A 72,089-nucleotide genomic window follows, 5' to 3' on the forward strand; every position below is an offset into this window, starting at 1 on the left:
AAATCTCCCGTGGGTCGACGGAATCTTCCCCCGCAACCGCAGGCACCAAAAAGCTGCATTACCGGTCCCTTGGGTCTCCTCTCAGCACGACGAGCGAGGTCCCTCGAATCCAGCAACTCTGTCCAAGTGACTCCCACAGTCCAGTGACTCTTCAGTCTAAGTTTGGTGGAGGTAAGTCCTTGCCTCACCTCGCTAGACTGCATTGCTGGGAACCGCGACTTTTGCAGCCACTCCGGCCCCTGTGCACTTCCGGCGGAAATCCTTTGTGCACAGCCAAGCCTGGTTCCGCGGCACTCTAACCTGCATTGCACGACTTTCTAAGTTGGTCTCCGGCGACGTGGGACTCCTTTGTGTAACTTCGGGTGAGCACTGTTTCACACATCCTCGTAGTGCCTGTTTCTGGCACTTGTCCGGGTGCTACCTGCTGCTAAGAGGGCTCCTTGTCTTGCTTGATGTCCCCTCTACGTCCTGGTCCAATTTGCGACCTCCTGGTCCCTCCTGGGCCGCAGCAGCGTCCAAAAACGCTAACCGCACGATTTGCAGCTAGCAAGGCTTGTTGGCGTTCTTTCGGCGGGAAAACACTTCTGCACGACTCTACAAGGCGAGTGGGATCCGTCCTCCAAAGGGGAAGTCTCTAGCCCTTTGTGTTCCTGCAGAAACCGCAGCTTCTTCAGTCCAGTCAAAGCTTCTTTGCACCCGCAGCTGGCATTTCCTGGGCATCTGCCCATCTCCGACTTGCTTGTGACTTTTGGACTTGGTCCCCTTGTTCCACAGGTACCCCAGATTGGAAATCCAGCGTTGTTGCATTGTTGGTTTGTGTCTTTCCTGCATTATTCCTCTAACACGACTTCTTTGTCTTTAGGGGAACTTTAGTGCACTTTGCACTCACTTTTCAGGGTCTTGGGGAGGGCTAATTTTCTAACTCTCACTATTTTCTAATAGTCCCAGCGACCCTCTACAAGGTCACATAGGTTTGGGGTCCATTCGTGGTTCACATTCCACTTTTGGAGTATATGGTTTGTGTTGCCCCTATCCCTATGTGTCCCCATTGCATCCTATTGTAACTATACATTGTTTGCACTGTTTTCTAAGACTATACTGCATATTTCTGGTATTGTGTATATATATCTTGTGTATATTTCCTATCCTCTCACTGAGGGTACACTCTGAGATACTTTGGCATATTGTCATAAAAATAAAGTACCTTTATTTTTAGTATAACTGTGTATTGTGTTTTCTTATGATATTGTGCATATGACACTAAGTGGTACTGTAGTAGCTTCACACGTCTCCTAGTTCAGCCTAAGCTGCTCTGCTAAGCTACCATTATCTATCAGCCTAAGCTGCTAGACACCCTATACACTAATAAGGGATAACTGGGCCTGGTGCAAGGTGCAAGTACCCCTAGGTACTCACTACAAGCCAGTCCAGCCTCCTACATTGGTTGTGCAGCGGTGGGACAAGTGCTTTGAGACTGCTTACCACTCTTGTCATTGTACTTTTCATAAGAGAAACATATACAAAACAAGGTCAGTGTATATACACATAGCCAAAAAGTTTTGCATTTCCTATTTTCACTCTTTTCTAAGTGCTGAAAAGTACTTCTTACTTTCTAAAAAGTTTTAAAAGTTTTTTTCTCTGTCTTTCTAAAAGCTCTGACAAACATTTTTCTCTTTTTCTATCACTTTAACTCTCTCTAAAAATGTCTGGCACAGGCCAAAATGTTGATCTGTCCAAACTTGCATATGATCACCTTAGCTGGAAAGGAGCAAGGAGTCTCTGCATAGAGAGAGGTTTGAGTGTAGGGAAGAATCCTTCCTTGGAACTGTTACTTAACATGCTTAGAGAACAAGATAAGGCTATAGGTGCCCCATCTGTTGAAAAAGTACCTAATAGTTCCCAATCTGATTCAGGGACTCCCCCAGGAAAAGATTCAGGAAAGAAACTTCCTAGCCTGCCCATTACTAGACAGTCTAGCATAGTTGGTAATGATGATGAGCCACACCATACAAATAGTGTTGTCTCACATCATAGCAAAAGCATTTATTCTCACCATACTGGTAGTAATGTTTCTGTTAGCCAAGCTGTTAGGGTGGCTTCTGTAAGGGACAGGTCTCCTTCTGTTCATTCCCATCATACCTCTGTATCTAGGAATGTCCCTCCCACCAACCCTGATGACAGAATGTTAGAGAGGGAACTCAATAAGTTGAGGGTGGAACAAACCAGACTGAAGCTTAAAAAGCAACAGCTGGATTTGGATAGACAGTCTTTTGAACTAGAGAAGGAAAGACAGAAGTTGGGTTTAGAAACCCATGGTGGCAGCAGCAGTATTCCCCATAGTCATCCTGCAAAAGAGCATGATTCCAGGAATCTGCACAAGATAGTTCCCCCTTATAAGGAGGGGGATGACATTAACAAGTGGTTTGCTGCACTTGAGAGGGCCTGTGTTGTACAGGATGTCCCTCAAAGGCAGTGGGCTGCTATCCTATGGCTATCATTTAGTGGGAAAGGTAGGGATAGGCTCCTTACTGTAAAAGAAAGTGATGCCAATAATTTTACAGTACTTAAGAATGCACTCCTGGATGGTTATGGTTTAACCACTGAACAGTACAGGATAAAGTTCAGAGAGACCAAAAAGGAGTCTTCACAAGAATGGGTTGATTTCATTGACCATTCAGTGAAGGCCTTGGAGGGGTGGTTACATGGCAGTAAAGTTACTGATTTTGACAGCCTGTATAACTTGATCCTGAGAGAGCATATTCTTAATAATTGTGTGTCTGATTTGTTGCACCAGTACCTGGTAGACTCTGATCTGACCTCTCCCCAAGAATTGGGAAAGAAGGCAGACAAATGGGTCAGAACAAGGGTGAACAGAAAAGTTCATACAGGGGGTGACAAAGATGGCAATAAGAAGAAAGATGGTGAAAAATCTCAAGATAAGCATGGGGATAAGGGTAAAACCAAAGATCCCACTTCAAATCTTAAACACTCTTCAGAGGGTGGGGATAAAACAAATTCTTCCTCTTCTTCTCAACCCACACACATTAAAAAGCCTTGGTGCTTTGTGTGTAAAAACAGAGGCCATAGGCCAGGGGATAAGTCCTGTCCAGGTAAACCCCCTGAGCCTACCACCACTAATACATCAAGCTCTAGTGCCCCTAGCAGTAGTGGTACTAGTGGTGGGACTGCTGGCAACAGTCAAGCAAAGGGTGTAGTTGGGTTCACTTATGGGTCCATCATAGAAACTGGGGTAGTCAGTCCCAATACAGTTTCTGTCACACCTAGTGGCATTGGCCTTGCCACACTGGCTGCTTGTCCCCTTACAATGGATAAGTACAGACAGACAGTTTCAATAAATGGTGTTGAGGCCTTGGCCTACAGGGACACAGGTGCCAGTATCACTTTGGTGACTGAAAACCTAGTGGCTCCTGAACAACACATCATTGGACAACAGTATAAAATTATTGATGTCCATAACTCCACTAAGTTTCTTCCCTTAGCTATAATTCAGTTTAGTTGGGGTGGAGTTACTGGCCCTAAGCAGGTGGTGGTATCACCTAGCTTACCTGTAGACTGTCTCTTAGGTAATGACCTAGAGGCCTCAGGTTGGGCTGATGTAGAGTTTTATGCCCATGCAGCCATGCTGGGCATCCCTGAGGAATTGTTCCCTGTCATTTCTACTGAAATGAAAAAGCAAAGGAGAGAAGGCCTGAAAACTCAGGATCCCTCTCCATCAACAGGTAATAAGGGTATCACAGTATCCCCTAACCACCCTACCATTCAGGATACCATTCCTGTGGTGGGAGAAACCTCTCCTGGGGTGGCACCTGTTCCAAGGGAAACATCAGCTGGCAAAGCTGTACTCCCTGAGGTAGAAGTACCTCTCTGTGGGATAACTAACATTGGTGAGAAAAAGAGCACCATTTTAGTTAACATGGAGCATCCCTCCAACCCTCCCAGAGAAACTTTAGTGCAGAAACTCTGCACTGCCTCACAACACTTAGGACAGCATCCCTGCCCTAGTGTGGAGCTCATAGGACAGCATCCCTGCCCTGCTCCAACCCAGGAGAAACAGCATCCCTGTTCTCTCTTCCAGCCATATGGACAAAGTTTTTGCCCAGCTATGGCTTTTCTGAGACAGCATCCCTGTCTGGCATTTCCATCACTACAAATAGGTTCAGTGGACAATTCCCACTGCTCTAAACTAAAACTTACTGATAGAAACTCTGAAAATACATCTTCACATTGTTGCTTAGCTAAAAAACTTCAAACAGGGTGGTTTACATCCCCACAGGGAAGCAACCATATAGTGGATGATAAAGGGAGTAACCAGTCTATTGCAGAGCTACTCTCTACTTATCACCACTTAGACAATAAAGTCTCAACTGGCCAAGGTTAGCCTTATTGTCCTTCGTTTGGGGGGGGGGGGGGGTGTGAGAAAGTAGCCTCTTTCTAGCCTTGTTACCCCCACTTTTGGCCTGTTTGTGAGTGTATGCCAGGGTGTTTTCACTGTCTCACTGGGATCCTGGTAGCCAGGGCCCAGTGCTCATAGTGAAAACCCTATGTTTTCAGTATGTTTGTTATGTGTCACTGGGACCCTGCTAGTCAGGACCCCAGTGCTCATAAGTTTGTGGCCTATATGTGTGTGTTCCCTGTGTAGTGCCTAACTGTCTCACTGAGGCTCTGCTAACCAGAACCTCAGTGGTTATGCTCTCTCATTCCTTTCAAATTGTCACTAACAGGCTAGTGACCAATTTTACCAATTTACATTGGCTTACTGGAACACCCTTATAATTCCCTAGTATATGGTACTGAGGTACCCAGGGTATTGGGGTTCCAGGAGATCCCTATGGGCTGCAGCATTTCTTTTGCCACCCATAGGGAGCTCTGACAATTCTTACACAGGCCTGCCACTGCAGCCTGAGTGAAATAACGCACACGTTATTTCACAGCCATTTTACACTGCACTTAAGTAACTTATAAGTCACCTATATGTCTAACCTTTACCTGGTAAAGGTTAGGTGCAAAGTTACTTAGTGTGAGGGCACCCTGGCACTAGCCAAGGTGCCCCCACATTGTTCAGAGCCAATTCCCTGAACTTTGTGAGTGCGGGGACACCATTACACGCGTGCACTACATATAGGTCACTACCTATATGTAGCTTCACAATGGTAACTCCGAATATGGCCATGTAACATGTCTATGATCATGGAATTGCCCCCTCTATACCATCCTGGCATAGTTGGCACAATCCCATGATCCCAGTGATCTGTAGCACAGACCCTGGTACTGCCAAACTGCCCTTCCTGGGGTTTCACTGCAGCTGCTGCTGCTGCCAACCCCTCAGACAGGCATCTGCCCTCCTGGGGTCCAGCCAGGCCTGGCCCAGGATGGCAGAACAAAGAACTTCCTCTGAGAGAGGGTGTGACACCCTCTCCCTTTGGAAAATGGTGTGAAGGCAGGGGAGGAGTAGCCTCCCCCAGCCTCTGGAAATGCTTTCTTGGGCACAGATGTGCCCAATTCTGCATAAGCCAGTCTACACCGGTTCAGGGGACCCCTTAGCCCTACTCTGGCGCGAAACTGGACAAAGGAAAGGGGAGTGACCACTCCCCTGACCTGCACCTCCCCTGGGAGGTGTCCAGAGCTCCTCCAGTGTGCTCCAGACCTCTGCCATCTTGGAAACAGAGGTGCTGCTGGCACACTGGACTGCTCTGAGTGGCCAGTGCCACCAGGTGACGTCAGAGACTCCTTGTGATAGGCTCCTTCAGGTGTTGCTAGCCTATCCTCTCTCCTAGGTAGCCAAACCCTCTTTAGGGTCTCTGTCTCTGGGGAAACTTTAGATAACGAATGCAAGAGCTCATCCGAGTTCCTCTGCATCTCTCTCTTCACCTTCTGCCAAGGAATCAACTGCTGACCGCGCTGGAAGCCTACAAACCTGCAACATAGTAGCAAAGACGACTACTGCAACTCTGTAACGCTGATCCTGCCGCCTTCTCGACTGTTTTCCTGGTGGTGCATGCTGTGGGGGTAGTCTGCCTCCTCTCTGCACTAGAAGCTCCGAAGAAATCTCCCGTGGTTCGACGGAATCTTCCCCTGCAACCGCAGGCACCAAAAAGCTGCATTACCGGTCCCTTGGGTCTCCTCTCAGCACGACGAGCGAGGTCCCTCGAATCCAGCAACTCTGTCCAAGTGACTCCCACAGTCCAGTGACTCTTCAGTCCAAGTTTGGTGGAGGTAAGTCCTTGCCTCACCTCGCTAGACTGCATTGCTGGGAACCGCGACTTTTGCAGCCACTCCGGCCCCTGTGCACTTCCGGCGGAAATCCTTTGTGTACAGCCCAGCCTGGGTCCACGGCACTCCAACCTGCATTGCACGACTTTCTAAGTTGGTCTCCGGCGACGTGGGACTCCTTTGTGTAACTTCGGGTGAGCACCGTTTCACGTATCCTCGTAGTGCCTGTTTCTGGCACTTCTCCGGGTGCTACCTGCTGGTAAGAGGGCTCCTTGTCTTGCTCGACGTCCCCTCTACCTCCTGGTCCAATTTGCGACCTCCTGGTCCCTCCTGGGCCGCAGCAGCGTCCAAAAACGCTAACCACACGATTTGCAGCTAGCAAGGCTTGTTGGCATTCTTTCGGCGGGAAAACACTTCTGCACGACTCTACAAGGCGAGAGGGATCCGTCCTCCATAGGGGAAGTCTCTAGCCCTTTGCGTTCCTGCAGAAACCGCAGCTTCTTCAGTCCAGTCAAAGCTTCTTTGCACCCGCAGCTGGCATTTCCTGGGCATCTGCCCATCTCCGACTTGCTTGTGACTTTTGGACTTGGTCCCCTTGTTCCACAGGTACCCCAGATTGGAAATCCAGCGTTGTTGCATTGTTGGTTTGTGTCTTTCCTGCATTATTCCTCTAACACGACTTCTTTGTCTTTAGGGGAACTTTAGTGCACTTTGCACTCACTTTTCAGGGTGTTGGGGAGGGCTAATTTTCTAACTTTCACTTTTTTCCAATAGTCCCAGCGACCCTCTACAAGGTCACATAGGTTTGGGGTCCATTCGTGGTTCACATTCCACTTTTGGAGTATATGGTTTGTGTTGCCCCTATCCCTATGTGTCCCCATTGCATCCTATTGTAACTATACATTGTTTGCACTGTTTTCTAAGACTATACTGCATATTTCTGGTATTGTGTATATATATCTTGTGTATATTTCCTATCCTCTCACTGAGGGTACACTCTGAGATACTTTGGCATATTGTCATAAAAATAAAGTACCTTTATTTTTAGTATAACTGTGTATTGTGTTTTCTTATGATATTGTGCATATGACACTAAGTGGTACTGTAGTAGCTTCACACGTCTCCTAGTTCAGCCTAAGCTGCTCTGCTAAGCTACCATTATCTATCAGCCTAAGCTGCTAGACACCCTATACACTAATAAGGGATAACTGGGCCTGGTGCAAGGTGCAAGTACCCCTAGGTACTCACTATAAGACAGTCCAGCCTCCTACACCAGGCAGGCATTTATCAGGGTTTGTCAGAAGCTGGGAACTCCAGTGGTGGCTTGTTCACATTAGCACAGAATTGCCTTCTTGCCCTATTCTGTTTGAGGGTAAGGGATGAGAGGGCTTGGGCAGTGGATGCCCTTTCTGGATGTTGGCCGAAGGAGGTGCTTGCTTTAAGCCTTGTCGCCTTTTCCCTCTACCTCTCAGGTTTTTTATATGGTTAAGGTAGAAGCAATCAGTACTGATCCGGGTTGCTCCAGCATGGCCCGCTCTGCTTGGTACCATCTGATAAGGACCATGAGGATTAGCAAGGGTTCCCTTTTCCAGTAGTTCCATCTCCCCGAGTGTTTACCTGCCTACAGGTCAAGTCATTGAGAACCCTTCAGGCTGATAGCTTAGAGGTTGAATGGGCAGGGTCAAATGTAAAGGGTGTCTCTGAGAATGTTGCTTCCTCCATTCAGGTAGTCCAGAAGAGCTTCCATAATTTCTTAGCATTCCAGACATTGGGACAATTTTCAGAAATGGTGTGCACCTAAACACTTAGCCCCACAATCTGTTGAGCTGGTGAATGTGCTTGATTTCTTGAAGGATGGTTTTGCACTAGGATTAAATGTTTCCACTTTTAAAATACAGTCGGCAGACATTAGGGCTTTCTAGGACACCTTAGGGTCATTTGCAAGAGGCAGATGGGCTCGTCCAGAGGATTTTTAGGGGTTTCTTAATCATAGGCCTCCGTCTAGACCATTTCCCTATCCTGGGAACTTTCTTTGGTCTTTGATGTGTTGCAGAAGTCTCCCTTTGATCCTCTTGAGAGGATGGATTTGAGATTATTAACCTTAAAGACTTTCGTCCTGGTATCAATTTTATCAGGGGGGAGGTTGTACTTGGAGTAATGCAAATTACTGGTAAGTAATTGAATTTTTTTTTTTTAAAGGTGAGACATATTTGCTTTGCTAAGGCCTGTATGCCCCTAATTTCCCTCCCTGGGCCTTGCCCGTTATTGGCAAATTTCAGATATGATTAGGCCTTTTACAAAATGGGTTTCTTTTTCTTTACATACTTTAACTGTGTTTGTATTTTACTGATTAATTAAGAAGCTATTTCTGTCTAAGTATCTGGATATTCTTAATATAGTTAGTAGTGAACTAATGAGGTTTATGAGCTGGTGTTGGCAAATAACTTGTGATAGTGCTATATTTACAACAAACTAGCTGCATTTGGTCACTACAAACTGGCAAAGTCCTGACAAACACCAAATTACAAATCGAAAGAGGAGATATAATTTTGACTACATGTATTCTAAGACTAGGGGAACCTTCTGAGACCAAACATCTATCTGCACATTCAAGCATTACCCAACCGTCAAAGTTGTTACTATGACTTTAGACTTTTTTTCCTCATGTGTTCCTAATTAAATTATGTTAAAGTAGGATGGGGCATGTGCTCCCAGTTCTAGAGGTGGTTTTGCTTGTGGCTCAAGCGATGTCAGATGCACCTGCTACTTGTGGTGTGGGAAGGACTGCTAACATTGGTTAAGCAGGCTTATTACTGGTTCTAGCAATGCAGGAAGGTGGGCATGCTCCTAACTCTGAGAATGTGTTGATGGGTGTGTGCTCATACTTGTAGTGATAAGGCTTTGAGGGTCTTGCCCATTGCTTTTGTGATGTGGGTAGGTGTTTGTGTTGCTCAGTGACAATCTTACTTCTACTCTTTATTGTGTTATTCGGGTCAGGGGCGGTAACTTGTCAGTCCAGAAATGTGTGGAATACCTTTCTAGTTCCTGTGATATAGATTAATCTCTCCTATTTCCACTGTCGTTTTTAATCCTATTTATTACATATGTGTTGATAGGGAGCTCATAGTGTGATGTCCTCTGGTAGGATGATTGCATGCAGCTACATCTGCTGGTGTTGAGGTTTTCACATAATTTTGCAGAAGTGGTGATGGAGATCAACTCCTAATTCTGCTGCTGTGAGGATGGAGGTGTTCTATTAATTCCGCTGATGTGAAGTAGAGGTCTGCTCCTAAATTTGCTGATTTGGGGGATTGACGTCTACTAAATTCTGCTGATGTATGAGGTGGATGTCTGGTCTTAATTCTGTTGTTGTGATATGATGATTTGCATCTGCTATTGTAGATGATGAGGGTGGGTGACTTGCTTCTAATTCTTCTGATTTGGGATGGGGTTTTGTTCTTAGTTATGATGAACCAGATGTATTATATTGAAAGAGATGTGTTTGAGCTAGGCTGTTTTGTGGTGAGGGCCCACATCTGCAGGGGGCTCCAGGGGTCAGAGCAAGAACCCCACCAAGGCCCTGACATAAGGCATGCCAGGGAAAGGGAGCGAAAAGGTACCAGGAAATGGCACCCCCCCCACCCTCAGTCGAGGGGGAGGCAGAGGTTGGGGAAGGGGAAGGTGCCAAACTAACAAGAAAGGGTGTGAACTCCAAGCAGCCAAAAGAAGGCAGAGACTATATTTGAATACAGCCCCTGAGGGTGGTTTTGGGGTTTAAAGTGAGGTTGTCACGGCAATGAACCCTACATTCACTGGGGTGGCCGCGTGGCACATCATGAGAAGACTTACCAGATCAGTAACCAGCTGTAAAAAGTGCAGAGTAGCATTTGTGCTCTCATCGTTGGTGCCTTTATGCTTCAAATCCTATGCCAGAGAGAAGAGGCATCAGGAAGCAATTACCGCCGCAGCCCAGGACATCTTTCGGAGCCAGAAGCCAGTGCAGAGTAAGAACATCGCCATGGGCACTGGGTCATCGAGCCGAGGGACAGAAGACGCCTGCCAGAAGTCCAGCATGTCGGAGAAGATATCCACCCATTCTGAAGAGGCCTGGTGAGGTGAAGACCCAGCCTCATCAGTGCTGCAGCACGACACAGCAAGAGTTTGCCAGAGTGAGCATTGCCGAGTAAGGACTCTGTCGGAAGACTAGTGCATACAAAAGAGCCAGCCAGTAACACCACCACGACCCAGGACACTTGCAAGAATGAAGTGACTGTAACCACCAAAGCTGCGTGGACTAGCAACAGCAAACCCCCAGAGAGACCACCGGACCAACAAAGATAAGCAGGGCCCATGCAAGCTTGCCAGCAGCCCATGTCGATGCACAGTCCCGTCCGCAAGGCCTGCCCTTCTACAAGTGTAGAAGGCAGTTTAAGATATAGCCTGTGAAATAAAAAATAAAGCTGCAGGCCCATTTCTGGATCTTGGGGACGTACAGCGTCCACCAACAGCAACAGATGAGCATTGGCAAAGGGGGCTTTTAAAGCCAGGCCTGAATTTCTAACTAGAGGCCACCAAGCTGAGAAGTTTTAGATAAAGGCACACAGAAAGAACCTGAGCAACAAGGCATGCATGAAAGCAGCACGCAAGTACTGAACAAACAGATTGGGGCAGAACTAAAACAAAGTGAATACGCCTGCTAGCTTGGCACACCGGTTATCCCAGCACATGGCTACTAAGATCAGTCTAAAAAGGTGCCCATAGCAAAATAAAGGACACGCTAATACGGAACAATTAAACACACTTGAGCAGGCAAAGCACAGCTGGGGATAGCCACAGGGGTGATGCAACCCAGCTGCAGAAGAAAGCAAGCAGAGAGCAATCAGGGGATGACCCGGCTGCAGTGCACAGGGACCCACACAGAGTACAGCTAAAAGAGCAGTCAGGGACAGCCATTGAGGGTGACATGACCTGGCTGCACAACAAATGGAAAGATGAGCAGGCCAGGACCATCTGGGGACAACCTGTGGGGGGTGACAACCCAGTTTGGAAGCAACCAAGACAAAGAGCAGGCGGGGACAGCCTGCGAGGGTGACGCGACCAGGTCTCTTCAAGTAAGCCAGAAGACCAAGAGCAAGCACTAGAGCGGCATGGAAAAGCCTGGCAGCTGGATAGGATAATGAAAGCAGCAAGGGAAGCGACGGCAATGCATGTCAAAGAATGGCCTTTAAAGCAGCTGAGGGGTGAAGGAACTGGAGGGTGGCTTGTGCCCAGCATAAAAAAGAGCAGGTGTTGAACATAAGGATGTTGGCAATACTTGGTGTAGGATTACAGTGCTGAAGACAGACGGCACTCTGAGGACAAAGGCTATTAGGAGAGTGTAGGAAGTTGGCTCTGTATGCACTATTTCAAAGTAAGGAATAGTATGCACAGAGTCCAAGGGTTCACCTTAGAGGTAAGATAGTGGCAAAAATAGATAATACTAATGCTCTATTTTGTGGTAGTGTGGTCGAGCAGTAGGCTTATCAAAGGAGTAGTGTTAAGCATTTGTTGTACACACACAGGCAATAAATGAGGAACACACACTCAGAGACAATTCCAGGCCAATAGGTTTTTGTATAGAAAAATATATTTTCTTAGTTTATTTTAAGAACCACAGGTTCAAATTTTACATGTAATACTTTAAATGAAAGGTATTGCAGGTAGGTACTTTAGGAACTTTGAATAATCAAAATAGCATATATACTTTTCACATAAAAATAGCTATTTTAAAACTAGACAGTGCAATTTTCACAGTTCCTAGGGGGAGTAAGAGTTAGTTAGTTCTTGCAGGTAAGTAAACCACCTACGGGGTTCAAGTTTGGGTCCAAGGTAGCCCACCGTTGGGGGTTCAGAGCAACCCCAAAGTTACCACACCAGCAGCTCAGGGCCGGTCAGGTGCAGAGTTCAAAGTGGTGCCCAAAATGCATAGGCTTCAATGGAGAAGGGGGTGCCCCGGTTCCAGTCTGACAGCAGGTAAGTACCCGCGTCTTCGGAGGGCAGACCAGGGGGGTTTTGTAGGGCAGGGGGGTTTTGTAGGGCACCGGGGGGGACACAAGTTAGCACAGAAAGTACACCCTCAGCAGCACGGGGCGGCCGGGTGCAGTGTGCAAACACACGTCGGGTTTCCAATGGAAATCAATGGGAGACCAAGGGGTCTCTTCAGCGATGCAGGCAGGCAAGGGGGGGGCTCCTCGGGGTAGCCACCACCTGGGCAAGGGAGAGGGCCTCCTGGGGGTCACTCCTGCACTGGAGTTCCGATCTTTCAGGTCCTGGGGGCTGTGAGTGCAGAGTCTTTACCAGGCGTCGGGATCTGGGAAGCAGGCAGTCGCGGTCAGGGGAGCCTCGGGATTCCCTCTGCAGGCGTCGCTGTGGGGGCAACTCTGGCTACTCACAGTCTCGTAGTCGCCGGGGAGTCCTCCCTGAAGTGTTGTTTCTCCACAAGTCGAGCCGGGGGCGTCGGGTGCAGAGTAGCAAGTCTCACGCTTCCGGCGGGAAATGCAGTTGTTTTAAAGTTGCTCCTTTGGAAACAAAGTTGCAGTCTTGGATGAACAGAGCCGCTGTCCTCGGGAGTTCTTGGTCCTTCTAGAGCAGGGCAGTCCTCTGAGGATTCAGAGGTCGCTGGAACAGTGTCTTTAGAAGTGGGGAGACAGGCCGGTAGAGCTGGGGCCAAAGCAGTTGGTGTCTCTGTCTTCTCTGCAGGGTTTTTCAGCTTAGCAGTCCTCTTCTTCTTAGGTTGCAGGAATCTGAGTTCCTAGGTTCTGGGGAGCCCTTAAATACTAAATTTAAGGGTGTGTTTAGGTCTGGGGGGTTAGTAGCCAATGGCTACTAGCCCTGAGGGTGGGTACACCCTCTTTGTGTCTCCTCCCAAGGGGAGGGGGTCACATTCCTATCCCTATTGGGGGAATCCTCCATCTGCAAGATGGAGGATTTCTAAAAGTCAGAGTCACCTCAGCTCAGGACACCTTAGGGGCTGTCCTGACTGGCCAGTGACTACACCTTGTTATTCTCATTATCTCCTCCGGCCTTGCCGCCAAAAGTGGGGCCATGGCCGGAGGGGGCAGGCAACTCCACTAGCTGGAGTGCCCTGTGGTGCTGTAACAAAGGGGGTGAGCCTTTGAGGCTCTCCGCCAGGTGTTACAGTTCCTGAAGGGGGAGGTGTGAAGCACCTCCACCCAGTACAGGCTTTGTTACTAGCCACAGAGTGACAAAGGCACTCTCCCCATGTGGCCAGCAACATGTCTCGAGTGTGGCAGGCTGCTAAAACCAGTCAGCCTACACGGGTAGTTGGTTAAGGTTTCAGGGGGCACCTCTAAGGTGCCCTCTGGGGTGTATGTTACAATAAAATGTACACTGGCATCAGTGTGCATTTATTGTGCTGAGAAGTTTGATACCAAACTTCCCAGTTTTCAGTGTAGCCATTATGGTGCTGTGGAGTTCGTGTTTGACAGACTCCCAGACCATATACTCTTATGGCTACCCTGCACTTACAATGTCTAAGGTTTTGCTTAGACACTGTAGGGGCACAGTGCTCATGCACATGTGCCCTCACCTATGGTATAGTGCACCCTGCCTTAGGGGTGTTAGGCCTGCTAGAGGGGTGACTTATCTATTCTGCATAGGCAGTGTGAGGTTGGCATGGCACCCTGATTGGAGTGCCATGTCGACTTACTCGTTTTGTCCTCACCAGCACACACAAGCTGGCAAGCAGTGTGTCTGTGCTGAGTGAGGGGTCCCCAGGGTGGCATAAGACATGCTGCATCCTTAGAGACCTTCCCTGGCATCAGGGCCCTTGGTACAAGGGGTACCAGTTACAAGGGACTTACCTGGATGCCAGGGTGTGCCAATTGTGAAAACAAAAGTACAGGTTAGGGAAAGAACACTGGTGCTGGGGCCTGGTTAGCAGGCCTCAGCACACTTTCAAATCAAAACTTAGCATCAGCAAAGGCAAAAAGTCAGGGGGTAACCATGCCAAGGAGGCATTTCCTTACAGAGATGCTTTGCATTACCACTAATAGGCGGCCAGAGCAGACGAGGCATAGGGTCAATAGCCCTTCAATTACTTATTTTTCGGTAAATGATAGACAATCAATCTAGTGTACGTCGCTTCATCTCCTTCAAAATTATGTCCTGTAATGCAAATGGGCTTAATAATCCCCACAAATTTAGAGCTATACTCCATTGGTTAAGATCCCTTCAAGCCACGTGATCTTACTACAGGATACCTATTTTAAATAGCCCCAGAACTCCCAGTTTTATTTCTCTTTCTTTTTTGCTTCAGTTGTACTTGGGGCTATGGTCCTTCTGACCCAGTATATTCAAGGGGAAGTCCTCCAGGTTTTCTGCGATCCCTATGCCAGATAGGTAGTAGTTAGCGTTAAGGCAAAAAAAAACTGCTAATACATATCTCAAACTTCTATTGCCCAATAGAATATAAAATTGCTTCCCTTCTGAGTCAGTACGAACTTCTGAGTACGGTTTCTTGTCTTTTGATAGTGGGAGGTGATTTTAATATAATCCAAGACATGAAGCTGGTTCAGACATAATATCCAATCTTTTTTCAGATCATGCCATTCCATCGATTCAACTATCTCTCTCAGGCCAGCATTCAGAAAGACATGTGTTCCTCAGACAAATCTTTATTAGTTAACGAGGGTTGGATTTCTGTCTTGAGAGCATCAGTTGCTGAATTTTTAATTAGAACTAAAGCAACGGATTCTATTTTTGCAATCGGGGAGTCATGTAAGGACATATTAGAGGGGAAGACATTGTATTCAAGGCCTTCCTGAAGAGAGTAAGGAAGGAGAAAATAGATAGCCTTCAGTGGGAATTTGATCATGCCATGCGTTAGGATCATGATGTAACTGGTACAAACTCATGGATTTGTCTCCAGGACGCAAAAACCCATCTGAGGGAGCTCTTCTTAGCACACGAGATAGTAAATCATAACACATGTTTTCAGCAGTATTATGAAGAGAGAGAGCATGTAGGGAAAGTTCTGGCACATTATGTCAAAAAAGGCAGAATGCTTCATTAATCAAAACCATATTCGATGAAGCCCAGGGCCAATTTGTAGACCAGGCTAAGGAGATAGGAAAGGTATTTCTTGCACATTGCACAAATCTCTATACCTACAAAATGGTAGCCCATGACGATCATATCAATAAGTATCTCCAATCAGTTTCCATGCCATATCTTAGTGAAGAGCTCCAGGCAGCGTTGCTGCGACCCATCACTAAATGAGAAGTACCTGAGGCCATTAGGAGTTCCCCAAATGGTAAAGCCCCTTGTGAAGATGTTTTTTCTGGCAGAATTGTACAAAGCCCTGTCTGAGCAGATCATAGATACTTTAGTTATTTAATGCAGTACTTAATGGTCAAAAAGTGCCTAGCTCGTTTACTTGGGCGGTCAAAGTCAGCTACCGCAAGAAAGGTAAGCCTGGGGACAAACCAGACTCTTATCGCCCGATTAGTGTTCTCAATAATGACTATAAGATCCTCATGAAAATTTGGGCTGCTGCATCACGCCTGTAGCACAGGGCCTTATTCATCATGATCAGTGTGGGTTTCTCCCAGGAAGACATATTTCTACCAGTATGAACTTCTTGCTCCAGGCAATCGATTACTATTCAAAGAACAGACTTAAGGCAGCAGTAATCATGCTTGATGCGGAGAGAGCGTTCGATCTAGTGCAATGGGAACTTCTCTTTGCTATCCTTAGGAGATTTACATGTCCCAATAAAATAATTCAACTTCTCTCTAACCTTTATCAAGGGGCTGAGGCTAATTCCTTAGTTATCTCACAAGTAGTTTGTCAGGTTCTAATACACCAAGGGTCTCATCAGGGCTGCCTCTTGTCGCCCGTCCTCTTCGCTCTCTTTATTGAACCACTGGTGGTGGCTCTGAGGCCAGGCAGCACCATAAAACCTCCAATCCAAGGCATGCCCAAACTAAAGCTATTTGCAGATGATGCAATCTTATATCTTGCAGCCGAATCTCAGAATATTGAGACTGTCTTTAACAAAATTCAAGTGTTCCCTAACTTGGGAGGCTATTGGATTAATAAAACAAAATCAGAGGCTTTACTTTTTAACGCTCAAGAGACAACATTGCCAGTCGAGATGCAAATTAACTATCAGATTTCTCACCCTATTCGATATCTTGGCATACATGTTACCCAAAATATGTCCGATCCTATCCTTTTAATAATCTTACTACTCTCAAGAAAGCACAGGCTCTTATGGGTAAATGGCAAAACTCATCATTAACGATAATTGGTCCCGTAGCCTTGGTTAAGGTGATGATACTACCTTTATTTTTATTTGTCTTTTCCAAAATTATGATCAAGGTTCCCCAGAATTTTTTTAAGGATCTTCATACAATGCTACGCGAATTCATTTGGACAAATAAAAAAAACCTGTGTCCAGTTAGAGAAAATCCAGTTGACCATGAAGGATGGAGGCCTAGCCCTGCCCCATTAAAAAAAATACTACGAGGCAACCTATCTAGGCTGGCTTGTAAATGCCAACAATATGGGCCACGTGGTCTCGAATTTTTATTTAAAACAAATGTTTTTTTTAAATAAAATTCATCTATCCCACTTCCTTAAGATGCCATGGCTCCCGAAATGTTTTAGATATAAGAGCCCTAACCTCTGGTCTAAAGTCACCGAGTTCCAAAAGAGTTATCACTTTCCTCGTGTCCATTTATTTATCTCCTTAAATGAGGCTGAAACATTCAGACTCCCTCTGACCAGCAAAGTCATAAATGACTGGGACGAACTGGGGTTCACTAGGCTCCAGGAATTTGTACTAGAAAATAACCTCAAAACATGGGAGCAACTTACAGCAAGTAATCCTGCCATTCCAGACAGTTTAAGCTTTTCGTATCTTCAGATATATTTCTTATCCTTTCATGGGGTCCCAAAGCCCACTAATCATCTAAATCATTATCTTTCAAAATCATACAAGCAATACAGGGAGTGCAGAATTATTAGGCAAATGAGTATTTTGACCACATCATCCTCTTTATGCATGTTGTCTTACTCCAAGCTGTATAGGCTCGAAAGCCTACTACCAATTAAGCATATTAGGTGATGTGCATCTCTGTAATGAGAAGGGGTGTGGTCTAATGACATCAACACCCTATATCAGGTGTGCATAATTATTAGGCAACTTCCTTTCCTTTGGCAAAATGGGTCAAAAGAAGGACTTGACAGGCTCAGAAAAGTCAAAAATAGTGAGATATCTTGCAGAGGGATGCAGCACTCTTAAAATTGCAAAGCTTCTGAAGCGTGATCATCGAACAATCAAGCGTTTCATTCAAAATAGTCAACAGGGTCGCAAGAAGCGTGTGGAAAAACCAAGGCGCAAAATAACTGCCCATGAACTGAGAAAAGTCAAGCGTGCAGCTGCCACGATGCCACTTGCCACCAGTTTGCCCATATTTCAGAGCTGCAACATCACTGGAGTGCCCAAAAGCACAAGGTGTGCAATACTCAGAGACATGGCCAAGGTAAGAAAGGCTGAAAGACGACCACCACTGAACAAGACACACAAGCTGAAACGTCAAGACTGGGCCAAGAAATATCTCAAGACTGATTTTTCTAAGGTTTTATGGACTGATGAAATGAGAGTGAGTCTTGATGGGCCAGATGGATGGGCCCGTGGCTGGATTGGTAAAGGGCAGAGAGCTCCATTCCGACTCAGACGCCAGCAAGGTGGAGGTGGAGTACTGGTTTGGGCTGGTATCATCAAAGATGAGCTTGTGGGGCCTTTTCGGGTTGAGGATGGAGTCAAGCTCAACTCCCAGTCCTACTGCCAGTTCCTGGAAGACACCTTCTTCAAGCAGTGGTACAGGAAGAAGTCTGCATCCTTCAAGAAAAACATGATTTTCATGCAGGACAATGCTCCATCACACGCGTCCAAGTACTCCACAGCGTGGCTGGCAAGAAAGGGTATAAAAGAAGGAAATCTAATGACATGGCCTCCTTTTTCACCTGATCTGAACCCCATTGAGAACCTGTGGTCCATCATCAAATGTAAGATTTACAAGGAGGGAAAACAGTACACCTCTCTGAACAGTGTCTGGGAGGCTGTGGTTGCTGCTGCACGCAATGTTGATGGTGAACAGATCAAAACACTGACAGAATCCATGGATGGCAGGCTTTTGAGTGTCCTTGCAAAGAAAGGTGGCTATATTGGTCACTGATTTGTTTTTGTTTTGTTTTTGAATGTCAGAAATGTATATTTGTGAATGTTGAGATGTTATATTGGTTTCACTGGTAATAATAAATAATTGAAATGGGTATATATTCTTTTTTGTTAAGTTGCCTAATAATTATGCACAGTAATAGTCACCTGCACACACAGATATCCCCCTAACATAGCTAAAACTAAAAACAAACTAAAAACTACTTCCACAAATATTCAGCTTTGATATTAATGAGTTTTTTGGGTTCATTGAGAACATGGTTGTTGTTCAATAATAAAATTAATCCTCAAAAATACAACTTGCCTAATAATTCTGCACTCCCTGTATGTAAAGTCTTACAGGCATATGTTCAATAACCCAAACGGAATCACCGGAAAGAAGGTACGTTTATTTATTAAAATAATGCCCCAGCCATCGATTCCACTTCACCGTCCGTCAATCCTCCAACTGTCTTCTCCCCGTCGCGAGCTGCGCACTCCCTCAGAGACCGCACAAGGATTCTCCCTCGGCATCTCCGTGGAGACCTGCGCGCGACGCGGCTCCAATACATCACACAATATGAGTTCAGAAACTAATAGGGTCGATAATTGGTATCGCATTTTACAGGAAGAACTGCCTGCCAAAGTTCTTCCTTCGGCGTTAAGAAGGATAACAGCTACTACAGATTGTATAATCGACAATCAGTCATGGAAATTGTATAATATCTACTCCTTTAAAGCGTTAAGAGGTGCTAATTTTAGGAGGATGTCTTTTTATATAAAGTGGCTGCTTCATAATACACCTGCACAACTTAACAAGATGTTTTCATCAATTTTGATGAAGTTCAGACATGTGTTTCCATTTGTTGGAGGCGGGACACACAGCCACACACTGCAAGAAGGGCAGGGGGTCCAGAATTAAGTGCGAGAAAGAGAAAAAGCAAGAGCTTAGACAGAGCCTTAAAGTGGTGGGGGAATATTGATTTGGCTAGGTCTCCCATAAATACCCACAGGCTATGACAACTAGCCAACAAATATGATAAGAAAGTGGATGCAAGATTGCTAAGGAAGGGTTTGAGCAAGGTTTAAGAATTCCTATCAAGGGGACCATTTCATTGCTCTCCACGAAACAAAGAACATGCGGTCAGCACTCAAGAATCTGGAAGTGGTCAGAAAGAAAATCAAGAAGGAGAAAGAGATGGGGAGAGCGGAAGGCCCTCTGCAGGAGAGAAGCCCCCGGGTCTGGTCCTCTCACCGCTGAGCGTGGTGCCCAGGAAAGAGCTAGGGCAATTCAGACTAATCCACCACCTCTCTTTCCCGGAGCCAGCATGGTGTTGAAGGAGGTGAAGGAGATGAGCACAAGAATGATGAGTAGGCCACACTGACACGGTGGGGTGGCAGGTCAGGCTGTTTACCCTGGGATGCCTTAGAGCGTGGTAAGACAGTCAGAGGAGCGGGTTCACAAAACACAGCACTTGCAGTCCAGGCACGCCAGATGGCAGGACATAACAAATGATCAAAAGTAGGGAGTTAAGCATACAAAGGGTACAAGGAGTACCCCCCCCACACACAAAAGCATACCACCAGCTCAAAAATCAATTTCCTTAAAAACGGTCGGATTCATTGATGGCCTATTAATTTATGACTGAGAGGCTGTGACGTAATTAGGCCTGTCATGACTGATTTATGGCACTTAATAAAGTGCATGGAACGGGCATGTGCTATAAATCAGTGTTTAATAAACTGCGGCCAATACTTCCACCCTACCAAGAAAATGATGCTCATCACTAACTGGAAGTGGGCCACGTGTAGGGGGTTTATGTTGTGGTCTTCTGGAGATGTGTTCTTATTGGCGGGTTTCTCTCAGTTCTTATGTTATCTGAGGGGAGAGGCTTTGAGGTAGTGTTTGCACTAATTTCCTTTTCAGCTCTGTCCAGTAATCTATCAGGCACCTAGGGGATATTTCTAGCAATACCGACTTTATATGATACATGTACAGCAGAGTTGCCTATCGGACAGTGTAAAGATACATCTGGTTATGCAGACAAGACAGCAGAGGGCCATATATAGCAGAGTTATCTCTGGGACAGTGAAAGTTCCCCAGATTATACAGACCTTACATAGATAATAAGTAGCACAACCATCTATGAAACTTCTTTGGGTTGTTGAATTTACCACACACAAACAAATGCCACCGAACATGAACAAAAGTTTACATTATTTTATTAGAAAAATATATTTACAATTATCGCATTATATGCAAAAATATAAATAAGAAAAACATTACTGTTAGACAATAGAAGACGTGCAAAGAAAGAAGTGACCTAAAGGGGGCGATGGAGATATGTAAACAATGTCACTGGCAGAGGTTCTATGGGCAATACTTTGTTGTGGATCAGGTAGAGGAGGGATACAAAGCACAGGGCTCACCTTCTCATACTCTTGTGTGTGGGAAACCATGTTTAAGTGAACATAAATGTATGTGCCAGTGGGTAACTTCTTGTGGTGGTCAAAGAGGTCTTGTCCTGTGCCTTCCTCTACACCCTTGTGCAGAGGTCCACACCCTTCGCAGAAGGACTTATGGAACCAGTGAAGACCCAAACAAAATCTACAAAAAAACAGCAAGCTTTGATCATGTTGCACACAAAGCTCAAGAAATCATGTGACCCAATCAAAAAAACACACATCTGTGATATGTTAGAAAACACCACCCCTGCTTTATTACTGTAGGTTAGGGGACATTTTTGTCAGGGGTTTTAGTACTTCAAAGTACTTGAGGCATCCAGTGGTCCTGACAGAATGGCAGAGAACTGCCAATAGTAAGGCATTTAATTGAGCTGGGAAATAGCAGCGCAGCACCTCTCCCCTACTTACAAGTACAGAACTAAGGATGCCACCTCAGATGTTGACTGACATTGGGCATCAAACCTGGCATGAATACACAGTCCAGCTCTTCTGTCTCTTGCTCTCATTGCCCATTACAGGGATAAGGATGATGCCATCCTCTAGTTCAACATATTATGAGGCCTTTCTGAAACTAGCAAAAAGGGGGCCACTATGTGTGTTTCTGATTTGACCCCTACTGAGGTCACCAATGCTTGCTACATACCACTTGGCACAAAGGGGAGAGGTCATAGGATCTGTCACTGCCATTGATGTTCATCAAAACAAGTACAAAGAAGAATGGGGTGTACCCTTGTACTAAGCAGCAGATCCTCCCATTCACACAGCCATGAGACCTAAAGAATCCAGAGGGGATCGACCTCTAGAGCTCCAGACCTTGCTCAGAGGATTCTTTGCAATTTGCTACGGTTACCCACAATTGGCAACTTATCTAAACAAAATGCCCGCACAACTGAGCAAAAACATAAGGCATGCGAGCTTCCTTCTGAAGGGTGTCCACTCCAAGGAGGAAAAACCTCACTGGTGCTGGTCAGCAGACACAGCGTGCACCTAAGGCCAGGGCCTCCACACTGAAGAGATCGGAGCTGGTAAGTCATTGTTTGTTTGGGATCCAACAGTCCGGTTTGTGTGCAGACCACTATCGTGAAAACTTTGACCATGTGCACAAGATGGCTGTGATGGGGCCTGCAGCTCGACAAACCTATTTAGATGAGAAGGCAGGTTTTCTGTGGGTGATAATAAGTCCAAATGCCTCTCTGAAGATGTCACAGAAAGGCCTCTGCCCGTCTCCGGAAGGTGTCCATGAACTCTGTCTCTCAATGGGCTGGCCCCAGGTGGGTGCATCATGGAGGAGGTTGCCAGCCGATTGAAGCATGAAGCAAAATATCCACCGAGGAAAGCTTTCCTCTCTGGGGCAATGTCTTGGTTGGCATTCAAAAGGAATGCGGCCCTTTGGAGGCAGTCGTGGTAGCCAGCTTGGTAGTTCTGACATTCGTCCCGTGAGGGCTCAAGGCCATGGTTTTGAGCTCTGATAAACTGCACTGCAGTTTCCAAAATGTCTGCCTTTTCCACCTTTGGGTTTTTCAGCTTCTGTGAAACAAGAAACAAAGCTTGGATGAGAACTTGGAAATGATGCCGTGAAGATCACACAGATGGACACGTGCCCTAAAACCACAACCAGAGTTAGAGTACAAGAACACATGAGTGATGGTAAAAAAGTGACAGTTCATCCAGCACTGGAGGGCTCACAAATGATTCTAACCAGCACTTAATCGCTCTCTGTGTGGTAGTTTAGCCAGAACTAGAGTGCTGCTAAATTAATAGTCTAATCAACTCTAGAGCTTTCTTAAATGTAGAAGTCCAACCAGAACTGGATGACTCAAGGTAACAGTGTACCCAGCACTGGAGCGCTCTGAAAGTGATAAGTATAAACAGTGATAAAGCACTCTCAAAGTGACAGTCTAATCCAACACTGGAGCGATCTCAAAGTGATAGCTTAACCAGCATTTGAGCACTCTCAAGGTAATACTCTACAAGTACTCAAACTGCTATGTCTAATGCAACACTAGAGTGCTCCTGAATGGACAATCTAATGCTGAGTGGTGTACTCTCAAAGTGATGGCCGAACCAAGCCTCACGCACTTTCAAGTCACTCCTGCACTCTCAAGGAAGCAGTGTAATTAGCACAGAAACACTATCAAAGTTGTAGTCTAGCCAGGTCTTGACTTACACATCGCAGTCTACCAAGCACTGAGCACTCAGAAAACAACTATAACCAGGGCTGGAACACAATCAAGAGAATAGTCTAACGAGTAGAAATGTGCTCTTAAACTAGCAAACTGAGCAGTACTGGAGCACTCTCAAACAAACAACCTAACTATCAATGGAGCAATTAAAACTAGCAATCTAACCAGCAATAGAGAACACTAAGACTAGCACTCTAACTGGTGGGTGAACACTCTGGAACTAACCATCTAACCATCACTGAAGCCCTCTGAAATTTGCAGTCTAACGGGCACAGTAGCACTTTGAAACTATCAATATAACGAGCACTATAGCACTATGCACTAGCAAGCTAACCAGTTATTGAATAATTACCGGGACCCTCGGAAAATACAGATCTAATGGGCACTGGAGCACTCTCAACCTCGCAATCTAACTAGCTCTGGAGCACGCTGGAGCAACCTAAACAGTACTCTCGAACAAGCACCCGAACTAGTACTGGGAGCATTTAAAAAAACTAGCAATCTAACCTGCAGTTGAGAACTCTGAAACTAGCGCTCTAACTATAACTAGAGCACTTTGGAACTAACCATCAATGGATCCCTCAGCAATTTACAATCTAACGAGCACAGGAGCACTTTGGAACTAGCAATCGAAAGGAGCCCTTTGGAACTAGCAATCGAAACAGTACCAAGGCACTCTCACAATACAATCTAACTAGTATAGGAGCGCTCAAACTACCAATATAAGGAGTACTGGAGCATTCTGAAACGATCGAACTAATCAACACTGGAGAACTTCGAAACTAGCATTCTAACCATTCTGAAACTAATAATCCGGCCAAGAAAGGATCACTTTGAAAGTAACACTTGGATCAGCACTGTAGCACTCTCAAATTGACAATATTACCAGCAGTAGAGCACTCTCAAAATAGCAACTTAACCATCACTGGAGCCCTCAGAAATTAGCAATCCAACCAGATACCAGAGCACTCTGAAACTAGCAATCTAACCAGCACTGAAGCACTCAAAAACTAGCAATCAAACCAGCATTGGTGCACTCAAAAGCTACCAATCTAACCAATACTGCAACACACAAAACCTAGCAATCAAACCAGCACTCGAAAACTAGCAATCTAACAGCACTGGAGCACTCAAATGTAGAAATCTAACCAGCACTGGCGAACCCAGAAACTAGCAATCTAACCAGCATTGGCACACTCAGAAACTAGCAATCTAAGTAGCACTGGAGCACTCAAAAACTAGCAATCTGACCAGCACTAGAACACTCAAAACTAGCAATCTAACCAGCACTGGAGCATTCAAAACTAGCAATCAAACCAGCATTGGTGAACTCAAAAACTAGCAATCTAACCAACACTGGAGCTGTCAGAAACTAGCAATCTGACCAGCACTGGCGCACTCAAAACTAGCAATCTAAGTAGCACTGGGGCGCTCAAAACTAGCAATATAAGTAGCACTGGAGCGCTCAAAAACAAGCAATCCAACCAGCACTGGAGCACTCAAAAACTAGCAATCTAACCAGCACTGGAGCATTCAAAACTAGCAATCAAACCAGCATTGGTGAACTCAAAAACTAGCAATCTAACCAACACTGGAACACTCAAAAACTAGCAATCCAACCAGCACTGGAGCATTCAAAACTAGCAATCAAACCAGCATTGGTGAACTCAAAAACTAGCAATTTAACCAACACTGGAACACTCAAAAACTAGCAATCTGCCAGCACGTGAGCAGTTTGACCTCAACAAGCTAACCAGTACCACGGCACTCATACAAGCATTGGAACCATCAGTGGTGCCTTGAGAAATTAGCAATCAAATCAGCATCCAATCACTCGAAAACCAGCACTGAAACATCAACAGACTAAACAGAATTGGGGAAACTAACAACCTAACCGAAACTAGCGATCTACAGCCCCCATTGGAGCACTTCGAAACTACAATCTCACCAACATTAACACTCAGAATCTAGCAATCTAACCAGCATTAGCATACTCTGAAACTAGCAATCTAACAAGCACTAGGCCACTCAAATAGTAGCACCCAAAACAGCACTGAAGCGCTCTCAAACTAGTAATCTATTGAACAACGGAGCAGTCTTAAATGAGCAGTCTACCCAGCACTAATGCAATGAGAAACTACCAGTGTAACTACTACAGGAGCTTTCAAACTGGCAACCTAAAAAGCAGCATACCGCTCTGAAGGTAGCACTCTGTTACCAGCAAATGTGCACTCTCTAAACAGCAGTGAAAACGGCGCTGGTGCACTCGCAGTCTAACCAGCACTGGAGCGCTCTCAGTGTGATAATGAAAGCTGCAACGAGCCATGCTTCAAGTGGAAATAGGAACCTAGCACTGGGGTGCAATTATTTCAGTGTCCTTGCAGCATTTTGAAGAACAAGCCCGGGCAGCCCAGGAGAGCGGCCTGCAGCCACTGACCCCTCCCTTTTCAAGCTGCGCCTAGAGGCTGGTGCAGCGCGAGGGCTCTGCTAAAGATCCGTCTCGTACTCGTACCCCACCGGCCTCTATCACCGCCGAGGCAGTCACACACTACCCTCACACACCCATCCGTGTCCGGGACGTCGCGCTCTCCACTCCCTGCCAGGGTCATACACCCATCCCTGTTCGTGAGGTCACACACTCCATTCTTTGTCAGTGTCACACTCCCATCCCTGTCCGCGACGTCACGCTCTCCCATCCCTGTCCGTGACGCCACGCTCTCCACTGCCAGTCTCACATACCACTCTCACATCCAGCCCTGTCCGCGACGTCACGCTCTCCCATCCCTGTCCGCGACGTCACGCTCTCCCATCCCTGTCCGTGACGCCACGCTCTCCACTGCCAGTCTCACATACCACTCTCACATCCAGCCCTGTCCGCGACGTCACGCTCTCCCATCCCTGTCCGCGACGCCACGCTCTCCACTCTGTCATTCTGTCAGTGTCACACACCCAGTGCTTTAAATGGACCGGTACTGAGTACCGCCACTTTTTTTTTTTTGAGAGGGAGAGTACCGGCACATCTGAAGAAATACGTAATACTTTGAATTGGAGAGTACTGGCACTTCTCAGAAGCCACGCTCTCCACTCTCTGCCAGGCTCACATACCACCCCCATACACCCACCCCTGTCTGTGACGCCACGCTCTCCACTCTGTCATTCACACACCACCCTCACACCCATCCCTGTCCCTGACGTGACGTCACGGCAAATAGAATAACTAAAGACATGAAAGTCATCTTCTCCTGCACTCATAATCCAAACAATTCTGAACACATTAACGCAGCGTCAAAAGATGGGGGGCAGTGAGAGGTACGTGTGTGCGTAGAGTCCCCGTCTTTTGAACCAGACAAGGGCTGGACTCCGGACAGGCTCCTCTGGGAACTCGAATGACTCTGGACGCCCAAGAGGCTCCCGATAATAGTTCGATCAGGGCGGCTGTAACTACCACCGTGACCTTGGCGCGCTCTTGGCAGAGCGAAGGCACCGGGAGACCACCAGGGCCGTGAGCGCGTAGGTCCCTCGGATCGCAGCGCACTGCGCGCACACCGGCCAGAGCTCACGGGAGACACAAAGGGCCCTACACACGCACAGGAGTTACTCTGCGAGAGGACTCACATTCACTGTCCAGACCACACAGGGGGCAATGCTCACCTCGTTCGGCCCCTTCTCCAGCAGCAGCATCCGCAAAGTCTCCAAGCTCGAGTTTATCCTCTCTCTTCGCCTCTTCTCCACCATGGGCTTCAGGAGCTGCGGGGAAAACGCAAAAGTGGAAAGTTAGAACCCTGTCCTGTGCACCCAGAGAGCGAGAGATTCCAGTGCATCTGAACTCCGGGCAGGGTGAATCCTAAAAGCGCAAGATACTAGGTAAGCCGGGACCGGTGAACCAAAGACCACGCTATTCCAAAGGGACGGGTATGGGAGGGGATAGGTGAGCTCCCCCCACCCCCCAACCCCCGTAGCCCTCAGAGTCTCGGATAAGCCGGAAATTGTGAAGCAAAGTGCTCGAGATAAGGGCACCTGCAGGCAGTGAACCCTAAGTACCTCCAAGGGAGCTGGGGCGAGAGACCCCAGGACTAGAGCCTGCTAGGACATGTACCTTTCTCATGCCCTTGAAGGCTCTCTCGGGGGATGACTTCTTCATGGCTGCGCGTGGGAGCGAGGTCAGGAGGCAGCTCCGTAGAGGCAGGAAGAGTGAATGTGTCTGAGGATCTCAGGGGGACGCCGGCTTTATGGGAGCCGGGGAGGAGGGCACAGGCCGTTCACACCTTGTCCCACCCGCCCTTTGTCTCCCTGCCTTTAGAGATGCCGCCGCGAGTGTGCCAGCAATCACCCCCTGTAAAGCCGGACACCAAAGGACAGCCGGACACCTCCCCCACCAACCCTTTTATCCCAGGCAAATGTGCCCGCAGGTAGAGATCACTCTACTCAAGGAGAGAGGGTTGCACAACGCGACCAATAAAAACACATTGTTTTAAGAAATAGAGAAAGGATCAGATATTCTTCCTGGTGACGAGAACACGAGCCAGTCCTTGCTAAAGAAACGTGCTTCTGATGCATATAGCAGCGCGAACCGGTTTTACACTGTTGTGTTGCTTCTTTGTCACTGAACGCTTTTGCAACTTCAGTGTATATAACAAATATTTTTACATCAGGTTAGGTATGAATAAACCGGGTTAGAGAGTCGTTCTCGAGTACATAAACCACAGTTGTTGTTAAACATAATTTTACATCTAAGGACGTTTATAAAAGTAATCATAGTCAGAAAATAGTCTTTAAAGCATCTGTAGGGGCCAGATGTATCAATGGGTTTCATCCATTCGGTGTCTATAGGAAAATGCTTTAGTACATATGGCCCTAGCTAATGTGCTATTATATTTGATATTTTTTGCGGAGACCTTGTTCCCAAAGCCCGCCTGGTGGGGTGTCTTATGCAATGCGGACAGCGCCGTCTGGTGTGGAGGGCCCGTGTGGTGCAGCGGAAACGGCCATGTCTTGAGCAAAGCCTGCGCAGAGCGAGGACGGCGTAGTGCAGAGGTAGGGGTAGTGCAGTCAGGCTTTACACGGAGGCCGGTGCATTACCAAAGGGCCCAAGAAGTTCACACAGGCCGGTGTGGTGGAAAGTGCCACCCGAGGTGCAGAGGCGAAAATATATTCCTGCAAAGGTGCAGAGTACGGTGCAAAAGCCCTGTATGGTGCATAGAAGAGGATGCGTTGCTGAGAGCACCGAATAGTGCAGAAAGCCCTGTATTGTGCAGAGAGCAGGATGAGTCGCAGGGAGCCCTGTATTGTGCATGGTGCCCTGTACTGCACAGAGAGGAGGGTGCGTTGCAGAGAGGCAAGAGTGGGGCAGGGGTGTCAGATTAAAGTTCAGAGGTCGGATCGTGCAGAGGCTGGTGTAGTGCAGAGAAGCCCTCGTGTTGCACAGAGCACTGGCAGATGCAAATAATTGTGCAGACTCAGTTTGCCTGGTGTGGTGCAGACAAGTCTGAGGCGGCGCTAAGGTGCCTTTCCCCTGCGCCAGATTTACAAAGTGGTGAAATGCTTCCATTGCGCCACTTTGCAATTCCTTGTGCCCCATTATGCCTGCGCCAGGTATAATGATTGCAAGAGGGGGCATTCCGACGCAGAGAGGTCCAAACAAATGGGGCAGTGAAATTCACAAGATTTCCCTGCACCATTGTTTCAATTATTTTTAAGGCCTGCTGAAGGAAGGCGTTAAAATGACGCAACAAATGGGCCTCCCTATGCTTTGCTGCACTAGCGTCCACAATTTTGACGCCAGCGCAGCAAAGCGCCACAAGAGCATCAAAAATGCTGGTGCTGTTGTGGTAACCATCGCCATGGTGCGCCACACTGTAAATAAGGCGCAACCATGGTGTTGTTAGGTGGGGCAAGGCAAGAGAAGTGGCGCATCGGGATCACTTTCTCCTAAATGTACCCCGTGATGCGAGGAGGGTCTCCAAGATGATAAGTGCATGATACATTAAAAGCACGGAATGTGTATTGTACAGAGAAGCACTTGTACTACAGGCAGCTAGGTCTGTGCCTTAGGCGGGTCCCCCAGGCGCTTCGTTCATGATACATTTAATGGCGGGAATGCTAGTGCTGCAGGCAGGTCTGTGTGCGGCTGGGAAGGCGGTGCTGTGCAGGGGGAGGTGGATCCCCAAGATTTCACGGGTGACAATTTTAATGCATGCTATTTTGTGGGGGAAAGTATTAAGGAGTTGTGCGGAGGACGGTGGCGTGACACATGCAAGGCTGGGGTGTGTTTCCGAGGTGGGGGGGGGGGGTCTCGGACAGGCTTGTGCCGCTTTCTCACCTCCCCACCCTTGCATGCACCCGTTTGATCCCCGCAGGCTTGAGGTCTATTGTAATGCAGCCCTCTCCAGCCACCCCACCCCCCCGCACCTGCCACGTGGACGGTGGGAGCGAAGAAAGTCACACCTTTCGGCTCGTGTCTCCCGCACTTCTTCCTGTTGGGGGCGTTGGGAGGGGGCACGCACACCTTCATTCAGCACAGCCGGAGGACCCTGACGGGATGTTTGTTACACGTGCGCCAAATTCCGCTACAGCAGAGCAGTCAGTGGGACACGTTCTTTGCTTGCTCTCAATGCCCTTTTATCGTTGTTCACGTACAATCTCATTGTTTTATTACATCTCCTGCCTTTGCCGCCCCATTTTCCAGTTGATTCCGCCCAGTCTGCATGTTTCCCCCTCTTTTCTCCCCCACCCGCCACCGCCCTACATTCCCGACTCTTTCCATCACTCCCTCTAGTCCCAGGTCGGTAGCTCGGAGCTTCACTCTACCGAGAGTTTCGGTGTCTTTCCCGGTCACGCGCTGCCACGTAATTTCAGCTTTACGTCCTGGTGTTGAATACTGCCACCCGCAGGGAGGGGTTGCACAAACGTTTATCTATGCTTTGTAAACCTGCACTTCCACCTGCTTCCATAGGCCCAGGACCCCTGTCCCCCAGTTATGGATCCTGCCACCCCCAACTCAAATGAATGACATGACTGCAACATCCATCAGTTTTTGTTTTGGGTGCAAACAGCTCATGTTTATTATCTCACACAACAACACCAAGAAATAGTGTATTCAAGAATTCCACATCTATAACAATAATTAGAAATTATCATGACAGTTCAACCTTTTAACATATCCCAACAAATTAGAACCCGAAGCCCCCACATCAGACTGCACCCTCTACCAAACCAAACTAGTCAATAACAGAACAACAAACTGCTTTGGGAAGAGCGTCATGTTTTTACAAAAACACTCAAAACACAGCTTACTCTTTCGGTCTTCTTTCAATCTAAACACAGCAAACATCTAAGAAAAAGTGTCTGTAGAGTCAGAAAAACATTATTTACAATTGAATGATCAAATATAGCAATGTGTTACAACTGGACATCATTGTGATGAAAATTGTTGATATTTAGTTCATCACAGTTGGGCTCCCTTTACCTAATCATCCAAAACTATGGTCCAGTCAACCTTCATCCCAAGGAGAACCTCAATGGTGGACTCCACCTGCATCCCTGAAGGGTGGTTACCACTCTCGGTAAACTTGTCCACAACCCCACAACCCGCCCTTCCAACGTCAGGCTGTCCTTAAGGCTCCTAGAGTGTGACCAGGGGCTGAAGCCCCATGCCTTACACTGTATAACTCTGCACCCTTGCCCCAAGCCAGTGAGAACATTCTTGCTCGGGATTCAGATTGCTGCCTCCCCAATCAGGGCTGCCCTAGGAAATGAGTTGGAGGACTCCCCCACTGCTGTAAAGCGATCTTGGGGTTCAATTTTCACCACAAGGACGACCAGGGCCAACCGGTCATCTACCCTCCCCACCAAAGAACAAGTTTTGAGTAAAGGCCCAGGTGCTGTCAATAAACAGGTCAGATAAGAGGACCCCACCTCTGTGGAACATTGGGCTACTCCTGATCAACTTGTGCGGTATATTCCACAGACACCTCACCAAGGGGAATAGCTTGGCCATTTCAGAATTGAGACGCCTGACTGACACATTCAGAGCCCTGGATCTAAAGTTTGGACCCCACTTGCAAAGCTGGACCATGTGTGACTGCCACCGGGAAGACCTTATCCAACCAGGTAAACTCACCCAAGAGAGCCTCCCTGATGACCCTGCGTCCCAGCTTAACCATGTCATTATCGCCAATGTGAACAATGATCAGTTCTGGGAACTGCAGTCCCACGAGAGCCTTCATCTCCTCCATCAGCTGGCAAAGCTGAGCAATCCGAAGGCCATCTACTCCACACCATCAGAAGAAGACATTCTTCAATCCAGCAGGCTTTGGCTTACGATGCTGTTGCAAATGGTAGGCTGTCTGCTACATAAAGGAATGGTCAATCGCCCACTCAACCTTGGAAGGCATACTACTAAAAGAGAGCAAAAATGACTGCATTAAAGTGGAGATTAAAACACAAAACTCACAGACTCAAAGCAACGTAGGGCATATGTAGTGCTCAAAACAAGGTTGATGACCACTGGCCTATCTGCTTGACTTTGTTTGAGGACAAACCCATTCCTGCCGCAAAAGTCACCACCCCAATCTTAAAAGAATGTGATGAGTAACCTGACGGGTCAATCCCAATACAGCTGAAAGTGCTGCATAATACCACTGAGAATTGATAACGTGATTGGCACTTCTCATTAAAATGGGCGAACAGTGTGGGGGAGTGGGCATTGGGCCAAACCACAATGTATGCCCTCACAAGGGCAACTGGGCACATAACAGAACCGTGGGCTACCATGAGCTGTACCGTAGCCCCTTTTCCCGCTGGATCAGTCTCGGACTTCCTAAGCTTAAGAGTAAGTCTGTCTGAAAGTAGGTGGGTGTCTACCCATTTTAAGCCACCCAAAAAGTCAGTTTTAGATGCACCAACTCACTTGCCCACCCTGAAGGCCCTATAAAAGGTGACAGAGAATGCAGCTGCAAACAATGCCACCTCATTAGAAGAGCTGCACACTTTATGGAGATTGACCAGAATATCACCCAGCACCTGTGTGTCAAGTGGCCTCCCATCCTTGACGTGCCCTCCAATCTGGCCCAACCCACTAGGGCCTTCCCCACCAGGAAACAATTGCCCACATCACACACGCCCTTTAGCTTAGCAAAGAAGCTGCTGGCTGCCAAATGGGCCCTCACATTGGAAGAGCGCCCCCCCAACATGGGGGGAGCGCGGACCCTTAGGGGTCGGGGACGCTGGGGCCTGAACCTCGCACTAGTTGTGCGCAGGCTGGCCATGGACTTCCGCTCGCGCGGGCCAGCGGAAGTCCGACGCGGGAGAACGTCGGTGGACGGGGGGCAGTGCCGGACCGGTTTGGGCCGCCGCGCACTGGTGGGGGGGCATAAAAGCGCCCCCCCCCAGAAGGCTCGGCCTTCTTACTTCGTGCGAGGCGGCCCTGGGCGGACGGACCTGTCGGCAATTCCCACCCACCCTCTCCTTATTATTAGGCTTGGAGGAAGAGAGAATAAAGTAACCGGAAGCAACAGAGGGGACCCCAAGGATGGGGCCCCGGTATAACAACAGAGATAGGATCCTGAAGTCCTGGACCAACCTGCGGATGGACACACCTGTTTGGGGGTTGGGAGCCCAGATCACTGGGGTGGTCACGGGGCTCATGCCCTGGGCCGCCCTGGTACACCCCTTGGTTGATTGGTGTTTGGAGAGGGGGCGGAACCCTGAGCATGGGGGCAAGGAACAGAGGAAGCAGGGATACCGCCCCCCCTAAGGATACAGGTGACGACCAGTCCCTTTGTGGTCCAAAGGAGGTTCAGGACAGGAAGGGATCCTGTCCAAATAATCTATGGTTACAAAGTAGCGTCTATAACAGTATATATATATTAAAGTTTGCAGTGAAATGTTTTAGTTGAGTAATGTGCATATGATGACTTGCATAAATTGTGTTTATGAATTTTTATAAAAGTATATATAAAAATAAATACTTCTTCCATCAAACAAAATTGTCTTGTCGGTTGGTGTATGACCGGTGTTGGGGTAAGGGCCCTATGGCGGCCTCCGAGTCCTAAAGAAATAGGCCTGCCATGAAACCTCAAGGAAGAGGTAAATGGCACAGGGCGAAAATAACTCGGACACGCCGTGCCCCTGCAAAAAGGACCTATATGTCTTGAAGCATTTCTGTTAGGTCGCCTGTGTGCACTTAAGCTAAGGTGGCTGCCACTAAATCTGATAAGTCGGGACTCCAAGCTTCCACAGATATGTCAGGAACTCCGTATTCCGCTCCACTGCTTGTGGGTGATACTTCCACAAGTCCTGCAACCTGGAGCAAGATAAACCATCAGCCACCTTATCATCAATGCCTGGGACATGGTTGGCCCTTATACACAACGTTCTGCTTCAAGCAAAGTAAGACAAGGTGCTTTAACAGCCTCAAAACCTGTTTACACAAAGCACCCTGTTTGTTAATGGCCTCCACCACAACTGTGTTGTCTGACCAAAAGACAACAGTCTTGTTCTGGAACACAGCAGACCATAGGATGACAGCAACAACAATTGGGAACAATTCTAGAAATGCAATGTTTATGGTAGAGTGCGGACCCTTAGATCACGGGCCCGCTGTGGCCTGAACCCTGTGCACTAGTCATGCGTGGGGCTGGCCTTGGCCACTTCCGCCCTTTCACCTCACGAGGTGAGAGGGCGGAAGTGCGTGCAATAGGGCCACGTCATTTCCAGGTCCGGCCGATGGCGCGCATCCGATGGGGGAGTATTTAAGTGCACCCCTGTAGGAAAGTACCATCTTGCCTGGCAGGTTACCCCCATATTTCACTGTATATATGTTGTTTTAGTTGTATGTGTCACTGGGACCCTGCCAGCCAGGGCCCCAGTGCTCATAAGTGTGCGCTGTATGTGTTACCTGTGTTATGACTAACTGTCTCACTGAGGCTCTGCTATCCAGAACCTCAGTGGTTATGCTCTCTCATTTCTTTCCAAATTGTCACTAACAGGCTAGTGACCAATTTCACCAATTTACATTGGCATACTGGAACACCCTTATAATTCCCTAGTATATGGTACTGAGGTACCCAGGGTATTGGGGTTCCAGGAGATCCCTATGGGCTGCAGCATTTCTTTTGCCACCCATGGGGAGCTCTGACAATTCTTACACAGGCCTGCCATTGCAGCCTGAGTGAAATAACGTCCACGTTATTTCACAGCCATTTACCACTGCACTTAAGTAACTTATTAGTCACCTATAAGTCTAACCTTTACCTGGTAAACTTTGGGTGCTAAGTTACTTAGTGTGTGGGCACCCTGGCACTAGCCAAGGTGCCCCCACATTGTTCAGGGCAAATTCCCCGGACTTTGTGAGTGCGGGGACACCATTACACGCTTCACTATACATAGGTCACTACCTATGTATAGCTTCACAATGGTAACTCCGAATATGGCCATGTAACATGTCTAAGATCATGGAATTGCCCCCCCCAATGCCATCCTGGCATTGGTGAGACAATCCCATGATCCCACGGGTCTCTAGCACAGACCTGGGTACTGCCAAACTACCTTTCCCGGGGTTTCACTGCAGCTGCTGCTGCTGCTGCCAACCCCTCAGACAGGTTTCTGCCCTCCTGGGGTCCAGCCAGGCTTGGCCCAGGAAGGTAGGACAAAGAACTTCCTCAGAGAGAGGGTGTTACACCCTCTCCCTTTGGAATAAGGTGTCAGGGCTGGGGAGGAGTAGCCTCCCCCAGCCCCTGGAAATGCTTTCATGGGCACAGATGGTGCCCATTTCTGCATAAGCCAGTCTACACCGGTTCAGGGATCCCCCAGCCCTGCTCTGGAGCGAAACTGGACAAAGGAAAGGGGAGTGACCACTCCCCTGACCTGCACCTCCCCTGGGAGGTGCCCAGAGCTCCTCCAGTGTGCTCCAGACCTCTGCCATCTTGGAAACAGAGGTGCTGCTGGCACACTGGACTGCTCTGAGTGGCCAGGGCCAGCAGTTGACGTCAGAGACTCCTTCTGATAGGCTCCTCCAGGTGTTGCTAGCCTATCCTCTCTCCTAAGTAGCCAAACCTCCTTTTCTGGCTATTTAGGGTCTCTGCTTTGAGGAATTCTTTAGATAACGAATGCAAGAGCTCATCAGAGTTCCTCTGCATCTCTCTCTTCACCTTCTGCCAAGGAATCGACTGCTGACCGCGCTGGAAGCCTGCAAAACCGCAACAAAGCAGCAAAGACGACTACTGCAACCTTGTATTGCTGACCCTGCCGCCTTCTCGACTGTTTTCCTGGTGGTGCATGCTGTGGGGGTAGTCTGCCTCCTCTCTGCACTAGAAGCTCTGAAGAAATCTCCCGTGGGTTGACGGAATCTTCCCCCTGCAACCGCAGGCACCAAAAGACTGCATCACCGGTCCTCTGGGTCCCCTCTCAGCATGACGAGCGTGGTCCCTGGAACTCAGCAACTCTGTCCAAGTGACTCCCACAGTCCAGTGACTCTTCAGTCCAAGTTTGGTGGAGGTAAGTCCTTGCCTCCCCACGCTAGACTGCATTGCTGGGTACCACGTGATTTGCAGCTGCTCCGGCTCCTGTGCACTCTTCCAGGATTTCCTTTGTGCACAGCCAAGCCTGGGTCCCCGACACTCTAACCTGCAGTGCACGACCTCCTGAGTTGTCCTCCGGTGTCGTGGGACCTTCTTTTGTGACTTCGGGTGAACTCCGGTTCACTCTTCTTCATAGTGCCTATTCTGGCACTTCTGCGGGTGCTGCTTGCTTCTGAGTGGGTTCCTTGTCTTGGCTGGGCGCCCCCTCTGTCTCCTCATGCAATTGGCGACATCCTGGTCCCTCCTGGGCCACAGCAGCATCCAAAAACCCTAACCGCGACCCTTGCAGCTAGCAAGGCTTGTTTGCGGTCTTTCTGCACGGAAACACCTCTGCAAGCTTCTTCACGACGTGGGCCATCCATTCTCCAAAGGGGAAGTTCCTAGTCCTCTTCGTTCTTGCAGAATCCACAGCTTCTACCATCCGGTGGCAGCTTCTTTGCACCCACAGTTGGCATTTCCTGGGCATCTGCCCACTCCCGACTTGATCGTGACTTTTGGACTTGGTCCCCTTGTTCCACAGGTACTCTCATCTGGAAATCCATCGTTGTTGCATTGCTGGTGTTGGTCTTCCTTGCAGAATTCCCCTATCACGACTTCTGTGCTCTCTGGGGAACTTAGGTGCACTTTGCACCTACTTTTCAGGGTCTTGGGGTGGGCTATTTTTCTAACCCTCACTGTTTTCTTACAGTCCCAGCGACCCTCTACAAGGTCACATAGGTTTGGGGTCCATTTGTGATTCGCATTCCACTTTTGGAGTATATGGTTTGTGTTGCCCCTATACCTATGTGCTCTCATTGCAATCTATTGTGACTGTACATTGCTTGCATTGCTTTCTATTGCTATTACTGCATATTTTTGGTATTGTGTACATATATCTTGTGTATATTTGCTATCCTCATACTGAGGGTACTCACTGAGATACTTTTGGCATATTGTCATAAAAATAAAGTACCTTTATTTTTAGTATATCTGTGTATTGTGTTTTCTTATGATATTGTGCATATGACACCAGTGGTATAGTAGGAGCTTTGCATGTCTCCTAGTTCAGCCTAAGCTGCTCTGCTAAACTACCTTTTCTATCAGCCTAAGCTGCTAGACACCCCTCTACACTAATAAGGGATACCTGGACCTGGTGCAAGGTGTAAGTACCCCTTGGCACTCACTACAAGCCAGGCCAGCCTCCTACACCCCCCCAGAAAGGGCCCGGCCTTTTCATTGATGCAGTGTCGGCGGTCGCGGCGCCAGGAACGACGGCAGCGCGACGGAGCAAGTGTTCATCTCTGCACACTTTCACGCCGCATCAGGGGCCTGGATCCTCTGCCCCCCTGGGGCCCGCAGCACTCGGCATTTTTCACGCTGCATTGAGGACATCGCAATTTGCAGCACGCACGCTGCTCGGGCCCGTTCTTGTGGCTGCTTGGAGGGCCTAGCCGGAGCCCCCCTCCCACCACCCCCTGTATAGCCTCGACGTTCTCCCCCTGTTCCAGGGTACTGTGAGGAGGCATTACAGGAGAGCCTTCCTTGGTGCCTTTCTGCTCCCCTTTTTTTGGCATTTATCGATCGGGGGCATTGTAGGAGGCCCTATCTGAGCTTTTCCATTCAGCCCATTACTTGATTGCATACCCACCCTACCTATTGATTTAAAGTGCCCCTCCCCTACCTTCCTGATCTGGCTGGGCGGCCCACCAGCATTGTCTTTTGTGCAAACAACGTCGGCCCGGTCTGGGCCAGGAATGCTCTTCAGGATCTGGGGTAAGTGTATATTTGCGGGGAAGGACAAAAGTAGGAACACGTTTTTACATATTGTTTGCACGTTATAGAGACATAAGAGTGGTCTGTGCATAATTAATTCAATTTTGTAGCACTTTTGAAGTGCATTGGTGGTCATGGCTTGTAGTCCCAGTAAGGTCGGAAAGAGAAAAAGGAAGGATCCAGAATTGTCACAATTGTTAAAATTAGTCTTGGCCAAATTAGGGGAAGGAGAATCTGACAGTGAGGACTCTGCATCAGATAGGGAAAACAATGGGACAGAGGGTGACCGCTCTAGGCGCTGTGATGTCCCCCCACGCTGCATTCCCCCCTGTAAAGCGCAGAGTCAGGAAACGGGTTCCAAACATTCCTATGGAGGGGTCTAAGACTGCGGTGCAGCAGGTTTCTGCTGTTCCCTCATTACCCAGTCATCAAGGGGGGATAATTTGGGGAGGGCCTAGTCTCAACCCACTACTGTGGAGGTATTCCCGGTAGAAGTGAGGGAAGTTCCTGTGCTCGATCAGGTGGTCATGTCCATTTTAACTGATATACGGCAGGCTGTGTCAACTTTAACAACACCCTCTGCCACGCAAGTGGGGCAGACCACAGCGCAATCGGTTCTTACTCCTGCCTTCCAAGCACAGGGCAGTGCACCCCTTCCCACGCCCTCCACTGCTCAGGCACCTACTCAAGATGCGACTGCGCAGGTGTTTCTGTCAGCAGTACAGCTATTGTCTAGCCTTGATACCCCTACAGATACTTTAAAGAATACATTAGCGGAACTCAAGAGCCAGATCTCGCAATTACTGCAGCGCACATTGATGGGCCAGTGGCTACTGGAACCGCAGCCTCGGGTGCCATCCCATCACCGGGCATGCAGTCCCCTACCCCCAACAACGTGGACAAAGGTAAGGTCACTGATAGCAACACAAATAAGTCAGGGGGTGTTGGTTTGTTGACGAGCACCGGCCAAGACGCTCTATTATCCCGGCCAGGAAGGCTTGCGTCGCATGTCCCTTCAGATATAAAAGAAAACATTTGGAAAGGGGATTTTGTTGACATCTTTTCACTCATAAGGGCTAAGAGAAGAGAGGAAGAATTTTAAAATAAGGAGGGGAAGGCCTCATCTATCAATGACAAAAAAACCAGAGTTGAAGATAATATAACAAATTTGTTGTTTGGGTTTCATATTTATATGTCTGTCATGCTCGAAAAGAAACCGGATTTGGCAACCTCTATGATTTTCTATGCTAATAAGATATTGAAAGCCCATCTGGAAAAGCGCCCCCCCAACATGGGGGGAGTGCGGCCCTTTAGGGGTCGGGGACGCCGGGGGCCTGGCCCCCGCACTAGTTGTGCGCGGGCTGGCCTGCGGCTTCCGCCCGCACGCCTCGCGAGGTGTGCGAGCGGAAGTAGCGCCGCATATAGGACGTTTGGACGGCGATGGTGCCGGACCAGTTTGGGCCGCCGCAAGCCAGTGGGCAGCATAAAAGCGCCCTCCCAGAAGGCTCGGCCTTCTTCTTCCTGGTGCGGCGGCCTGAACGGTCAGGCCTGTTGTTGACGCTGACTTCGTGGGAACTTCGACTCATCCAGGCTTCGTCAGGTCTTTGGGCGCAGGGGAGCGGTGATACAGATGCGTGTTTTGGGCATTCTGCAGGTGAGTGTGCGCACGGAGGCTGGACTCTGTTTTTAGGAGTGTTTGTTGGTCTGTGAGCGCTCTCACCTACTAGGGGTTTCCCCTTTCCTGCTGTATTTTAAAATTAAGGTGAGTGGGCGCACGGTGTCGGGGCTCCATTTTTGGGAGTGTTACTGTTCTGTGTGCGCTCTCACCTGCTAGGGGTTTCCTCCTTTCCTTCGGTAATTTAAATTAGGTGAGTGGGCGCACGGTGTCTGGGTTCTGTTTTTAGGAGTGATTGTGGCTGTGCGCGCTCTCACCTGATAGGGGTTCCCCCCTTCTCCTTTGGTTAATTAACTCGCTGGCCCAGCAGTATAACTACGGTGCCAAGTTTCATGTAATTTATTCACTGGTGTATTTAAACAGCATCCTAGGGGTATTAACCCCTGCCCCTTTTTACCTCAACTGCATAGCACGATTGTATGGGCACCAATTGGTTGTTTAATGTCATTTTGTAGTTGCATTTTATGGTTGGTGGCACTGTTATTAACAAGCTAATCCACAGGCAGATGTTTTTGGAAATTGTTCTACCAGTCATTTTGTTAATTTCCTGTTAGTATTAATTGAAAGCAATTTTACGTGACTAACCGGTGTTACAAGCTGTGCATTTATTGCTATGGCTAAAGTGGGGTTAGACCCTGAAAATAAAACGCTGAGCTGTGCAGGAATCTGTCCTGCTGTTGAAACAGTGGAATAGTTCTGTTAACCGCTGTGATTTCAAGCTTACTGTTGGTGTTGTTTTAACAATTTTTTTTTCTTTAAGGTTAATTACTTTTAGCAGGTTCTTTGCCACAGCTTGGACCTTGTTTCACCTGTCTTTTGCATTATGGCATCTAATAGGGTGAGGGTGGGTAAGAGGAAGGGCACCGATCCTGAGTTGGCCCAACTATTGAAATTGGTCTTAGCAAAATTAGGGGACGGTGATTCAGATGGGGAGGTTGTCCCTTCAGATGGTGAGGACTGTGGGGAAGACCCTTCCCGCCCACGCCGCACGCATGTAGCCCCGCGTGCAGCATTTCCTCCAGTTAAATTGAGGAATAAAAAGCAGGCCGCTGCAGTCCAACAACCTAGGCCACAAACAGTCTCTGCCCCCCCCGCCTCCCTCCTCCTATTGTTGATTCAGTCGCCATTGTTGCCCCTATTCCTGCATCTGCTGCACCCTCTGGGGACAATCCTGTGCCTCTACCGGGGGGGGGGGTGATGTCTATCCCGGGTCCGGTGGGAGGGGTGGAAGCTATGCTGGCTGACATACAGCGATCTTTTATGGCATTGGCAGCACACACCAAGGAGTTACCCGCCCAAGCATTACCCCCCATTCAGGGAGTGGCACCAGGGGCGGGCACAACCACAGAGCAGGGGCAGGCGGCAATGGCCCTGCCAGGGGCATCTCAAGACCCAACAACTCAAGCCTTGTTGACGGTGTCTCAGAAGTTAGCCAATATTACTGTGCCAACCTCAACTCCACCCCACACGACCCCATGGGCTAGTGATTCATTGCAGAATACAGTACAAGAACTTAAGCGCCAGGTTGAGGCATTGGCGACAGCGCGTAATGTTCCTTCATTACTGGTGACGACCTCTAGCCCCTGTGTCAGGCAGGCACCGGGCTCGCTGTCTCAGAATCCTGCAGTGGAAAAAGAGCATGCTAAGGTTATGGAACAGGGTGTTAGCGCCATAAAAACACCGGCTTCAGCTGAAGGGACGGGTTTGGACACATTGCTATTGATGGGATCAGTCACCTTAGTTACATCGTCACCTTTTGAGGCTACCTTATTCACAGCGGCCTTTTCAGTGGCTTTTTATGGGGCCTTCCGCATTGGGGAAATGATAGGTACTTCCAAGAACATCCACACAGGGGGTCTCCAGTGGCCAGATGTGATAATCAATAAAAACTTTACCACCATACAGCTGCGTAAGTCTAAAACTGATCAGTTAGGCAAGGGGGCAAGGATTGGTCTCCGGGCAGCGCATGGGTCAATTATCTGTCCTGTAGCCAACCTAGCTGCATACTTAAAGGTGCGCCCTTTAGAGAAATCCACTGCGCTATTCATACATGCAAATGGGGACTGTCTGTCGCGCTACCAATTTACAGAGGTACTGAAGATTACACTAATGGCAGCGGGCATAGAACCTCGGGGTTACTCCCCTCACTCATTCAGGATTGGCGCAGCTACGTTGGCAGCAGGGGCAGGCTTGCCCATCTCAGAGGTGAAAGCCATTGGAAGATGGCCATCCAACTGTTACAAGCATTACATTAGGCCAGATCTGGTCTAATCAGTGGTTATCTGTGATATCTTAAAAATCATTATAATTTCTCACGCATTTTTCCCTTTATTACAGTAGATGGCTCCTCGTGTGGTTTGAGTACTGGGGCATTCATTCGTTCGTTCGTTCGTTCGTCGGGCGGCATACTGGTTGCAGCAGCTCCGTAAACCGAATCCGGCGGCAAGCTTAGACGTGGCCTTCAGGTGGTGCGGGGTTGGCGGCAAAGGAATTAAACAGCTGCAGCAGCTGGTAGATCTGGCTCGTGGATGTGCAGGGCTCCAGTCCCCGGACCTCATCATCATTCACCTTGGAGGCAACGACCTGGTACACTTAGGACGGAATGCCCTCAGGGAGGCCATATTTTTAGAAATTACGAAGCCAGCTAAGCAATTCCCTAACGCAGCCATCGCCTGGTCTCACAGGGTGCCGTGGAAAAAATGGGGCCCGGGAATAAAGCAGAGGACAATCAATGTGTCAGTTAGGCGACTTAACGCGGAGATGGCAAAACTATGCCCTGGTCCGGGCCGTTTGTTGAACATCCCTCATAGACAATTAAAAGGACCGGAAATGTTTCATAGGGACTTGGTTAATTTGTCTGACGCCGGTACTGACCAATTCATGGCTGATATGTGGTTCTTTGCCAAGTGTTTGTTTTCTGTGGGGAGGGCGAAGGACCTTGGGGCCCTGGTCGCCCTCGTGGTGGAAGAAGAGAGAATAAAGTAACCGGAAGCAACAGAGGGGACCCCAAGGGTGGGGCCCCGGTATAACAACAGAGATAGGATCCTGAAGTCCTGGACCAACCTGCGGATGGACACACCTGATTGGGGGTAGGGAGCCCAGATCACTGGGGTGGTCACGGGGCTCATGCCCTGGGCCGCCCCGGTACACAAGGGGGCGGAACCCTGAGCATGGGGGCAAGGAACAGAGGAAGCCGGGGTACCGCCCCCCCCCCCCCCCCCCAGGGATACAGGTGACGACCAGTCCCTGTGTGGTCCAAAGGAGGTTCAGGACAGGAAGGGATCCAGTCAAAAATAAATTATGGTTACAAATGAAAAAAGTATCTATAACAGTATATTTTAATTCTGCAGTGAAATGTTTTTAATAGAGTAATGTGCATATGATGATTTGCATAAATAGTTTCTCTGATTTTAATGAAAGTATTTAAAAATAAATACTTCTTCCATCAAACTAAATTGTCTTGTTGGATGGTGTATGACCGGTGTTGGGGGTAAGGGCCTGCTGGCGGCTTCCGAGTCCTAATGTTTATGGAGGTAATGCATGGCTGGAATACGATAGGGACTTCAGGTGGGCTAAGGTTGAGGATCTAGATTTAGGCTGGGATCAGACCGAGGTAAATGTATGGCTGGAATTCGTGAATAGTAAGCTGCCTGGGAAGCATTCTTTTCGCCCTCAACGCAGCCATCGCCTGGTCTCACAGGGTGCCGCGGAAAAAATGGGGCCCGGGAATAAAGCAGAGGACAATCAATGTGTCAGTTAGGTGACTTAACGTGGAGATGGCAAAACTATGCCCTGGTCCGGGCCGTTTGTTGAACATCCCTCATAGACAATTAAAAGGACCGGAAATGTTTCATAGGGACTTGGTTAATTTGTCTGACGCCGATAGTGACCAATTCATGGCTGATATGTGGTTCTTTGCCAAGTGTTTGTTTTCTGTGGGGAGGGCGAAGGACCTTGGGGCCCTGGTCGCCCTCGTGGCGGAAGAAGAGAGAATAAAGTAACCGGAAGCAACAGAGGGGACCCCAAGGGTGGGGCCCCGGTATAACAACAGAGATAGGATCCTGAAGTCCTGGACCAACCTGCGGATGGACACACCTGATTGGGGGTAGGGAGCCCAGATCACTGGGGTGGTCACGGGGCTCATGCCCTGGGCCGCCCCGGTACACCCTTGGCTGATTGGTGTTTGGAGAGGGGGCAGAACCCTGAGCATGGGGGCAAGGAACAGAGGAAGCAGGGGTACCGCCCCCCCTAGGGATACAGGTGACGACCAGTCCCTGTGTGGTCCAAAGGAGGTTCAGGACAGGAAGGGATCCTGTCAAAAATAATTTATGGTTACAAATGAAAAAAGTATCTATAACAGTATATATTCATTTTGCAGTGAAATGTTTTTAATAGAGTAATGTGCATATGATGATTTGCATAAATTGTTTCTCTGATTTTAATGAAAGTATATAAAAATAAATACTTCTTCCATCAAACTAAATTGTCTTGTTGGATGGTGTATGACCGGTGTTGGGGGTAAGGGCCTGCTGGCGGCTTCCGAGTCCTAATGTTTATGGAGGTAATGCATGGCTGGAATACAATAGGGACTTCAGGTGGGCTAAGGTTGAGGATCTAGATTTAGGCTGGGATCAGACCGAGGTAAATGTATGGCTGGAATTCGTGAATAGTAAGCTGCCTGGGAAGCATTCTTTTTGCCCTCAATATTCAAATGAGAAAAAGGCTCTTGCTGGGCATTCAATAGAAAGATGTGCTCACGCCCAGTGGGGTCCTGCAAATTTAAATTTAACTTTTCCTTCTGTGGACACCCTTCTCACCCAGAGATCAAATGTAACAAGAAATCCAAGGAGACGGGTAAGGAGGGGCGTAAGCCCTCAAACTGAACTAGCTTTGCCATCGCCCATACAGATTGATGAATTCCTCCCATGGTTGCAGTCGTATCCAAATAAGGATATGACAGACTTACTGTACAAAGGCTTCTCTTTTGGTTTCAGGATCCCTGCCCTAGGGGTGTCCCCTAACGTTCACTGCATTCATCTATTGTCAGCCCGGAGACATCCTGGAGTGGTTGCAAAGAAGGTTGAGAAGGAAAGGATGGGCAGGTTGGTGGGCCCTTTCTCCTCTCCTCCGTTCAGTGATTTTGTTTGTTCCCCCTTGGGAGTGGTCCCTAAGAAAGAGCCCGGGCAATTCAGACCAATCCATAACCTTTCAGCCCCACGTGGGTCTTCCGTGAATGAAGCAATTGACCTCCAACTATGCTCGGTTTGTTATGCCACAGTGGATCAGGCTCTTGAGAAGTTGTGCGACCTGCGCTGCGGCGCCCTTCTAGCTAAGACTGACATAGAATCAGCTTTTTGGCTTCTCCCAGTACATCCAGATGATTACCATTTATTAGGTTTCCAATTTGCAGGGTCCTATAATTACGATAAATGCATGCCAATGGGTTGTTGTGTGTTCTGCAGTTATTTTGAGCAGTTTAGTTCCATGTTGCAATGGATTTTCACCAAATGCACTAGTCACAAGGATGTGATTCATTACTTAGATGATTTTCTGGTATTGGGCCATCCTGGATCAGCGAGGTGTTTGTGGGCTTTACGGGCCTTGACTACCATGTTTGAAGAGTTTGGTGTTCCTCTAGCCCCAGTCAAGACAGCAGGTCCCTCGACCTGCCTTACATTCTTCGGGATTAAGATAGACACTGTGGCTGGTGAGTGTCGCCTCCCCTTTGATAAGCCGGTGCCCTTTAGAAGCTCTATTGACACAGTCCTACCACAAAAGAAAGTTACACTCCATCAGCTCCATCAGCTGCAGGTGATGGTGGGGCAACTAAATTTCTCTTTAAGAATTATTCCCATGGCTCGCCCCCTTTCTTGACCCATTGCCAGGGCTATGGCAGTGCTGAGGGAGAAGCATCATCAGACCAGGCTGTTGCTGGAGGTCAGAGAGGAATTACAAATCTGGGCTTCTTTTTTACAACATTTTAATGGGGCTGTCATTTAGCCACCCCGCCCAATCTTCAATTCTACTTTGGGTCTCTTCACCGATGCAGCTGGTAGTGTTGGTTTTGGTGCTATCCTCGGCCCCAATTGGTGTAGAGGAGATTGGCCGGCTGAGTGGCATGATGTTGGTATTACTAGGAACGTGGCATTCTTGGAGTTATTCCCCATTGTAGTTGCTGTCACAATGTGGGCCCTTATGTTCAAAGATAGATCTGTGATATTCTGGTCTGACAACATGGTTGTGGTGGAAGCCATTAATAGGAAGGGTGCTTCTTGCAGGTTTGTATTGCGATTACTGAAACATCTAGACTTAATGTGTCTGAAAATAAATATTACCTTCCGTGCGAGACATGTTCCTGGTATTCATAACAATGCGGCTGATGCTTTATCTCGCTCATTGATGCAGGATTTTCAGAGGTTCCACCCACAGGCGGCGGAGAAGATGACGGAGTTCCCAGCATAACTGTGGAAGACTGGAGTCCAGCCCTCTCCAATTTAGTAGCTGCGTCCCTAGCAACCAGTACACGTGGGTCATACAAGAAATAATTTCAGCAATATAGAATGTTTTTGAACACTCTCAAAATTACGGAATGGTTTTCAGTGCAGGCCATTTGCAATTTTTTAAGTCATCTTAGGGAATTAGGTAAACCAGTTTCTTGCGCGAAGACTCACCTTGCAGCCATTCGCTTCTCCGCAAAGTTACATAATCAGGAGACTTAGCTTAACGCATTAATCATTCAGTGGGCTGGGGCCGGGTGGGCTCGACTAGATGGCACAAAGAGGGACACTAGGCGCCCCCTAATGGCTCACATCTTGGGGGAGCTCCTGGCCAGCCTCGAGAAGGTTTGTTCTTTCGCCTTTGAGGCAACACTATTTGCGGCAGCATTCTCTACGGCCTTTTATGGAGCTTTCTGTGTGGGCGAAATAGTGGGGTCATCCAAGGATGATTATACAGGAGGTCTCCAGTGGGCCAATGTTCAGATTGTCCCAGGGTATGTAACAATTCGGTTACAAAGATCCAAGACAGGCCAGCAAGGGATAGGGTCGACCATTAAACTTAAGGCAGCTCACGGCTCCCCTTTGTGCCCAGTAGATCGCTTGGACTCCTACTTAGCAGTTCGCCCAGCCTCCGGGGCTCCAGCTTTGTTTCTTCATAAGAACGGGGAGTGCTTATCACATTACCAGTTCTTAGCAGTAATGAAAGTAGCACTATAGGCTGCTGGGGTAGAGCCACATGGTTACTCATCGCTCTCATTCCGGATTGGGGCAGCTATTTTAGCGGCCAGTGCTGGGATGTCTCCTGAAGAAGTGGAAACAATCAGGAGATGGTCATCCAATTGTTATAAATGTTACATACGGCCTGAGTTATAATAATAAGTATTACACACGCCTGTTTTTGATCCTTTGCGTGCTGGTTGCTCATGCTACTTTCTTTCATTTCAGTATTATGCTGTCTCATGTGGATTGGGTGGTGGGGCACTCTTTTGTCCGGCGGGCGGCCTACAGGTTGCAACTGCTTCATAAGCCAAAGCCAGCGGCAATTCGTGATGTGGCCTTTCTGGGGTGTGAAATTGGTGGTCTAGGAGTCACTCAGCTGCAGCAACTTGTGAAGATGGTGAAAGGGTGGGGGGGACTCCAGTTCCCGGACCTCATCGTCATACATATAGGTGGAAATGACCTGGTTCGACTGGGGCGCATAACTCTCAGAGAAGCGATTTTAATAGAAATCACCCGGTTATCCAAGGAATTCCCGAACGCTGCCATCGCGTGGTCTGAACAATAAATCTAGGACCATGAATGTGTCCGATCATTGACTTAATGCAGAAATGTCAAGGCTGTGTCCTGTTCCAGGCCGCTTATGCAACATCCCACACAGACTGCTAAAAGGGGCAGAAATGTTTCATAAAGATAGGGTGCATTTATCCAAGGCGGGCATGGACCGTTTCATCGCAGGCATTTGGGCCTTTTCTCGCAGCTTGTTTAGGGGTAGGGAGGGCGAAGGGCCCCTGGTCGCCCTTGTGGCGGGAGATGAGATAGTAAACTCACCCTAAGCAACAAAGGGATCCCCAAGACAGGGTCCCCTGGATAACACCAGAGGTAGGATCCTGCAATCCTGAACCAACCTGCGGATGTACACACCAGCTTGGGGGTTAGGGATCCCAGATTGCTGGGGTGGGCCTGGGGCTCCCACTCCTGGCCGCCCATTACTCTCCCACGGCGGATTGGTGTTTGTGGAGGGGGCGGAATCTAGAGCATGAGGACAAGGGACGGTGAAGTGTGGAGAACCGCCCCCCCCCCACCAGGGATACAGGTGAGGTACGGTTCACCTGTGGACCAAAGGAGATTCAGGACGGGTAAGGATCATTTCACATTGATTTATGACTTAATTGATTGAAAGTTTTTATTGAAATGTTATGAAGTTATTGATGTATTGTTTTTTAATTGAAATTTAACTGCATGTGTTTTTTAATCCCACCCTTTTAAATAAATTCCTTCCAACAAAATATCACAGTCTTGTCGGTCTGCGTGTGGCTGGTGTTGGGGTGAGGGCCTTCTGGTGGCCTCTGGGTTCTATGGTAGAGCGCCCCCCCCAAAATGGGGGGGGGTGCGGCCCCTTAGATCACGAAGCTGCCGTGGCCTGAACCCTGGGCACTAGTCGTGCGTCGGATTGGCCTTGGCCACTTCCGCCCTTTCACTGTGCAAGGTGGGGGGGGTGGAAGTGCGTGCAATGGGGTCGTGCAGGCTGGGTCTGGCCGCCGGCGCACATCCAATGGTGTGGTATTTAAGTGCCCCTCCAGAAAGGGCCCCGCCTTTTCGTTGATGCGGCGTTGGCGGTCAGGGCACCTGGAACGACTTAATCCCACCCTCCCAACCCCTGGTTTTTAGTTTTGGAGAAGAGATACTAAAGTCACCCTAAGGAACAGAGGGGTCCCCAAGGCAGGGTCCCCTGGGTAAGACCAGAGGTAGGATCTTGCAGTCCTGAACCAACCTGCAGATGTACACACCAGCTTGAGGGTTAGGGAGCCCAGATCACTAGGGTGGGCATGGGGCTTCCGCTCCTGGCTGCCCTGTTACACCCCCACGGCGGATTGGTGTTTGGGGAGGGGGCGGAATCCAGAGCATGAGGACAAGGGATGGTGAAGTGTGGGGAACCGCCAACCCCCCCCCCCCCCCCACCCCCCCCCCCCCACCAAGGGATACAGGTGAGGTACGGTTCACCTGTGTGGTCCAAAGGAGGTTCAGGACGGGGAGTGATCCTTTCACATTGATTTATAACTTAATTGATTGAATGTTTTTATTGAAATGTTATGAGGTTATTGATTTATTGTTTTTTAATTGAAATTTAACTGCATGTGTTTTTTAACCCCATCGTTTTAAATAAATTCCTTCCAACAAAATAACACAGTGTTGTCGGTCTGCGTGTGGCGGGTGTTGGGGTGAGGGGCTTCTGGTGGCCTCCGGGTTCTATAGTTATCCTGCTATTGTGCCATGAAGCAGCCCAGTCTGCCCTGCACCACTCCTACCTCCAAAATGGCTTCAAAACCTACACTGCCGGCAAAGTCGCTAAAAAGACCCACAGTTTGATTAGATACAGGCGGGGCAGGCTATACTATAGACCCACTGACTGATGCAAAAATTCTCACCAGATCCTTAAGTCCTCTTTCATTTCATTTCAGCCTGAAGTCAGGAGATTTGCCATTGCCCTGGCTACGGACCTGGATTAGGGGTGACCCATGGGAATAATACATAGCCCAAAATTAAGTTGACCCACCAACACCTGCAAATTATATAGAGTTACTTTTGAGTGAGGATCAAGTCAATAGCCTGGCTCAAGGCCCAGACCTAATCAAGAGGCAGTCTGCATTCCCCTGCAATATTGTCACTCTCAATACGTAAAAAAGAAATACAGGTGGAAGGGTGCACTGTTTTGTCTGGGGCAAGGGGGACCCCTAAATTCTTGAATCAGGAAGTCAGCTCCTTTGGAGTCCAGTGGCATACTCCAGAAGATGGTGCTAAACTCACGCATTTCTGGACTAGCGTCAATAAATGACGCTACTCCAGCAATGCCAGGAGGCCCCCATTGAGAGAAGCCCTGCATCAGTTTTATGCCTGCTCTGAGCAGGCAGTAAAATTCTGACACAGTGAAGCCGCAGAATGACGGAGTGAAATGTTGTAAATTTCACTGCGTCTGTTCTGCATGGCGTTTCCTGTGGTAACACCCACCTTGCATACATTATACCTGGAGCAGGTATAATGTGATGCAAGCATTTACAAACTGATGCATTGGGGCCAATGTGTCAGTTTGTAAATGTGGAGCAGTGTAGAGCACTGCTTGCGCCACCGTTACGTAAAACAAAAAAAATTGACGCAGCAGTGGCAGAATGTCCTTATAAATGAGGCCCAAAGTTCATCAAAGGGGGCTCAACAAAATGGCCAGAAATCCTGCCCAGCAAGCCCTCATTTCTAACTTTTTGGCCATTGACCCCATGCATGGACAACAAGTTTCTGCAATGTGGAATGGGTAGGACCCCTTGAGCAGGTATCCCGAAGCCACCGGGAAAACATTGATACAATAACTGTATAAATTAAGCCAAGGGAGCAGTTTGCCAATTTGAACCGGAGTGGGTATGGCCTTAATGGCTTCTTTCCTTAGATTTCTTGATACATTTGAATTCAGGATGTCTGGGGTGCCCACAAAAGGAACAAACTTGTTTGAATTTACAAGACCCTGCGAGCCGAGTGAACAACTTTATATTGAATGGTCAACACATTCTCCTCCTGTCAACCTGTGCCCTGTTGGTAGTGAAAAGGCTGCTTAGCGGGTGTCTTGTTGTTAACACTCTCCTGCCACAGATTGACATCTGTTTGATCCCAACCAATATCGGGGGCCCTCCACACTAGCGCATCTAAAGTCCCTATCATAATCCCCCATAGAGAGGTGCTTGACGTGATATGATGTGCTTATGTATTTTGTTAGCGTAGAATATCACGGGTGAGGCTACCTCAGGTTTCTTCTCCAACATAACAGTTATAAAGACATTAAAACCAAACAACCAATTAGCAAAAGACTCCTCAACCTTAGGCTTTTTCTCTTTTGAAAAGGCATCCTTCGCATACTTTTCTTTTACCTCACTCTCCTGTTTTCTGTGTCTAATCAACAAGAAGATATCAATGAATTCACCCTTCCATATTTTTCCCTTTACCACAGTGGAGGCATGGCATGCTAACTTTTCTGGCTTGTATAGTAAACTGTCCTGCCCACCCATCACTCTCTGCACAGAGCAAGAGTAAATACCAGGCCCATCAGCCCCTTTATCTGATGCAGCCTCAGTGGGATCCTTGTTCACAACAAACCGTGCGCCCTCCTTCTGGGTGGTCCTTCCTTGTCCCACCATGCACTTCTGCTATCATATCAACCTGCTTTTGCAAGTCCGTAATCGCAGACAAAATTGTAGGCGAGAGGCCCAGGGGAAAGTAAGCGGGAGACCCCTTGTTGTGGGATTTGCCAATTAGGAAAGTAGAGATGCAAGAGAGGAAAGTGCCCCCGGCTGTAGGATCTGTGAGAAACACTGACCCTCCCTCAGCACTGACCTGCGCCTCTGGTTGCAGTGACATCACAGGCTAGCTATCAACCAGCCCCTGTGACTGCAACCCCGAAACTGGCCCTGGCTGTCCTGGCGAGGACCCAGTTTTTCCCTCAGAAAACGCTCTCAATGACTGCCTAATTTCAGCAGTGCAGCAAGACATCATTGGAACCTGACGTTGCCTGATGGGACTCAGGGGTTATGGTGAGTGAAGTAGAAGTCATAGGCGGAGGTAGGGTGGCCTGACAAGTGCCGACAGTTCCCAAAGTAATACTCTCCGGCCGTTCAACCACTGTGGCCCCATGACCTGCGGTGCCCCAAACTACTTTGTGGGAGGGGTTTACTGAACGTTTCTTGGTCCTCCTCTTCACAGGAAGGAATGCAGCCCATGGAGGAATGTTAGACCGCCTCTAGTTCTCTCCTATCACCTGCCATGGCTATGACTCTGACTCGGATGCTGAGCTGCCAGACTCCCCACCTTCACCCAACTTGATGAGAACCATATGGCCAGGCACCGCCGAGGCCTCCCGCCAATCTCCAGAGCCCTCCCTTCTAAGGACCCCCCCAAAAGTTCACATAGGTAATAAAAAGAAATCATTTAGGTTAGGGGCTGTAGACAAACATAAATACCCCATAAATCAATCAACACTTAACACATTTTTACGTAATAACCCCATCATATTTACCACTTAATTTACACTCGTAGATGTCTAGCCTTAACAGAGTACAGTAAAACATCCGGCTTACTATCATTATCTAAAAAAAACAGTTTCTGTGTCTCCACTTCAGTGACTGCGAATAAGACCATGACTGTTTTCCAAGCAGACACCCCAGATCCTGTTCCACCAAAGGCTAGGTGATCCTGGGGTAGGTCCTTGATATGGGAGAATCCTGCCTCACTCCCCAACCCTTCAGAGGGCCATCTCTATGAAAGGAGCCCTCCAAGATACCTAAGAATGCCTACCTAGGGTGCCCCTTCCACCCTCAGACTCCTCCTCCCCACAAGGGCCAGTGCTAACTTCATGCCCTGTGAGCAGGTGGTTGGCCCTACGAACCAGATGCCAGCAACCACTCGCAACCCCCCGATCCCCTGGATATCGCTTTTGATTCCCAGCCAGCACCCTTTGGAGGGTACCATTACCTTGGTGTCCTGCTCAGGTAAGAAAGGTGAGCCGAATTACCCCACCAATCATGACCTAACCCCACCAAATTACATAAAATATGACAAAACCAAATTTTCATGACTAAGTCATTCGTACAGTCAGGGAGGAAAACAGGCGAGTAGCATTCATTTGATGTTCTAGACAGACCACGTAAAGCAAGATATCACATCAAACTGAAACAGAAAAGCAAGATAACATAACAAAATTGGACCCCAATGCCCTAGTGGAGGTGGGTGGGTGTTTAAAAATTCTTCTCCTGGCACGGTCCAGGGTGATCCTGTTGTGGTCGGCGAGCAGGAGAGAAAGACCTGCTCACAGCCCCCTTTTGTGGGTGAGGCCGATGCACGGGTGTCGCAGGAGCGGCCTCTCTAGCACTAGCAAGGCTTCTGGGGCAACACCTGCTGAAGCGCCCAATCAGAGAGACTCTTGTTTGGGGAGGGTGTTGCACCCCCACCCACAAGCCGCTTTCGGCTTAATGCAGGTCGCCATATGCGGGGTTCTCCTGAAATGGGTGAGCCCTGTGCATATGGCCAGGTACGACAGAGGCCTCCTGCCTATCTCCAGAGCCCCCCCATAGTTAATAAAACACATCTTTTTGGTTAGGGGTCATAATCGCAGGCCGTATTTTATTTTAAAACATAAAATACCATAAATCAATCAACACTTAACACATCTTTACGCAGTAACCCCATCATATTTACATTTTAATTTACATTGGTAGATGTCTAACTTTAACAGAGTATGCTAATACATCCGGTTTCCTATCATTATCTAAAAAATCAGTTCCTGCGTCTCCACTTCAGTGACTGCGGTTGAGATCATGATTGTTTTCCACGCAGATACCCCAGACCCTGCCCCACCCATGACTAGGTGGCCCTGGAGTAGGTCCTCCATATGGGAGAACCCTGCCCCCCCTCCCTCAACCCTTCAGAGGACTATCTCTGTAAAAGGGGCTCGCATGCATGCCAGGACACCTAAGCCGGGCACTCCTTCCACCCCCAGACTCCTCCCCCTGCAGGGTCAGTGCTAGCTTCGTTCCCTGTGCGCAGGTGGTTGGCCCTAGGACCAGATGCCAGCGACCGCTCACAACCTCCGCACCCAGCCAGCATCCCTTGGAGGATCCCATTACCTTGGTGTCCAACTTAGGTAAGAAAGATTACCCAAATTGCCCCATTAATCATGATCCCACCCCGCCACAGGCCAGCAGAGTAGACCTACTATCTGGCCTCACCCACTCCTGCAGTCACTCCCCTACCTCGGGCGGTGAACCAACTAAGCCAATAAGTTCTCCAAAACATGTAATTGCCAGTCCACGCTAGATGCACCCCATCCTGCAGGAAGAAGAGTTTACCTGTATGTGAGCATGTGGAATGACAGCCAGTCTGGGTGGCCTGAACAACTTGGCAACCTTGTTATTTATCCTTCTCACTGAGTCATTAAGGACTCGTACCGAAATGCCGCCCCCTCCACTGCAACCGGGGGATGATTTTTGCCCAGGCGAGCACCGCATGTGGAAATCTCTTGGCCAAACAACCGACTTCTGAGACCACCAGCTCAAAAAGCTGCTGCTGTCCTAGAGGGACCAAGACATTACCACCTAGATGTAGGATAATGATGGCCAGATGCGAGCACCCCCGTGGCAACATCGAGTCCAGCACCAGCCTCGACTGAGCAAGGCAGAGCCCTCCACAACCATAGAAGGCAAGGCAGAACCCTGCTTGTAATGCGCTTGATGCGAAGGCACTCTTTGAATACAGTTAACCTGCTCACTGCACATAAGAATGGTTGATGACCCAAACATCCATGATCCCTTCAGTTTCTGCATCCACCGGAACCCACAGGACTTCTAAGCTCCAGTCACCTAAGAGGGGGATCAGGAGAGGAGACAACGGTATGAGGGCAAAACATTTAAAGCTTATGCAACCTCGCTTAACGTTTGTAAAAATCCAAGGACCACCTTCTAATCCTTTTTACCATTGAACCAGAGAAACCCATTGCCACAGCTGCCGTTTGTGCCCCAATCCTACAGGAATGCGCCCCAAACTCAGAGGAGTCAAACCCTGCAGCAGACAGAGCAGGCTTCAGTACTTGTGAGAACTGATACCTGGTCAGCGGGGTGATGTCTGCATGTACCAACACTGGCCCCCTGGTGCCCCTGGGCCACTGAGCTAGGAAGACCTCCAAATTATAAGCCAGACAACACTCACTGCCAGAAGCCCTACGTAACAGTAGGTAGCCACCTCTCCCCCCTTGATCCACCTTAGAACAAGCAATGTTGGTCACCAGGGACCGGCCCCCCATCTAACCATTAGATGTCTACCAGCTGTAGACCCCCCTGTGACACCTGCTTTGTTCCTGGCCACCGGGGATTCATGGTGGGAGGCCTGACCACAGAACAGAATGAACAGCAATGCTTGAACCTGCAGGTCCCATGGGGCCGGGAGCAAGTGCGCCAGTTAAAGTCCCAGCATGCCTCTTTTCTCTGCCCCACCCATGGCAGGTGCTGCCACAAAGCAAAAGGGCTGATCCCCGTACTCTGCGGCCTATTAATATATTGGAGCTAAGTGATTATATCAATCTGATCCCACCCCAGGGTGGGCCTATTAGCCTTGATCCTCCTAAACTCTTTATTGTAATCCTTCCAGGCCGTACCACCATTCTCATCATGTGCACCCAACTATTCTGTTCTGATAGCAAGCCAGCTGAGTCCCTTATCACTGAAATGCTTGGCCAGAATGGCCTGATAGGTCGAGAAAGCCCTAACCCAGTTAACCATGATCTCCTCAACCATCCTCTGCTGAGGACAATGGCCACATTCACAAGAGGGTGCACACTCTTTACAGCACTTAACCTCCTCCTTGTCAGACTTATCAACAATCAGGTAAAAAAATGTCAACATAGGCCCTCTTCCAAATCTTTTCTTTCACCTCCATTAGCACATGCAGCCCTAAGCGCTCATGTTCAGAGCGAACATCACCTTGAGTCATAAGAGGCAAAGAGGGTCCAGGACCTGTATTCGCCATTCCCTGGGCAGGGTGAGATGCAATTGCAGCTGCCACTCCCCCTGGCTTGATGACGCTCCCCACGGCCCTTGCCAACGCCTGTTTTAGTGGTGTCCTAACACCATTGCCATGAGTGGGGTCTGACTCTCCACTGGGCCCATGGAGGTAGGGGGACCTCTCTGCCCCTGCAGCAGGCTTGGGCCCTGCCGCGCTCCCCTGTGTCCCCTGACCAGCTTGCCATACCTAGGTGAGAACCCAGGGGCCGGGCCCTCTCCATAACATCCCCCTCACCAATCCCTCTTAGCGTTCCCCCCACTAGCGGGCAGACAGCATACCCACCTCTGAAATCCAGGGCAGCACAGATGCCAAATGTTCTCCCAAATCCTGCTGAGCCAATCCCCTCGATGAGGTACCCCGTACAGCAATACCAGAGCTCACATTCTGCACAATACCACTAGACACTGCAGCCCCAGAGATGTTTACTGCAGTACCCTGCACAGCAACCTAGCCAGACCACCCGAAACCTGCATGACACCCGAGGACAAGGTAGAAGCAAACGCCGTCATGGAGTGTACTGCTGCCTGACCAGGAGCTTCCAGGGCCTGGGGTCAGATCAACCGAAGCTACCACCATACAGCTAGTGCCCTGATTCACAGTAACCTGATTACAGCTTGCCACACCGAATGATGTCACCCTACTCTTCTTCTGTCTGCAAACTCTCTTTGAAACCAGAGGGAATGCCTCCTTGGGAGGCACTCCCACCGTCCTTGACTTGGCTCTCTGCTCTGTGGGAACCTCACTTGAGACTGGTGCCTGGGACTTCAACAACACTATGGCCTGATCCATAGCGTCCATCCTGAGCATCAATGCTTCCAACAGCGCCTGAACGCTTGGAAACCCTATGCCCACTTGCTGCCATGCTGGAGGAACCTCAGAGACAAAACACCACCGAGGGACATGCAGCCTACAAAATCTGTGAAAGCACAGTAGTCCAGTAAAAGATCAAGACAATGCTGGCCACTTCCAACAATCCCAGCAAGGTGCAATTCACCAACCAACAGTGTCTATCCAAACACTCCCCTAAATCAACTCAACCAAACATGCCCCACTACCAGTGTATTCTATGGGTAATATTAAGTAAATTATGTAACTTGCAAAGCAAAAATCCAATTAAAAACCAGCATCCAAGCCCTATTGACTGCTAATGAGCTTCAACCACCCTCAAAATATCACCAATAAAGATAATCCCCAGCTGAATGTCCAAGCTTGGCTGTGCTCCCAAGGTCCCACCCACTTACAGCAGAAGCAACCTGCAGACAACCTTGCTTGTCTCCACAAGCTGCTCGAAAATTGCACAATACACAATTGTCCCAAATGTTTCCCTCTCCTGCAGCCACCAGGGCCCTTACCAGAGCTGCCAACGAGCACCGCTCAGGTCAGGTGAACTAGGCTCAAACCCACACAGCTCCCTACAAGGTGCAGCTGAGCTGCTGTTGGAAAATTGCCAAGACAAGCTGCTCCAGACGTGCCTCAGAAACCTAGCAAAGGAAAGAAAAGAAAAAAAAATGAAATCCTGGTGAATCCTTGGTCTTTAAAATCCTTCTCCTGGTGTGGTCCATGGTGATCCTGTTGCAGTCGGAGAGTGGGAGAGAAAGACCTGTTCGCTGATGGGCAGGTGTTGCAGGAGCAGCCCGGAAGCACTAGAATGGCTTCCGGGGCCACGCCAGCTTAAGCGCCCAATAAGAGAGACTCTTGTTCGGGGGCCAGAGGCACGTGACGCCCCCACCCACAAGCTACTTTCACCCTGGCGTAGGTCGCCATATGCAGGGCTCTCCTGAAATGGTTGAGCCCCGTGCATTTTTAACAGCTGAGCTAACTCTGGGTCACATCCTTTCCGCTTGCCCATCTTACTCCCTTTGGATGGCATTGTTCCTAGAGACACATTTCAAAGCAAAAAGTACAAACACCAAAGCAATCAAGACTGAGAAGCACTCATTGGCCACCCACCCCAAATCACAAAAAACGCATAACCGGTCAATCAAAATTATTTCTCAATATTTGACACCCAACCAAAGATCCGGGTGCGTCCCGAACCACCGCTGGACCACACAGGTGAACCATACTTCACCTGTATCCCTGGGGGGTTGGCTCCTACACTTCACTGTACCTTGTCCTCATCCTCGAGGTTCCACCCCCCCACAAACACCAATCCGCCGTGGGGGTGCAACAGGGTGGTCAGGAGCGGGAGCCCCATGCCCACCCCAAAGACCTGGGCACCCTAGCCCCCAAAGCTGGTGTGTACATCCATTGGTTGGTTCAGGCCTGCAGGATCTTATCTTCGTTGTTATCCTGAGTACCCTGCTTTGAGTACCCCTCAGTTGCTTAGGGTGCATTTAGTATCCTCTGTCATGCCACGAGGGTGACCAGGGGCCCAGAGTTCCTTCGCCCTCCCCACCCCTGAACAAACAGTGAGCAAAGGCCCATATGTCTTCGATGAATCGATCCGTGCCCACATCCGATAAATGCACACCATCCTTATGGAAAATATCGGTGCCTTTGAGCATCTTATGTGGGATATTCCACATGCGCCCAGGTCCCTGGCACAATCTCTCCAGTTCTGAATTCAAACATCTCACAGACACATTGATAGTCCTTGATTGTATCCCGTGCCCACAGTTACGCTGGGGTATCACGTGCGACCATGCAATGGCGGCGTTTGGCAATTCTTTGGACACTTGAGATATTTCTGTTAAGATTGCTTCCCTGAGTGCATTATGCCCAAGTCGGACCAGGTCATTCCCTCCAATATGTAGCACGATGAGGTCCGGGAACTGCAGTCCCTTGCACCTCTTCGCCATCTTTACAAGCTGTTGTAGCTGATTGATTCGCAGACCACCAATCCCAAACCACCGGAAGGAGACGTTGCGAATTGACTCCGGCTTAGGTCTACGGAGCTGTTGCAACCTGAAGGCCGCTCGCCGGATAAAGGAGTGCCCGAGCACCCAAACCACATGTGGGGCCATACTACTGACACAGAAGAAAAAACAGCATGAGACGTCGAGGCATGATGATTAATCACAATGAATGTCATATGTGTTATTGCAAAACCATCCGAATGTACCACCTAAGGCAACTGGAGGACCATCGGCCAATTGTTTTCACTTCTTCCGAAGACATGCCAGTCTCAGCCGCCACCTTGGCTGCCCCTATGTGAAAGGAATGCGGCGAATAGCCTGAGGGGTCCAACCCAGCTGCCACTAGAGTGGCAGTCATCACCGCTGTAAATTTATATCTAGACGGACATTCGCCACTTTTGTGAATAAATAGTGCAGTGGCACCCGTGGCTGGGCGAACTGCTAAATAGGACCCCAAGCTATGGAGTGGTCATAAAGGGAAGCCCGGCGCGGCCTTTAGCTTAATGACCGATCCTTTTCCCTCCTGGTTGGTTTTGGATCTACGCAACCAAATCGTTAGCCACCCTGAATCTATGCGTACATCAGCTAACTGCAGGACACCGGTGACATCAGTCTTATATGAACCCACTAACTCACCCACCCGAAATCCACTGTAGAAAGCTATTGTGAATGCTGCCATAATAGCAACACCTCAAACGAGGAACTGCAGACTTTGTCAAGGTAGGACAAGAGGGTACATAAAACGGAGGGCGAGAGGGGGCGTCTGCTGTCCTTCCGGTGCTCTCCAAACAGGACTAACCTGCCATTGCTCTTTTAATGACAAAGTAGTTTAATTGTGCCTCTCTGCACTGTAATCTTGCGGAAAAAACAAATAGCAGCGAGATGAGCGCAAGATACCGATTTGCCTAACTCCTTAAGCTTCCCTAAAAAGAGACAAATGGCCTCTATTGAAAACCAGCCTGGTACTTGCATCAAATTACTCAATGAAATCACAATAAAGATTGGTCCTGTAAAAAACTTGCCCCCACCTCTCCCAATATCCACACTCCAATACAATCTTCAGCATGCGTTCCCGGGCTGGGATGAGTTAATGACCTGCGGTGCCCCGTCAGGTCAAGGAAGGCAGGCCAGTGGCAAGGGGTATTAAAGGGAAAACCTCGCACCAGTAGGCCTGAGAGGGTCCCGGTTTCAGGGGGTGGGGGGATCAACCGCAGCAACTTAGCTCAAAGTCGATGCCTCTGCAGGCACACTTGGCACGGCTCGCAACCCCATTGCAGGCGGCAAGCGCGCATGCGGCATGGGCTCAAATCACTAATGAGCCAAATCGGGGAAAGCCACGCGGCCCTTAAACAGAAGGCAGCAAGATCGTGCAGCAATACAGGCGCCTAGATGGGGGCTGCGATCATGGACGGATCCTCCTTAGATCTGCAGAACTCCGATGTCCGATAGCACGCGCAGCAAGAGGGGTGCCGGGATGGGGGCTGTTCTCGTGGACCGATTCTCCGTAGATCCGCTGACTCCGGCATCCAAAAGCACGCGTGAACCAGAAAACGAGGCCGCAACAGTCCGCGCCCAGCCACCTGTGCTGCATTCACCAGAAAGGTTGAATCTACTCGGGGGGAATAAATACCCCCCCCCCCCAGGGATGCAGTGCGGGCCGGAAGTGATGCGCCTCATGCGTGCAACCTCCAGATTCCTCCTTGCGATAAATGCTTCAGCCCTGCCTGTCTCAAGAGACGGGCGGGGCGGAAGTCACCCACCAGCAAACGCTGGATGGGCGTACGAGGCCGGGGCTGCGGTGGCCCCGGGTCCTAAACACTGCACCTCCCCAACTGGGGTGGTGCTCTGTCCTTCTATGGACCCCCTTATTATTGTACCATAAAATGCAGGGGGAGAAATGGAGCACGCATCAATAAGATGCTTCTGTATCTGACCCTGCTCTCTTCAGAGTTACAATACTAAGCACATGCCAGGCTAAAATGACTCTATTAAAATGAATGTGCAGAGGACAGGGTTAATTAACAGCCTAAAAACTGATTAAAGCATATGCGATGCAATGGAGCCCGTGCTGATGCGATTCCCAAGCCCCGTACTCAGGACCACACGCAATAAATAGGCACCCTGGCAGATCTTAAGGCAACAAATTTCCAGCTGCTACCTGGAGCCCACAAATCACTAATGTATGGCTCTAAATGCAAAGAAGGAGCGAAGTGAGCATAGCAGGAGCCCATGCACTTGTAGCAGCTCAAGAACCAGAGCCCATACAAACACCGCATAGAAACAAAGAGAGGGAGGGCAGAGTGAGGAGCTCTGAAGGCACCCATGCGCTTACAATAGCATCCCAAGGTCCATGTCGCTACAAGTGCTGATCCTGAAGGTGCTGAAACCCATTCTTTTGTGTGCTTACAGTGGGTTCCCAGGTCCATGCCGCTGCACACGCGGGTCCAAAAAGTGCTGAAATCCACTCCCCTGTGTGTGCTACCTGATCGGCTCCCACTTTCGCAATGCCTCCACTGTAAAAGGAATAGACAAGGGCAGGCGTGCACTAAATAGGCCCAGTTATCACCAAATCAGTGACATTACTGCAACAAATCTTAGCTTTTGGGTACCCACAGGCCATGTTTATTATCTCATAAGACACAACACCATGAAACAAAACAGTCTAATCAAGAATTTCACATCCAGTACAGTAATAAGAAGGTATCATTTTAATATTACAACATATCACAACAAATAATGCACTCCCAGCTAAAAGTTAAATTTTCCTAATCCACCTAATTATTTACATATGTTTACAATATCTAATTGCTTAATGTGTTACACCACACCGCACCGATACTGTGGCAGTAGTGAGAAACCCAAGGCCTGAGTTGCTCGCCACCTTCAATAGACATAGAAAGATGTGTCCTGAGAACCACATTTTGTGTTTGAGAAAACAATTTTCAGGCTGTATTTGTTACTCAACAGAATTACATTTAAATATATTTTGATTGCATATTGCACATACTTTACATTTAAGGCAAAAAGAGTTGGGGACTGATATACATTGGAATCACCTAAATAACATAGTTGGAATCATGTTTGGCCGCTCCGCTGGCACTCACAGCACCAGCTAATTGACTTGGGAGCCCGCATGCAAGCCACTGGGCCCTCCAGATATAATCTTTACTAGGCAAACTCCCTTGCTCTCTCACAAGGAGAGGAGCCAAGGCCAGTAAGTAGGCTGAGACCTTAAAATCCATGACAGAGCAACCCAAATAGGCATCTCCCTGTCACTGTTTGGGAGATGGGCCTGGGCCAGGTCTTGGTCCCATATCGCAAGCTCCAATTCCCAACAATCCCAGAGCAGCGCAAAAGGGTACCCAGAGGGCCAATGACAATCGCTGTAGTGCAAGTCCCTCACCTTGCCTCACAGACTGTACTTCTGCTCCTACTTGATCAAAGGTTTAAAGTCAAATGTATCCACAAGTTGCCTGCCTTCTCTTTCGAGATGCCAAGGTGTCTACTAACTTGGTGGTAAAACCGGACTCCATCCTGCCAACAAATATGACAAATCATGAGAATACACCTAAACAAAATCTGGTGCAACAATAGACCACGAACAATACATATACCTATTTGCCCCCCCCCCCCCTCCCCAAAAATCACTAATTTAAGGACAGCAGGGCGGGTTCAAGAATCTTGTGTTCAGGGGTAGCAGGGCATGTTAACAGTCATCAGGGGCACAGCAAATCAGGAAGTGTTGGGGGGTGCTTGAAAAATACATGGCCTAAATGTCCTATCATGTGCTCCTGCCGTCCACTGAGGCAAACCAACTGACCTGTGAAAGCCACTGGGCTCCAAGTGCAGCTTCCCATGTATCCCAGGAAATCTCACACAGATATAAAAGTAAATACCAATGCAAATGCTGTTAGTACACCAGTCCTCCAGGACCAGGTGTCGGCACCACCTTTGGTCAAGGCCTGCCATTATGGCTTAGTCCCTCTGATCACAGGCTGGGGACTCTACTGATTCTGGTTGTAGATGTAGGAAGCCCAAGGCCTGAGTTGCAGGACACCCTCAACAGACAAAGATAAAGAATTGGCCTAAGAACCACATTTTGCATCTGAAAAAACAAATCTAGGCCATATTTATTACTCAAAAGAATTGTATTAAAACATATGTTGATTGCCATCACTCCTTCTACATACTTGGAGAACTGCTGACATTGGAATCGCCTAACTAACATTGTTGGACCTTGTTTGGCCACCCAGCCGGCAGTTAGAGCACTGGCTAATTGACTTGGGGGCTCACGTGCAAGTCATTGGGCCCCCGAAATAAAATCTTTATAAGGTAAACTTCCCTGCTCTCTGAAAATGAGCAGAGCCAGGCCAGCAAGTCAGCTGAACTCCTTAACATCCATTCCAGAGCATTCTGTGGTAACGTGGGTAGGAATTAGTAGAACCAGAATGTGGAACATCTAGCTAGGAAACGCGGGTCCTGGTGTTCCGTGACAGTATTTATTTGGTATTTACAGCACCTTTATTTTCACATTGGTGACGAGCGGGAGCTGTTTGTGGTGGTGTTCCAGGGGCACCGTGCAATTTGTTTTCTTATTAAATCGCCGACCTAGACGACGAGTATTCTACATTGCGCCTCATATAATGCGCGCTCCTGATTTATATTGAACCTCAACAGTGCGTATTTTGTTTCTTCATTGGGACGTCGTGGGAGGTTATTGCGGACCACCGGCAATGGTAATTTGATGCGTTACCTACGCGTAATGTTGCCATAACAACTAGAATGTGCTAATTCAGCAGTGCAGCCGGCAGCCATTTTGGAGGAACTCCTTGTTGCTATGGTAACCAAGCTGATCGGCTTTTGAGGATGTTTTGATGGAAATAACTCGGCTTACAGCAACGGCAATTGAATTGAACTTGTGAATCATTTTTTTGTTGTTTTGGTTCACATTGGAATATTTTTTTATTTTTTTCAGCAATTTTTTGATTTTTTTTGCTGGATAAAACAGGTGCAGCTGGCAATATTTTGAGATTTTGGAGTAAGATTGGAGTATTCGTCTCACGTTATTATATAAATTTATTATGTTGAGCATTCAACCACCACCATTTTTTCTTGCTGAACTTGGTGAACCTCCAATTCAATGGGAACTATGGATTGATTTATTTGAAGCTTATGTGGAGGTTTTAGAGGATCAGGAATGTTCTCCCGAAAGACATTTAGCTTTATTGAAACATAGGTTCGTTCCATTGGCTTGATAGAATTTAAGAATCTACCTCCAATTGACAATGTTGGAAATGTTGATGTTTATCAGCTTGCCAAGAAGCAACTTCATGAACGATACGGCAGGAAGATTAATGTAGTACTGGAACGCTACAAATTTTATTCTAGGTCACCGCATGACGAAGAATCAATTGACCAGTTTGTAGCTGCTCTTAGAGGTCTAGCAGTTACTTGCAATTTTGAACAAATGTATTATAACCAAGTTTTGCGGGATCAGATTTTAATGAAAACAAAATCTCTCAAAATCCAGGAGAAATTATGGTCATGTGGGAGTGACTTGTCCTTGAAAAGTGCTATTGATGTAGCGCGTACAATGGAAGTATCTGAGAAATGCATTCAGGCTGTGAGGAAGAATATGAGTGATTCTGAGCTTGGTGTAGCTGCTGTTAGCGCTGTAACTAAGGACTCAAAAGGTGTTGAGAAAAAAATTGAATGGAAAAGAGGTGTTACTGAATATTGTACAGATGTGGTGCTGCCGACCACCTAGCCAACTCTAAGAAATGTCTTGCACTTAATAAGCAGTGCAATTTGTGTAAGAAGATGGGGCACTTTAGTAAAGTATGTAAGAGTAGTTTGAAGGGTGTTAGTCACATTTCGAATCAAGAAGAGCCTGATTGTGCTAGAATGCAAGAGGTTGTTTTGAGTGTTTTAATTGATGGTGAATAAATTCCACCGGATCGGTCTTATGGATTACCTACTTGTAACTTACGTATAAATGGTATTGAGGTTACTGCCATGGTTGATTCGTGTGCATGGTTTACGATCATGTGTATGAGTAAGTTTAGGAGCTTGTGGCCTGGTAGGGAGTTACTATCGTCTGATGTGAATCCTGGAAGTTACACAGGTCACAAAATTCCTATAGTTGGTTACACTAATGTACACATTGTGTTTGGGTGCAACCAGTGCAAAGGCAAACTGTATGTAGCTGAAAAGGGTCAGACAATTCTAGGATGGCCACACATAAAGGAATTAGGGATTAAGATTGATCCTACAAAACCCTATCCAGTGTATGCGGTATTGGAGCATAATTTTCATGGAGAGTTGCAGTATGACAAGTTAGACGAGTGTTTCCCCACAGTATTTTCAAAATCTTTGGGTAGATTGAAGGGATTTAAACACAAGATTATATTGCAAGAAAATGCAAGTCCTGTAAGGCATAAATTACGCTATGTCCCTGTGAATTATAGACCTAAACTAAAGGAATTGTTGAAGGACTTATGCGACTAAAATGTCATTAAACCAATTGAAAGTTCTGACTGGATAACTCTGGTAGTCTTATCTCTTAAGGGTAGTGGAGATCACAGACTATGGGGGTCATTCTGACCCCGGCGGTCTTAGACCGCCGGGGCCAGGGTCGGCGGGAGCACTGCCGACAGACCGGCGGTGCCCCGCAGGGCATTCTGACCGCGGCGGTAAAGCCGCGGTCAGACCGGCAACACTGGCGGTCTCCCGCCAGTGTACCGCCGCCCCTTTGAATCCTCCAAGGCGGCGCAGCTCGCTGCGCCGCCGAGGGGATTCCGACCCCCCCTACCGCCATCCAGTTCCCGGCGGTCCGCCCGCCGGGAACCGGATGGCGGTAGGGGGGGTCGCGGGGCCCCTGGGGGCCCCTGCAGTGCCCATGCCACTGGCATGGGCACTGCAGGGGCCCCCGTAAGAGGGCCCCTACGAGTATTTCACTGTCTGCTTGGCAGACAGTGAAATACGCGACGGGTGCAACAGCACCCGTCGCACCTTCCCACTCCGCCGGCTCGATTACGAGCCGGCTTCATCGTGGGAAGGACGGTTTCCCCTGGGCTGGCGGGCGGCCTTTTGGAGGCCGCCTGCCAGCCCAGGGGAAACCTCAAAATACCCACCGCGGTCTTCCGACCGCGGTACGGTATTTTGGCGGCTCCCGCCGGGCGCGCGGTGACCGCACCCGGCGGGAGTCAGAATGACCCCCTATGTGTTGACTTAAGATCTTTGAATGAAGTGATTTGGGTTGATACTTTTCCATTACCAAATTTACAGGAATTGGCATCATCTGTGTGTCAAGCCTCTATCTTTTACACCATTGACTTGTCCAGTGCATATCATCAGATTGAATTGGATGAGTGTTCAAAACATTATACTGCATTTATAACAACTAAAGGTGCGTTTCAATACAAAAGGATGTCTTTTTGGCCTTGCCAGTGCATCTGCTATCTTTCAAAGGGAGATGAGTAAGATTTTCAGTCACGTGCATAATGCCAAGGTGTTCAAGATGACATTTTGATATATGGCAAGGACAGATTGGAGCATGATCAAGTTCTTAAGAATGTTTTAACCTTACTTTGCAAGAATGGCTTGACAGTGAGGAAAGACAAGTGCATGTTTGGTCAATCTCAGGTGGAGTATTTAAGACATGTCATTTCCCCTGATGGAATTCGTCCTAAAGTAAGTCATGTGAAAGCTATTGTTAATGCTCCTGAGCCAGAATGTAAGGAGCTATTGATGTCATTCTTGGATCTCACTGAATTTTATTCACGGTTCATAGAAAATTATGGAACCAAAGTGGAGAATTTGAGGAAAATATAAAAGAAAAATTTTCCATTTGTATGGGGGCATGAACAATCAGAATGCTTTGCTTGCATCAGGCGTGAAATTGTGCAAGCACCATGTTTGAAACCGTTTGTAACAAGTGCTGATTGTGTGATTGCAGTGGACGCAAGTAATTATGGCATTGGGGCTGTTTTTTCTCAGAAAAATGGTTATGAGAAGTGGATTGTAGCCTATGCTTCGCGCACACTATCACAATCTGAGAGAAATTATTCTGTGATTGAGAAGGAACTGGTAGCAGCTTCGTGGGCGGTGGAAAGATTTCGAATGTATGTGTGGGGAAGAAAGTTCAAATTATGCACAGATCACAAGCCTCTAGTGAATATTTTGCAACCAGGTGGTGGGAGGAACTTATCTGCTAGACTAGCAAGACTTGCTTTCAAATTGCAAATGTATTTTTTCGAAATAGAGTACATACCTGGTAGAAGCAACTTTATTGCTGATGGATTGTCCAGATTACCTATTGAAGATGCAAACGTGGATATGGAATGTAACGTTGCATACACGCATGCTGATGTAATGTCTGGTTCGGAGGCGAATGGTGAGTCTGAACAAACTGAGTTAACTGAACAAGTATGGGAAGAAGAAATGATGAAAGATAATGAAATGCAGTTGATTAAAAAGTATATAAGCAATGGTTGGCCCAGTGAACGATCGCTGAGGGGTGAGAGGGCAGCATTGTGGAAACTAATGCATGAACTTAGCTTAGAGAGTGGTGTAATTCTGAGAGGTGACAGAATAATTCCCCCAAAAGGGGTACGTGATATTATTGTAAGAAGGAGTCATGTTGGTCATAGTGGGATGTCGAGGAACAAACAGCAAGTTAAAGAATTTTTCTGGTGGCCAGGAGTGGATGTGATGGTTGACAGGTTTGTAAGAAATTGTGCTATTTGTGCTCAGAGTGACAAGAGTGCTAAACCTTGTTCTGCACCGTTATTACCAGTTGAATTACCAGTTAGGCCTTGGAGGAAATTGGTTATTGATTTTATAGGTCCGTTTTCTACTTTGCCTAGAAGGGAGGCATATGCTATTGTTTTAATGGACTATTTTTCTAAATGGCCAGAGGTTGAATTCGTAAGCAAAATCTCCATAGAAATTGTCATAGAATTTTTGGAAAATATATATATGTGTGCATGTATACTGCCACATGCTGTTAGGTACCCTGCACCTTTATCTCTGTCCTTTGCCTTTTCTGTACTGTCACATGACACCAAATACTGGTTCCACTGCACTATCATTTGCTGCCATGTACCCTTCATCTTTAGCTCTGTGCTTTAGCTTCTCTGTACTATTACATGACACCAAGTACTCGTTCCTCTGTACTCTCATTTGTTGGCAGGTACCCTGCCTCTTTATCTCTGTGCTCTGGTTCCTTTCAAATGGAGGTGCTTTGGTACCTCAATAATCACCTGCTTCCAGGTACCCTGTTTCTTTATCGCTGTGCTTTGCCTTCTCAGTACTGTCCATGAAACCAAGTACTCTTTCCTCTGTACTCCCACGTACCCTGCACGTTTCTTTATACTATCACATGATGACAGGTAGTAGTTCCTCTGTGCTCTCATATGCCGCCATCTAACCTTCGTCTTTATCTTTGTGCTTCAGTTCCTTTGTACTACAACATGCTGCCATGGATTGTTCATCTGTATCTCTGCTTTGGTTCATCCATACTTTCATAGGCTGTGTGACATCATGCATTTGTCTCTCTGTGCCTTGGGTTATCTGTTGTCACATGCTGCTGTAGAATGTTTATCATTATCTTTGTGTTTTGGCTCCTTTATGATGTCATGTCACCAAGCGTTCTTAATTTTTACACCTGGCCCAGAGACAGCTTTAGATGTCTCAACAGCCTCATGCAAAAACAAAATCATAAATAAAAAAAAGCATACATATTTTAATATTAATATCTGGCCTAGAGAAAGCTTTAGTTGTTTTGATAACTTCATAAAATAAAAAATAAAATAAAAAGAAATACATATATACATACACAGAATGGCGTTGGGTCAGTTCTCTTCATGTATTGGTCTTTTCAATTCTGCTTCCAACTAACACAGCTGAAAGCATAGGGCAATGTGTCTTCTCACTTCAGACTTTGGCTCTGTTGCACTGTGAGTGACAGAATTATTTTACCCCATCACCTGTGCATATCCCCATAACAGAAGTGCTCTTTAGGGTTAGGACTGATGGGCCAATAGTTTACTTTTCCACTTTTTTTATCTCCATTCTTTTTTTGTTATCCTGTGTTTACATTATACTTTCAGGGTACAATAATACGTTTTATGTCAATAAGTTATATTTTCATGTGATGTACACTAACACTTTTTCTATGTACAGCTGCCTCATAAGAAGCGCCCACAAAGTTATGTTAAAATTATCTACTGCTGGATATTTTTTCCATGTAAATTGTTTAATGTAATCATATGCCCTTCACAGTTATTTGGCAGCTTCTTTTCTTCTATTTATTTTCATGGTGCACACTTGTAATATTTTTTTTTAAATAATCATTGCTTCAGCTTGCTAAGACCAGGTTTATAGCATTTTCAAGCGGAGCATCGCAGTGGCGGACGGTGCAGGAGACTGAGGACAACCTGATTCACCCTTCTTCTGGCATCCACCTTTGCCTCTGGCACCACCTGTGCGTCTGCTCGCCGCACCCCGGAGCAGCCTGGTGACAGAGTGACCCTTGTGGAGTAGGCTACAAACACAATCCACGCTGTGCCATCTAACATTTGGGCTCTCCCCGCCCCTAGCATCATAATTCATGCCCGCCGCTACTAGTCTTGCGGGCGTTGCTTTCCCACCCCTTCATTTGTTATGGCCAGCTCTGCCGTCTTTTTTAGATTGACAACCATGATTTATTGACTTTTTCCTCGCAGTCCAGTTTCTCTCCTTGGTGCTGGGGATAATATCTAGCATTTAGTCCCCTGCCTACTCCCCTCTTATTAATCTAGGGCCTCAAGCCCCCCTACTTTAATTCACCTTCGATGTAGGTGTAGTATCTCTTCACTTGCCCTACCCCATGTACCTGGCCCAGTGCAGTGGACAAGCGTAGACAGAGGTTTTACCAGTGCCCCTTCCTGGAGTGGATACAAGCCTCGCAGGGACAGGCATGTGGAGCAGGCGCATTTGGGTTAAGTGTTGGGAAAGTGGATATTGTTTTGCATGTTAGTTGGGGTGGTGTCTACAGCGCAGGTTTTAGGTTTGGTTGCCCAAATGCTTTCCAAGTTAGCTGCCTCAACGGATAAGGTAGTTGCAGTCCCTCCACCAACTTTCCCGTGGGCCCCATCCAATGATATTATGTCTGCTATTGTGGATCTTAAAAACAGGTAGAGGCAATCAGTAGATCTGGCGCCGTTGGAAACCAGGGCTCTCAGCAGGGGAGGACTAGTGAAGCTCAATCAGCTGAGGCCAAGGACCAGTCAAGCATGGAATCTGGTAAAAAGGCTGAACAGGTGGGAACAAACAGGGGATCTGCATCTGCCACGGCAACTGGGGGTCAGGACACCCTGCTGTCCAGGGCTAGTAAGTTAGCTTCCCGCGTGCCTGCTGGCATGAAAGAAAAATTCTGGAAGGGAGTTTTATGGATATTTTTTTCTTGAGAAGAGCAAGAGAAGGGATTGTGAGCACAAGGATAACGAGGAGAAAGATACATCATCAAAGGACAGGAAGCCTAGAGTTGAGGAGTCCATCCTGAACTGGTTATTTGGCTTGAATGTTTACATGTCTGTTCTGCTTGAGAAGAAACCGAAGGTCGCAACCTTTATGTTATTCTATTCAAACAAAACGCTAAATGTACACTATTTATATGGGGGACGGTGTGGCTGGATTACAACAGTTATTTTAGATGGGCTAAATTGGAATATCCAGACATTGGGTGGGATCAGATGTAGGTCAACGTATGTTAGAGACGTTAACCACAAGACTCTGCAGAAACCTCTTCTTTTTCAGCAGCTCTCTGGGGACAGGAAAGGCTCTTGCTGGGCCTTCAATAGAAAGATATGCACATGCCCAGCGGGTCTTGTAAATACAAGCATGTTTGTTATTTTGTGGCCACCCCTCCCATCCAGAGTTCAAATGTTTAAAAAAAAGTCTAAAGAGAAGGGAAATAATGGAGTTAAGCCCTCCAGCTAGTCTCAGGTTGCCACCACTAGTTCGACTTAGCAAGCTACTCCCATGGCTGAACTTGCATCCCAATAAAGAGCCTGCAAAGTTGTTGTATTTGTTTTTTTACACTGGTTCAAGGATTCCTGCACTCAGAGTTGTTCCCATACCTCATGGTAGCAATTGGTTTTCAGCCCACCTGCAGAAGTCTGTCGGCTCTAAGAAGATAAGGAAGGAGGGCACGTTGGTAGGATCGCTCTGCCTTTTTCCTCCCTCCCCCTTTCGAGGACTTTGGCCCTCATTATGAACATGGCAGGTTGAACCGCCATGCCGGCGGTGGCGGGAAATCCTGCAAGCCGGCATGGCAGCCCACACCGCCACATAATGAAGCCAATGGCGGCCCTCACCCACCGCCAGGCTGCGTCCGTCAGGCAGCCTGGTGGTGTACGGCATCATTATCCACCTCGAATAATGATCCCAAATCCCCCAGCCTTTCCCTGGTGGGTTTCCCTGCCAGGGAAAGGCTGGTGGAAGGTGTGCACTGGGACACCCCTGGGGGCCCCTGCACTGCCCATGCACTTGGCATGGGCAGTGCAGGGGTCCCTGTGCAGTGCCCCATCACACAGCTGCACCCACCGCACAGAGGCATTGGCGGTGGGTCAATGTCCCAGCCAGGCATTCCTCTGGGCCAGCGGGCAGAAACAATGTTTCCGCCCGCCGGCCCAGAGGAATGTTCATAATACGGCCGGCGGGGTTCCGGGGGAGCTGGCGGTCACTAGAAAGTCCGCTAGCATGAACACGGCGGTTTCGACCGCCGTGTTCATAATGAGGGCCTTTGTCTGTTCTCCTTTAGGCGCATTACCTAAGAAGGAACCGGGTAGTTTAGGCTGACCTCTCAGCACCCAAGGGCTCTTCAGGTAATGATGCTATTGACACACAGTTCTGCTCAGTCAGGTACTCATCTGTAGAGAAGGCATTGTTCATGCTGCGTGTGCTCAGTCTGGGGGCTTTGCTGGCAAAAACTGACATTGAGTCTGCCTTTAGGCTTCTCCCAGTCCATCCTGAGGACTACCACCTATTAGGATTCCAATTTGGGGGCTTGTACTATTTTAACAAGTGCATGCTAATGGGATGTGTGGTGTCATGCACATACTTTGGGCAGTTCAGCTTGTTGCTACAGTGGGTATTCATGACAAGCACCGGTCATCAGTAGGTGATTCATTACTTGGATGATTTCCTAGTTTTGGGGCCATCTGGGGTGTGCTCCAAGGTGCTGAATGCACTAACTGCCCTCTTCAAGGACCTGGGGATGCCTATAGCACTTGAAAAGACAGTAGGTACCTCCAATAGCCTCACATTCCTTGGTATTGAAATAGATACCATGGCCGGTGAGTGCTGCCTTCCCTCTGAAAAGGTACAGCTTTTAGGCAGTGGATTAATGCCATGCTGGGCTAGAAGAAGGTGACCCTACACCAGCTCCAGGTGCTAGCTGGTTGGATGAACACTGCCTTGTAGATTATTCCCATTTTCAAGATTAATTGCAAGGGCAATGACCAGCCTCACGCAGAAACACCACCATGCATAAATTCCAGGTGAGGTGAAGGAAGACTTGAGGGTATGGAGCAGTTTTTTACAACAACTTAATGGCTCTATCATCTGGTCTACACGTCCCATATCTAATTACGCTCTTGGCTTTTTCACTGATGTGGTGTGCAGTGTGGATTTGGTGCCATCTTGGCACAGAATGGTGCAGAGGCGACTGGCCTATAGCCTGGCATGACAACAGAGTTACAAGGAATGTAGCTTTTTTGGAACTGATACCCATTGTTGTGGCTGTAACCATATAGGCCAATGTTTTCCAGGATAGAAGTGAAGTCTTTTGATCTGATTACATAGCAGTAGTTGAAGCCATTAACAGTCAGAGGGCCTCTTGCAAGTTTGTTTTGAGATTTCTGAAACGTTTGGTGTTGTTGTGTTTGAAATTTGTATTTAGATCTCAACATGTACCTGGTATTAATAACTCTTCTGATGCCTTATCTCACTCAAAGATACAGGATTTTCAGAATTTTCATCCGTAGGCTGCTGAGAAGATGACAGAGTTGCCATCATATCTGTGGAGGATTGGAGTCCCGCCTTACCAGATTTAGTGGTGGCCTCACTGACAAAGTGCATGCAGCTGTCATATGAAAAATGTTTTGCATGTTATAGGTCCTTCTTGAATGAGAGTAACATTAGACACGTTTACTGCAGAAGCCATCTGTCTCTTTCTAGGTGCCCTCAGAGAGCAGGGCAGGCCAGTCTCTCATGCGAGGGCTCATCTCTACACTATTAGGTTATTTGCTAAACTGAAAGGCACAAAAGA

General features: G+C 48.1%; 1 protein-coding gene across 1 annotated transcript; it reads right to left on the bottom strand.

Annotated features, from left to right (window-relative positions):
• Positions 1-20,627: 20,627 nt before the first annotated feature.
• LOC138268351 (transcription factor HES-7.1-like) lies at positions 20,628-27,465 on the bottom strand. The gene is made up of 3 exons (XM_069217906.1): positions 27,203-27,465; positions 26,758-26,853; positions 20,628-22,450 (listed from the first exon to the last, which is right to left on the bottom strand). Exons 1-3 carry the CDS (start codon positions 27,245-27,247, stop codon positions 21,911-21,913), a joined length of 681 nt encoding a protein of 226 aa, XP_069074007.1. The 5' UTR covers positions 27,248-27,465; the 3' UTR covers positions 20,628-21,910.
• Positions 27,466-72,089: the final 44,624 nt, after the last annotated feature.

This window comes from Pleurodeles waltl, chromosome 12 (genome assembly GCF_031143425.1).
Source record: "Pleurodeles waltl isolate 20211129_DDA chromosome 12, aPleWal1.hap1.20221129, whole genome shotgun sequence".
NCBI classification, from domain to species: Eukaryota; Metazoa; Chordata; class Amphibia; order Caudata; family Salamandridae; genus Pleurodeles; species Pleurodeles waltl.

Coding starts and splice junctions, on each gene's coding strand:
- LOC138268351 (XM_069217906.1), bottom strand. CDS start 27,247: ATGAAGAAGTCATCCCCCGAGAGAGCCTTCAAGGGCATGAGAAAG. Junction 26,854..27,202: donor CCTTCAAGGGCATGAGAAAG/GTACATGTCCTA, acceptor TTTTCCCCGCAG/CTCCTGAAGCCCATGGTGGA. Junction 22,451..26,757: donor TGGAGAAGGGGCCGAACGAG/GTGAGCATTGCC, acceptor CTTGTTTCACAG/AAGCTGAAAAACCCAAAGGT.